The sequence below is a fragment of the Papio anubis genome, chromosome 4 (genome assembly GCF_008728515.1).
Source record: "Papio anubis isolate 15944 chromosome 4, Panubis1.0, whole genome shotgun sequence".
NCBI classification, from domain to species: domain Eukaryota; kingdom Metazoa; phylum Chordata; class Mammalia; order Primates; family Cercopithecidae; genus Papio; species Papio anubis.
This window is the reverse complement of record NC_044979.1, coordinates 124701991-124774079: the sequence shown is the minus strand read 5'-3', so window position 1 is coordinate 124774079 and position 72089 is coordinate 124701991. Positions and strand designations below refer to the sequence as shown.

Sequence of the window (72089 nt, the reverse complement as noted above, 5' to 3'; positions counted from 1 at the left end):
CTCAATAATTTTTATGACCATAAAGAGATCCTGACACCAAAAAGTTGAAAAGTTTCCATCCTAAGGCAGGGACTTGGCAAGGAAAGCTGAGAGTGAACCCAGAGCCAATAAGTCTACACATACCACAGGGCTTCCAATCAGAGGAAGAACAGAAGTTCCAAGAGGAGAAGAACCACATTAGGCAGAAGAGAAGAAATCATGAAAGCGATGATTCAAGAAAAGGTTCCTCTGCTCTATCTTTCAATCTTTCTAGCTTTCATTTATGTTATCACATATTTAACTTTTCAGAGCTCTTTTTGTTCTCTGAATATCCCGCCTTCTTCCTCTTTTTAACAGTATTTCTTTTTATATGTTTCATGCCTTCTGTAGCTTTTTTATTATCTCTCAAAAAATATTCGTGGTTATTACCTTTGAAGTTTTCTTCTTCCTTCCAAATTTCTGATCTTACATTTTCTCTTTCTCAGAGCTCAGGGACATATTTCCAGGCTAAAGGCACATTGCTGTCCAGCACTATGTGAAAATAATCTCACACAAACATACATCATTGCAAATTTTGAAAATGCTAAGAATAAAGTAAAAGATGCCAGTTGCGTTTAAGAAAGGGAAGAAGTAGTTTTTAAACGAAGAATTAAGCATCAGAATGGGATCGAACTTGTTAACAGCAACATTGAAAGACAGAACATAATCTAAAGACATCCCCAGGCATGCAGAGTCTTTGGAACTCAGCCCCAGGCATCCTTTCCCAGGAAGCAAGGGGAGAATGTGCTCTGCTAAAGCAAGAAGATAACCAAGAAAGATGAAGTCAGGGGACCCAGTAACTGGGGAAACCAACATGAAAGAAAGGCGAAAGAGGTCCCCATGACGGTGATAGAAGCCCTGGGAGGAATACTGAGCAATCAGGCTGGAGCTGACCAGAACCAAGTAGGATGGGGCAGAAGCTCCAACAGAGGCTCCTTTAAGATGTTGGGGTTGTTAGACGCCCTCCCAAGGGGTCACATGTATACTATGGGGTTGCAGAGGATGGAGGGAGACCACAGACTCTGGAGGTAGATCACATGGGTTGGAATAAGCTCTTTCATGTATGAGCTCTGAATTTGTTCTCTTCATGCCTCACATGAAATATGAGGATAATAAGATAACTAATGTTAATGTTGTAAGCTTTCAATGAATTTGGAAGTGCTTGGAATAGTGCCTGACACACAGCAAGTGCCATGTTTATGTTACCTTGAAAATAGAGGAATTGACAGTTTGATAGATCAATAGATGACAAATCTACAGAGGGTAGAAAGAACTTTACATTACAGGGGCTATGTTAGGTGATAAATTAAGCATATAGAAAACTGAGCAAAAGTCAAATAGACACTACTCCAGAGAAAACAAAAATTGAGTACCAAAGGAAAAATCAGTATTGAAGGTTTAGCTGTGTAAATAGTGAACATTGACTTAACAAAAATTATGACATAATTCTATCAGTGGAACAGAATACAAGAAGTGTGAGTGAATTGGTGGCATGTGTGATAATAGCTGTACCTTATTCTTCCATATAATAAAAATGCCAATAAAAGATGCCAGTAAAAATGCCTAGGATTGGAAAAAATAGCAAAACTAAAATATAAGCATGTTTATATTTAGCAACATAAAAGTAAAACCCCAAATAATGCATTAATAGGAGAACATAGTTTTTCATAGTAAGCTTATATAGCTGTTTTATTTTAACTCTTTAAAATATGTGAATATATATTGTGTTAAAAATTAATGGGCAATAGAGAAAAGGAACAAAATGAATCAAGACAGGGAAGAAGAGAAGATTAGTTTTGAGAAAACGTAATCAAAGAAAGGCACAAGAACTTAAAAGTAAGTAATAATATCTGCAGAAATATTTCTGATTTAGTGAACAAGTTTGTAACATGAAACAGATTGCTTTGAAAATAGAGCAAAGAAAATTTCTAGTAACAAAAAAGATTGCCAAAATAAAGTATTTAGTGGTAGGCGTCAGTAATTCATGGCCAGATTAGTAAATTGGAAGATAAAATAGAAGAAATATCCCCAAATATGGATTAAAAAGTCAAAATGAAAATATTGCAGAAATTTTGAGGGAGCCTGGGACAGTTTTAGGAGACTCAGTGTTTGTTTGATAGTTGTTTGAAATAGAACAGAGAGAGGGAAGAGAAGAAGCTAATCCAAGAAATAATAAAGTAAACATTTCCTGGAAGTCAATGTAAATCCTCAGTTGGAAGTGGCCATGAGATGCTGAGGAACAATAATGTAATATCCGGGAAAATTTTGATGATATTTCTGATTTCCAGTGATAAAGAGAAAATCTAACAACTTCTCAAGGGGAAAAGCCCCTGAAGAATTAAAGCGAGACTGCAGTGAGGAATCTCTGGAGATGCCAACCTGGTGGTGCTTTGAACCTTCTTATGGGAAGTGAATTGTACTCATCCATCACACCACTCCATGCTTGCAACCCAAATCCCTTCACACATGTAAACACTTGGCTACCCCTCTCTGGGAAAAAAAATAATTACTCTGGGTTGTATTTTAACAAAATAAAAAAAGTGAACCCAACAGAGGAAGTAGATATGTATTACAAGGAAGGCTGATGACAGGACAAGCCAGTCCGTGAGACGCACAGGGAGTTCCAGTCATTGCTGGTGATTTTGCTAACGTTTTTTTCTTCTTCTTTGTTTTTGTTTTTTGTTTTGTTTTGTTTTTGATGGAGTCTCACTCTTTTGCCCAGGTTGGAGTGCAGTGGCACAATCTCAGCTCACTACAACCTCCGCCTCCTGGGTTCAAGTGATTCTCCTGCCTCGGCCTCCCGAGTTGCTGGGATTCAGGCATGCACCACCACACCCAGCTAATTTTTGTATTTTGAGTAGAGACAGGGTTACACCGTGTTGGCCAGGCTGGTCTTGAACTCTTGACCTCAAGTGATCCGCAGGCCTTGGCCTCCCATAGTGCTGGGATTACAGGCGTGAGCCACTGTGCCTGGCCTTGTTGAAACTTTTTATACAACATTGAGAATGGATTGTTACAAACGTAAAAGATATAGTATAAAAATATTGACACTAAATTGCTACATGATTTTAACAAGTTACCATTAGTGAGGAGAAGAGTTAGTGAGGAAAACTGCAAAAATGTCTCCCCTGGTTTTGAGGGTTGCCCAGCTGTTGGTTAATTCTCAACAATGAGTAGAAAGGTACACTTACTGACAGTTTGAGGTCAACCATTAAAAGAGAAATAGGATTTATGACTACAAAAATCACTAAAAGAAACAAATAGAAAAAAAATCAATTCAGAAAAAAAATCAAAGGAAAACATGAACTTGTTTTTAGATCTTAAAAGAGGATTAATGTTCGGTTACAAAAAACAACACGACTATTTTTAGTTTCAACAGCAATACTTGAATCTATCATTTTCATTTGTCATTGTGTAATGCTTGACAGTTTCTTATTGCTTTCCTGTTCTTCAATAGCAATTAGTTTATCGTATCGTTGTGTCTGGATACAGTTTCTAAGAGTCTACTTGGTTATCTGCCAGACCGAGTTTCATAAAGACCACCCTGGTAATGAGAAGAGGACACTGGCTCTCGTCTCCCTCCTTGTGTCTTCAGCGTGGGCTCTGTGCTCTCTTCCCTTATCAGGATTTCAACTGCAGAATACCCATATTATACAATTAAGATATTTTTTTTTTACTCTATTGCATTGCTAAAATCCAATTAAAATGATAAAGAATGAAAAGAATCAGAATACAAGGAAAAAACCCTCATATTTAATGAAACAGAGAAGCAGCTAAAAGTGCAGCCTTAAACACAAAATATGCAAAGGATGTGTGTCTTGAGCAGGAGAGTGCAAGGAAGCTGAAGAGTTCGGCCCTGCTGGCTCAGATTCGACGCAGAGAGAGTTTCTTCACAGATGGCATCATCTAGAAAGACCCATCCAGCAATCTTTTGAGTAGATACAGGTGTGAGGGCATGACCAGGCCATGGAGAGGGGAGAACCATCCTGTGGAAACAACAGGAGGCCTGATGCTGAAGGAAAACCCAAACTGACACTTTACACCTGTATGTGACCTGGTCCACGAGGGTGCAGAGTTGAGGGGGTGAAGAGAAAAGAAACAAGGGCTCTATTTTAGCCTACCTACAGTCAGGCTAACTTCTAAACTTGAAGGAGATAAACTCAAAAAGAACAGAAAGTAACAAACTTGGTAAGAGTGAGTTTGAGAAAAAAATACCAGAATGAAAGCTCTAGATGGCCACAGCCCTATATCTTCCTGCTCCTCTCCATAGCTAATTATCAAACCTCGCTGCCCCCTGCAAAGAGGAATGCCACAGTTAACAAGAAATGAGCAGAGGCACTGCAGAGAGAAAGCGGCAAGGGCATGAGCAGCAGATACACAGCGATCGCACATTACATGAAAATTACCCTGTGGAAGAGGAAAAGATTCTCCAGAGTCTCAACAAATTACTATGTAATCTCTTAAAGCTAAAGAAAGAAAGCAAAAAAAAAAAAAAAAAAAAGACCCATGTTTTCAAAGTAGAGCTTATACAGCAGAGAAGAGTTAAAAATGAGCTGGTCTGCTTAACCTTGCTAGTAATTACTGAAATGCAAATTAAAACACAAATGAGATATGCCTCAGAATCACATTTGGCAAGAATTAAAAATCTGAAAGTATTACGTGTTCTTGTTGAGAGCAAAGAAAACTTGTGGCACTCTCCTAATGAGCTGGGAAAAGGGTATAATCATATCAGGGGGCAGCACCTAGTCGAGTTTAAAAGGCACAGACCTTGAGATCTAGCAATTCCATTCCCAATTCTACAGCCTAGAATAACTCTCACTGAGGTATCCAAAGATTGACATTCGTGTGTGTCAGGGTGAGTGTTCATGAATGTTAATGACAGCATTGTAACAGGGAAAGGTGAGAAATAACTTAATTGTTCGTTATTAGGAAAAAGGCGTAAATAAATTGTGACATATTCTTAAAATGGAATTATATAGAGCAGTAAAAATAAAAAACTGGAAGTATATGTTTCTAAGTAAATATCACAATGAATAAAAATAAATCTGGCATGCAGATTTGTACACTTAAAAGATGTGATAAATTTATTTTTTCAGCAATTAAATTGATGCTTACTCTAGACTCTAAGGCTATAACAGCGAGTAAGACACAAAAATATCTTCCTTTATGGAGAGTCTCTTCTGGGGGGGGAACCAGACAATAATCAAAATATATAAGCGTGTTATGTAGTGTATTTGAAGAAGTAAGTGATATTGAGAAAAAATAAGCCGGGATGGAGGAGATGCAGAGTTGAGAGTGTTGCTTTTTTTTTTTTTTTTTTTTGAGGCGGAGTCTCGCTCTGTCGCCCAGGCTGGAGTGCAGTGGCGCGATCTTGGCTCACTGCAAGCTCCGCCTCCCGGGTTTACGCCATTCTCCTGTCTCAGCCTCCCGAGTAGCTGGGACTACAGGCGCCCACCACCTCGCCCGGCTAGTTTTTTGTATTTTTAGTAGAGATGGGGTTTCACTGTGTTAGCCAGGATGGTCTTGATCTCCTGACCTCGTGATCCGCCCGTCTCGGCCTCCCAAAGTGCTGGGATTACAGGCTTGAGCCACCGCGCCCGGCGAGAGTGTTGCAGTTTTGAATAGGATGATGGGGCTAGGCATCCCCGACAAGTGACACTTGAGCAAAGCTTGAAGGAAGTGAGAGAGCTGACTGTGCAGCTATCTGGGGGGAAGAGTATTCCAGGCGAAAGGAAAAGTAAGTGCGAAACCCTTAAGTCAGGAGCCCCCGGTCTTTGTCAATGAATAACAAGGTGTTACAAGGGGGAGCTGGGTGCAAATGGCGGGGAGCCTCCCAGGAGAAAGAGGAGGACAGGTTCTGAGGAAGTAGGGGGGCCTGGAGCAGACTTCGTGGGCCACTGCAGAGGCTCTGGCTTCTCTGAGATGGTGGCACTGGAAGGGGTGCTGTTTGCTGTGCTGAAGAATGACATATCTGCTTTTCTGAAACTTTTGTTTGGAAATAATTTCAAACTTACAGAATAGATACAAGAAAAAGACTGATATAAAAATACCTATATGTCCTTGAACCAGCTTCACCTGTTGTTAACCCCATTAGCTCCATCATTTGTGCCCATGTGCTCTCTCTATATACACACATGCACATAGGTGTCTTTCTTGAAAAATAAAGAGAAAAAGGACATGTTTAGAATAGTGCTTATAAAACAAGAGAAGATAAACAAGAGCTGGAGTGCTATTTTTACCAGTAATTGAGGAAAATTAAAACAAAAATAAGATAGACTTTCACTACCATCAGATTTGGAAAAGAAATTAGTTCTGACAATAATGTTATTGATGATACATAATAAAGGAAATTCATATGTATGTGTCTGGGTGTGTGTGTGTACATATATATGCTCCTATATATGTGTGTATATATGTATAGATGTGTATACAAACATATATACATACGTTTATATGTATTGTGTATATATGTATATATTACATATGTGTATATAAACATATATACACAATACATACACACAATTTCCCCCCCCAACAATTGAGAGTATGTCATGACCTTTACTCGTAAATCTTCAGTGTGTATTTCCTAGGAATAGAAAATACACAACCACAATACAATTATTAATTTCAGTAAATGTAACATTGACACACTATCTTAATCTACTGTACATATTACAATTCGTCAGTTGATCCAATAATGTCTTTACAGCATTTTTCTGCCCGGGACAAGATTTGATCTAGAGTCAGCTGTTGCTTTTAATTAGTAGAGAGGGCAGAAGAAAAAGAAACCACAGAATACAAATTGGCAAAAATTATTTCGAACACACAAAAGAACACAATATATGTGAATGGTGTAAATTTCCTACTTAAAACACAGGGACTTTCAGATAGGACTTGAAACAATTAAGAAAGCTAGTCATAAAAAGCGTATCTTAAAAAGAATAGACCTAGAAAGGACAAAAGATATTCCAAGTATCGTCTAACAAAAATAAAATAAAAGTGCTGATATCAACAAGATACATGTAGGAAAGACTAACCATAAAATATGAAACAGTGGGATAGGATTCCTTAATAAAAAAGCATTTCATCAAAAGGGGATAGTAATCAACATTTGTGCCTCAAATGAGAAGATTAACATTTATATAAATAAATACTCAAGGAATTATTAACTGATCCACAATCAGAGTGAAGAGAAAAACTCTTACAAACTGATGGTTCAAGTAGAAAAACAAACTTACAGAGAATGTGAGCAACAGTATTAACAAACTTGTTTTTTGGAGATTTATGCCAAAATTTATTCTGAAACAAAAGAGCACATTTTTTTTTCTGATGGCAATGAATTATAAAATAATTTTCATCCCATATCAGGCTATAAATAATGTCCGCACATAGTTAAAGATACATAAATAATAGAGACCATGTTATCTAAACTAAGAAAAATATAAATAGATATATTAACAAAGAATAGTAACAAAAATCTATCCAATTAGGGATTAGATATGACGTTTAAAAAGAAAGAAAGGAACTACTTAACATTTTTGGTAGATGCTGTGTTTATATTAGAAACTCTGAGTGTAGCAACAAAATAGATATTGAAATAAGAGCAACAAATAAATATTGTTCCCCTGCATAGTGACAATACCCAATTATAAAAATATAATACAGAACAGTTCAATTTACAATAACAACTCAAACTATAACATTTCTAGAAATGAACACAGTAGAAATTTTATTAGACCTCTATGTGGAAACTACACAATTTATGAAAGAAAAAAATTAAAAATAAATAAATAGAGGCTTGGTGTGGTGGCTCATACCTGTAATCCCAGCACGTTGGGAGATTGAGGTAGGGACATTGCTTGAACCCAGGAGCCATGTTCAAGCTTCTGCACTCTGGACTGGGGGACAGGGTGAGACACTGTCTCAAAAATAAATTAACAAAATCAAATAAAAATAGAAAACAATGTTCATGGAAAGGAAGATTTATTACACTAAACATGCCAATTAATTTGGAATTACCCGATAAAATTAGCCTTACACAAATCAAAATTTTAAGGTAGTTTTGTGAAAACCTAAATTGGGCAAGTTATTTAACTTATTTGTCCTCAGTTTCTTTATCTGTAAAATGAGGATAATCCATCTTCATAGGACTGCTGTGAGGATTAAAGGAGATAATATGTACAAAGGGCATTGAACAATACTGAGTATATGTTGAATGTTATGGAAATGTGTATTGTTGTTTCCTTTTCTGTGTAATCATATATGATATATTCTATCTTATTCTCAATGAATAATTTACTATTATTAAGATGTATTACTTTTATAAGGTGCAATAAATGAATAGAAAGGATCCATACAAGAAGAGAGGAGAAAGAACAGCACTAACTTTTGTTGTGTATCTAGCATGTGCAGTGATGGTTCATGTATAATACATTGTGTCCTGAGCTGAGGCAGAGGAGGGGCGATGAGGAGGAGCCGGGCCTAGCAAGGACATTCACTCCCTTGCCTCACATCTTGTAGGATAGTCTTTTAAAAAAACAGTTTATGTGTGCTTGTGTCTTTATAGCAGCATGATTTATAATCCTTTGGGTATATACCCAGTAATGGGATGGCTGGGTCATATGGTATTTCTAGTTCTAGATCCTTGAGGAATCGCCATACTGTTTTCCACAATGGTTGAACCAGTTTACAATCCCACCAACAGTGTAAAAGTGTTCCTATTTCTCCACATCCTCTCCAGCACCTGTTGTTTCCTGACTTTTTAATGATTGCCATTCTAACTGGTGTGAGATGGTATCTCATTGTGGTTTTGATTTGCATTTCTCTGATGGCCAGTGATGACGAGCATTTTTTCATGTGCCTGTTGGCTATATGCATGTCTTCTTTTGAGAAATGTCTGTTCATATCCTTTACCGACTTTTTGATGGGGTTGTTTGTTTTTTTCTTGTAAATTTGTTTGAGTCCTTTGTAGGTTCTGGATATCAGCCCTTTGTCAGATGAGTAGAGTGCAAAAATTTTCTCCCATTCTGTAGATTGCTTGTTCACCCTGATGGTAGTTTCTTTTGCTGTGCAGAAGCTCTTTAGTTTAATTAGATCCCATTTGTCAATTGTGGCTTTTGTTGCTGTTGCTTTTGGTGTTTTAGACATGAAGTCCTTGTCCATGCCTGTCCTGAATGGTATTACCTAGGTTTTCTGCTAGGGTTTTTATGGTTTTAGGTCTAACATTTAAGTCTCTAATCCATCTTGAATTAATTTTCGTATAAGGAGTAAGGAAAGGATCCAGTTTCAGCTTTCTACTTATGGCTAGCCAATTTTCCCAGCACCATTTATTAAATAGGGAATCCTTTCCCCATTTCTTGTTTTTGCCAGGTTTGTCAAAGATCAGATGGCTGTAGATGTGTGGTATTATTTCTGAGGGCTCTGTTCTGTTCCATTGGTCTATATCTCTGTATGTTTATTGCGGCACTATTCACAATAGCAAAGACTTGGAATCAACCCAAATGTCCATCAGTGACAAACTGGATTAAGAAAATGTGACACATATACACCATGGAATACTATGCAGCCATAAAATAGGATGAGTTCGTGTCCTTTGTAGGGACATGGATGCAGCTGGAAACCATCATTCTCAGCAAACTATCACAAGAACAGAAAACCAAATACCGCATGTTCTCACTCATAGGTGGGAATTGATCAACAAGATCACTTGGACATGGGAAGGGGAACATCACACACTGGGGCCTATTATGGGGAGTGGGGAGGGAAGAGGGTTGGCACTGGGAGTTATACCTGATGTAAGTGACGAGTTGATGGGTGCTGACGAGTTGATAGGTGGAGCACACCAACATGGCACAGGTATACCTATGTAACAAACCTGCACGTTGTGCACATGTACCCTAGAACTTAAAGTATAATAAAGAAACAAAACAAAACAAAAACCTCCTTTAATTTCAGAGGGGGCTAATGGCCTGCAAGGAAGGCACTGTATTTCCCAACCTCCCTTGAGGCAAAGCGTGGTTATAGTCTTTTGGGAAATGGGCAGAAATGATGACTGCATCTTCTTTCTTAGAAGTTCCAGCCACTCTCTTTCCCTATCCTATAGTCTTGAATGCAGACATGGTGCTGGTGAGATAGTTCTGTCCATTAAGAAAAGGGGAACATCCCAAAAACTGGTAGAACAATCAGACAAAAGGAGCCTGGTTCTTGAATGCTCTCCTAGATCAAAGACTTCTGCTTTCCCTGGATAATTTGCTTACCCCTGGTCTGTCATATAAGACAGAAATAAATTTCTACGTTGTTTGAATCAAAAAAAAAAAAAAGAAAAGAAAAGAAAAAAACAGTTTGTGCTTTTTTTATTAAAAGAAAAGGAAAGGTACATTGCAAATATGACTTTACAATTGATAATACAATAGGGTGGGAGTTTTTCCTATCATCCCCTTTATCTGTTTCCTTAAAAAACTGATCCTTTTTGCTACAGAGTCCCCACTGCAGTTTGATAATATGTAATAATAATGCCTATTTTTAAATTGCATTCAGCCTAAGTGTGATATAGCTACAAAACAATCTTTCTATCACTTTCTGCTACCTAACATACAACTTCTATCCATCCTGTTGGCGTATATTTTAGCCTGATTTGCATATGAATATTTTGTTAGTGGTATTCAGTGTGAATATGATTTTATATCTTAGCTTTAAAACTCAGCATATTATAATCACATAATTTTCTGTTCCTAAATTATTTTTAAAGCTGTAATTCTGCAATGCTGTGACCCATGTGGCACGGGTCAGATGGGGTTACAGGAAGCTGCCAGAGTGGAGCCCCCTCTTCCCCCACCACCGCGGAGGTCCTCCCGCCTGTGCTCTGGGAAGGGGAGCTTGGAAATCCCGCTGCAGTGATTTCAAGTCCGAGGGGACGCCGCAGCGTGCTGATGGGTGTTTTTGTTCTTTTCTTCTTTGTGCTTCAGTTAAACAAGAAATCAGGTCCAGAGCCGAGTTTAAGGCATTCGTGGCTTCATGTGTAGCCACTGCCTGTCGGTCTTTGACGTGCACGGCCCTGGGGAGAGGGACAGTGGGGCTCTGTCCGCGCTCCCAAGAGCAGGTCCCCGCGGCCCCGCCTCGGACCCTCCTGGTGTGCGCCCAGTGCCAAGTCCGTCTGTGCTCTCTTATTCAGCCGGAACAAGGACTGTCTGCAGCTGCTAATGATGTCGTGTCAAAACTGAAGCGAGGACACCATAGTGATGGGAGGTGGCTGCCAGGGAACCCACAGCCTGAAAACCCTGCATGAAAGGACAGGAAAGTGACACTAACAAGTTAGTGCCCAAATATCCATTAGGTGGAAAACAGAGTGTGCTACGGATCAATATAAAAAGAGAGAGAAAATGCAAATTAGTCATCCTTGGGTGACTAAACAAATTATATTAAACCAACAAATAACCACTCTTCCCCGTTACTTCCAGCCCGCTCTGCCGTGAGCTGGAAGGAGGGCCTGGAGAGGCCGGCAGAATTTCTGCAAAGCACGCACAGGGCTTATGTCCCAGCTCTAAGGTGTGGACATGAAGTTTTGCAGTCACACGTTTTCTTGTGAATCTGTGATACCTTTGTAAAATACATTTAAAAAGTTTGCCTTAAATGAAGTGTGGGAAAATTAATGAAAAATCGCATATGAAGTGCCAGAGACATCATGAATGGGCTCATTCTCTTAGGAAAAGAAGACAATAAGAAAGAGATGAAGCTATTTTGATAGTGTTAACGGATGTTCATGACTGTGACCCTTGAAAAGTGTAACAGTTGACATGCTTCATGAATTATAAGAGAAAAGCTGATTTCTGTTTGTCTAGTTTTGAATTATTTCATGATGTTATTCCTGGCAGGGACTGTATTTGGAATATGCATCATATCATAAATAATTAATTATCTGAAAATTAAACTAGCCAGGATTCTATCTTATTCTCAATGAATAATTTACTATTATTAATTTTAATATAAAAGTAACTATATTTTCCTGGTTATTTCTGATTATAAAAGAATTGTATACTCAGTAGAAAGTTTATGAATCAGTTGAAACTATAAAAATGCAGACACAAAATGTCTACAATGTATCCACTCAGGGAACCAATACTAACACATCTGGAATATTTTTCAAGAGTTTTCTTTATGTATTTTTTAGAATAACTGAATTCATATTATATGTTTTTTAAATTTTGCTTTGGATGCAGTGTTATTTAAAACTATAGGAGACATGCTTAATAAATTTAATTTTAAAGATTTTATAATCTGTTATTGATATGTTATGATTTAATTACTTATTACCATATTAAAGGAAAGTTTAAATGTTTTCCTTATTAAAGGTAATCCTAAATTGAATATATTTGACTTTAATATTTATCTACCTTTCAGATTATTACCTTAGAATAAATTACCCCAGCAGTGGAATTGCACTGTCAGTAAGTATGAGAAATAATACCATTCTTGTTAATATTGTCAAAATTCCCTTTAGATAAGTTTCTGTTTGACTCTCACTAGCAGTAGCTGAGCTAATGAGCTCTATCCGTTATCCTCGTTTCTTTAATATTTGTTACTTTAGCACTGAAATCATCTCATTTGAAATTGGATTTTTTTTTTAATAATTAAGAAGTTGATATCTTTCGAATGTATACTAACCAATTACAATTCATTTTATGTTGTGGTTTATTGGTTCATGGGCTTTGTTTAAAAGATGACCTTGCTTATGTCGAATAAATGGGTAATTAATTTGGACAAACACTTCCACTAAGAACAGCTAGAAAATATGGCAAAATATTTGTTAGATACCATGGAAGAGCCAATAACTCAGTGAAGCACTGGGCCAGGGTGAGGGGAGAAGTGAAGCCAGGCAGGTGGCCGTGGATTTAAGAGTCTTTATCTCAGGAGTTGTTTGCTGGTGTCAGAGGGAACGGCTGAGAGGCTGAGCTGCAATTTGGGCAGCTTCAAGGCAACAGAGGATTCAAGACTCACCAAGAGGAAAGATGACTGGCGAATCTAGGCCTCACTTTTGATTGGGACCCTGAAGAGCTGCTCCCAGGTAGTGAAGTGTAAGTTGGTGGGCCTTACCAGAGACTGCAGCTCAGCTGGGAATCACCTTGGTTATTCACATTGGATTAGGGTCATCTTCAGGTGCCAGTGTCTCCAGGCCCCATGCAAAAACAAATTAAATCCTCTCTAGGGAAAGATAATGTCATAGTAGATCTGACCTTACTTCTACAGGCAATTTTCCAAACATGATGTCTATATCTGACACTTCTTTTATATCCCTTGAAATCTTCCCAGTCCTCACTCTTACTTTAGCCACTGTTACCCACTGTTAGCACGTAGTACATGCTACTGTAGAAAAGACTCCATTTGATATTTGATAAATAATTTGTGGTATAATCATACAATGAAATTTTCTTCTGCAACAAAAATAAACAGTTCTACGTGCAAAAACATGAATGGCTGCATGCGGTGGCTCACGTCTATAATCCCAGCACTTTGGGGTCCTGAGGCAGGTGGATCACTTCAGCCCATGAATTTGAGATCAGCCTGGGCAACATGGTGAAACCTCATCTCTACCAAAAATACAAAAGTTAGCTGGGCATGGTGATACGTGCCTGTAGGACCAGTTACTCAGGAGGCTGAGGTGGGAGGATGGCTTGAGCCCACAAGGTCAAGGCTGCAGTGAGCCACCTTGCACTCCAGCTTGGGTGACACAGTAGGAACTTGTCTCAATAAATAAATAAGTAGATCTTACAATCTTAATATTGAACAAAAGAAGTCAGACATGAAGAATACATATTAAATCATTCTATTTATACAAAGTTCAAAAACAAGCAACCATAAACTCTAACAAAGTAAAGGGAGAAAAATCATATGGCCATTTCAATAAATGCAGAAAAATCATATGATAAAATTCAGTATTCCTTAGCAAACCTAAAGTAGTGAACATATTCATTAGTGATATATTGAAAGTTTTTCCTTTTAAATTGGATGCCTACTACCGGAGGTTCCTTGACAGTAAAATAAAGAAAGATAAATAAAATATATAAAGATGGCAAGAGAAATAAAATTGCCATTATTTGCAGACAACATGATTATGTGTGTGGAAAACGTAGATGATCTATTAGAATTAATGAGTGAATTTAGCAAGATTGCTGGATAGACTTGAATATGTAACACACAATTTTAGGTTTATATGTCATCAAGGATTAGACAACAAAATTAAAAGTAATACTATTCACAGTGACATCATAAAACATTAAATATCTAGGGATAAATCTAACAATAGATAAGGTTTCTACACTGGAAACTTGAAAACAGCATTGAGATAAGTTAAAGAAGACAAATAAGCAATGCTACCTACCTTGTCCTTGAATCAGAAGATTGTATATTATTAAGATGCCAGTTTCCTGTGAAATGATTAAACTGATACAATCCCTACTTAGAAATGGCAGCAGTTGTGTGTGCGCATATGTGTAAACTGATAGGATAATTCTAAAATTAATACATTTAGTCCCAAGACACACAGGAAGAAGAATGAAAAATTTGAAGGATTTATACTCTGGATATAAAGATTTATTATTAAACTGGAATAATTAAAAGACTGTGTCATTGGTGCAAGGATAGATAAACAGACCAAATGAACAGAACAGAAAGTAAAGAAATAAGTCCACATGTATACAGTCACTTGATTGGAGAGTAGTGGCAAAAGGACAATAAATAAATGATGCTAGATTAGCTGCATATCCATAAGAAAAAGGTTTAATCTTATCCTCAATTCAAACTCACCACAAAACCAAAACCCAAGTGGGTGATAGAGCTAAATGTGATAAATAAATCAATAAAATATCTAAGGACATAACAGGAGAATATATTTTCAAAAGTAGGGAACATTTTCCTAAATGCCAAAAGTGTTAACCATTACCCCCCAAAAAAGTAATTATAGGAAGACCATATTAAAACTAAGACACTTAGTATAAGCCAAATGCAAGCCCCTGAGTCACAGAAGATATTTGTTGTGCATATAACTGACAAAGGACCTGTAACAACAACAAAACAACTTATTTTGAGGTGAGTCTCATTCTATTGCCCAGGCTGGAGTGCAGTGGGGCAATCATAGCTCACTGCAACTTCCAACTCTTGGGCTCAAGTGATCCTCCCACTTCAGCCTCCTGTAGTTAAGACTACAGGTGTGCACCACCATGCCTGGTTAATTTTTTAAATTGTTTGTAGAGATGGGACCTTGCTATGTTGCCTAGGCTGGTCTTCAACTCCTAGGCTGAAGTGACTCTCCCACCTCGGCTTCTCAGGCACTGGAATTATAGGTGTGAGCCACTGCACCTGGCCTCAAATTTTTTTTAAATGCCTAAAATCTATTTTTAAAATGACAAACAACACAATAGAAAAAGTGGGCAAGAAATTCTAACAGGAAATTCACCGAGAGAATATACAAATGATCAAAACACGTATGAAAAAGTAATCATGCTCATTAGTCATCAAGGAAATGCAAATTAAAGCCACAATGAAATTCTGTTATACACCAAATAGAAGGGCTAAAATTAAATAGGATGACAGTAGCAAGCACCCATAAAAATGCAGAGCTCTCATACGCTGCTGGTGAGAATGTTAACTGGTAGAGTCATTTGGAATACTGTTTTCTATTATATATTAAAGCTGAATTTATGCATGCCCTAAATCCCTGTAATTCTACTTCTAAGTTTAAACCCAACAGAAATGTATAGAGATGTCAAAAGATGTGTACAAGAATGTTTTATAGGAACATTATCTTTAGTAGACAAATACTAAAAACAAATCAAAATTCCATCAAGATTTTAATGAATGAATAAGCTGTGATATATTCATACAATGGAATACTATTCAGTAATTAGGATGAACTAATTATGGCTGCACACAATACAACACTATAAATCTTGCAAACATGATACTGAGAGAAAGAAGCCAGACACAAGAAATGCATACCATATGATGCCATTGTATAACAAAGTTCAAATGAAGATAAACCTAATCTACGATGTTGGAAGTGAGGACAGCGGTTGCCTTCGGAAATGAGCATAAGGTACCAATAGCAAGGAGATTAAGAGGAGCATATGGGGTTTGGGATTGTTCTAACTGTTGGTCTGGGTTCTAATTTCATGATATGTGCCTTTGTGATAATCCTTCCTGCTGTGTACTAACGTAATATACTTTCTGAGTATATTATATAAACAGTACAGTATATTCTGTTTTTCATTCAAGGTATTCCTAGGACGGAAAACAAATAAGTCATTTACAGGTTTATGGAATTAAACATTCAAGGGTAGAAGCAGCTTCAAGCTCACTCTGATCTTGTTACTAAGAAATCTTCATTAAATGTGCAAGTGTAACACTGGCAGCAATGTTAAGACGCTGACCCAGGGTTTGGCCAAGTGCCTTAAATTTATTCAGTTGGTTTCCCATCTTGGCCGTCCTTCATCACATCTTCACTTGTTATACTCCATGGGTAATCTCATCCTAGCCAGTGGTGTTAACTACTGCCTCTGTGTTTAAGCCTGTACACCAAGCATAAATTGAACAATTATAATACTTCCCTCAGCCCCATCTAGTCAAGGGTGATGTTTTTGTTTCTATGGGGAATAATTTGTTGTATTTCACATAGAATTGCATAACAGATATTGTTTGGTTTATGTATGGTCTCAAGGATTGTAATTTGGTTACAATTAGTTAGCTATTAACTGATGATTACTGATCAATGAGCTATACCACCTTCTCCCAGCATGGATTATAGCTATTCCTGCCATCCCTTAAGAATCATTCTTCTAAGCCAACTAATGCCCAAACCATCTTTCCAAGGATGTTTGTCTAGCAAACAGCCAGGCTGTGTGGAAATATCTCTCTGGAGCAGAGGGCAGACTTGTTTTCTGTGCGGTGTGATAAAGATGATGTCTCCTTTGGGGAAAAGGCAAGTAGGTTTACTTACAGGCCGCTTATAAAAGATGGCGGTTTCCTGAGCTTGGGGTTCTTTGGCTGCGATGTATGCACAGCTTCACTTGCTTACCTCTTCACTACCCTATGGAAATTGCTGGGTGAGGGGACTGAAACAAGCACAAAACTCATGCTGCCTGCTGTGCTGTGAGCAAAAAAAAAAGTTGTTTATGACCTGGGAGTCTTGTCTCTCCTGCCAGCATCCGTGAAAATGTAGTAGGCTAACCTGTTTGTCTGCAAGGAGAGTAAAATTTCAGACCTTTTGTCACTCTTGAAAGAGATATACTTGGCTTCATCTAGTGTTGCCACTATGTTTGCAATACAGCCCCAAACCTAGATTCTGAGTTTAACAATATCCTAGGTAAGTACCAAGATATTATAGGCCTAAATTTCATAAGTTGGACAGTGACCAAACAGCCCTCTTCATTCCCCCTCTGCCTAGGGCATGGGCTTCACACTACTACCTCCCAAGTGGTCAAGGAGCCTCAGCCTCGATTTGGGGCAAAGAGTCTTGGCCTGTGTTTTTCTGCAGGAGAATAGTCCCTGGAGAGGAGGTTGTGCCAGTTCCCAAACACTGACCAGTGTAACTCAAAATGAAATATTCAATGGCTGATAAGTGATTTGTGTTGATGGTACTCCCAAAATGGGTAGAATAGTAACTCAGCATGGAGTTCTCTTCCATGCACTTCAAGAAATGTTCTTGATCAGCTTCCAACATTGAAGAATGAGGTGTCTCCATTTCCTCTTCCCTATAATCCTCATAGTCTCTGACCCTATTTTTTTTTTCCCCTCTTTGAGACATTTATTGTTCCTGGAGAAAGCAATATTTTTTTATTTCTAAATCTGTCTTCTATTAAACTAGGGAGTTCTATAAATCAGTAATAACCTTTTAGATATCAACCTCTTCATAATTATGTCTTCCTCTGACCCTATTTTTTAAACAATCTTTCTCTTTAGGCTTTCATCTAGTCTCTTACACCGAGAAGTGTTACTGTCCAACCGTGCATCCTACTCACGACCCTTCGTTTCTGTTCTCATACAACATTCTCACTTCCTTGCCATGTGACCTTGAGTAGCAGAGTCTGGAGACACTGGGGTACATTTGAAAAAAATTAAAGAAAGTTTTTTTGACTTATTTTCCATTCATATTTGTATTTCTAGTCCAGCGTGTTCTTCTGACATTTAGAACCATCTATTCAGCTGTATGATGGACACCTTCCCTTGGGTGCCCTCAGGAATCTAAAGCTCAAATGCTGGAGATGCAGCTCCCCGTGTTCACACTCAACACACTCCTCCTCCTTTTGTGGACTCTAAACCAGTGATTGACATTCAGGCCTATTCAAAATAGATTGTGTGTCAGCTCTCACTGAAAGAGGGTGATTAGAAATGCTAATGTCAAGTTCCCTTTGAATCTTCTGAGTGCAAAACACTTGGCTTTCAGAACTTTGTCTTAATGAATGAAAATGAAAGACACACAGTGAATATTTTTCCACTTGGAAGGATTTATGTGTATTTTATTTACCTCAAGTTGCAACTAACAATTTTGATGGTTCTTATTGTAACTCTCCTCAGTGACTATAGTATAAGACAACTTCAATGTTTAGAGGGGAAGAAAAGATTTGCAGTAAGAAACATTGTGTTCACTGCTTCTTACCCCTACTTGTGACTTACACTTAACAACATTAAAAGTTATGTGTATTTGCAGGTTTCAGGCAAGGAATAGACTCTATTAGGAATTCCATCCAAAAATATATTAAGAAGTATTTGTACTCATTTGAGTTCTTTCTGTGGATTCTTATTTTGAATATAATTAACATAGTGCAAGCTGAGAGACCTGCTTGGCATTACTAACACTGGCTGATGGGCATTGTCATTGGTTCTTGATAAGATAATTGTTTTAATAAAAAATTGTTTTAAGAAATAAAGATGCAAAAAAGGCAACTATTTTGCTAACAAAATGTTGTGAATTTTAAAATGTCATATTAAGGTGTGCTGGCCTCAATGGAAGAGTAATAAAACAGCACGAAGTTTAGGGATACATTAGTCAGAAACTCCTTTGACCTTGCCCTTCAGGAACAAACTCATGTCACAGGAAAAAAGAGCAAAAGGAATCAAATAAAAGTCAAGTAAATTAGTCAAATTTTGGTGTTTTTCCTCTTTCCTACTGCTAGAAAAACCACCCTTAAAATTTTGCTAAAATGTCATTAAATAACAGTTGATACCTCTAAGGGTGGAGACCACCCCTCATATTGTCTTATGTCCAATTTCTGCCTCCAAAGAAAGAAGAAGTAAAAACTAAAAGGCAGAAATCAAACCCACAGGCAGACAGTCTGGCGCCATGCCCTGGGCCTGGTTAAAGATTGACCCCTGACCTAACAGGTTATGTTATCTATAGATTCCAGACATTGTATGGAAAAGCACTGTGAAAATCGCTGTCCTGTTCTGTTCTGTTCTGTTCTGTTCTGTTCTGTTCTGTTCTGATTACCGGTGCATGCAGCCCCCAGTCAGTTACCCCTTGCTTGCTCAATTGATCACGACCCTCTCACATGGACCCCATTAGAGTTATAAGTCCTTAAAAGGAACAGGAATTGCTCACTCGGGGAGCTCAGTTTTTGGAGACGTGAGTCTTGCCAAAGCTCCCGGCCGAATAAAGCCCTTCCTTCTTTAACTTGGTGTCTGAGGGGTTTTGTCTGCCACTTGTCCTGCTTCTCCTTTACCTACACTGAGATTTTTTTGCTGCACAGACCTTCAAGCTTGAGAATTTTATAACAGTATTGGAATAAAAACACAAAAGATATGCCTTGATGTCATTCTCAACACCAGAGCACCGTCTATTACATTGCTCTCCTGTCTTGTGTCTTATTCTCCAGTATTAAATCCCTTCATTTTTCTCTATGTAATCACTGAAGTGGTCTTTCTAAATGCAAAATTTACTGTATCACTTCTCTACTTATAATTTGCAGTGGCTTTTGAGTAGTCATAAGTTAAAGAGCAACTTCTCAGTATGTCATTCAAAGTCATTCACAAGCTAGGCCTAACCTATTTCCAGCCTCATCTCTTGACCCCACCTCCCCCAACACCCTGGCTTCACCATATCCCAGTTATGCTTTAGTGCCCAGCCTTCCCCGAACCTCCACACCCCCCTTGTCAGTTTCGCGCCCCTGTGCTTTCTGGGCCTGGGCTCTGACCTCTCTTCCTCACTACAGACAATCTATCGCTGAAGATCCTCTAAGGTTCAGCTCAAATATTACCTCTCAGCCAGGCAGTCCCTCTCACCCCCAAGGAAGAGTAAATTGCTCTGTCTCTTTGCCTGCCTTGAAACATTGCATTTCCACTAGTGGGGTATACACATCACATAACATTGTTGAAATCTGTGAGTTGTCTGTACTATGATTTATCTATCTCCTGGTATCTCTTAGAGGGAATTTTTGTTTCCTGCTCACAAGGTGTAAATTTGTATTTATATAAAAATTGTGATCAAGTATCTTAATAGCATTTATTGAATATTACCAGACAGAGTTATTCAATCATTGTTCTCTCATTTATTAGGTCTATAATTTGGGCAAATTTCTTTATTTTTCTGAGTATCATGCTTTTTCATCCTTATAAATAGAAATGCCAAGATAAATGGGCAAATGGGTGAATCTATTGGGCCTGGGACTCGAGTAGGAATGACACTTTATGACTTCCAAGGCTAGGTCATAAAAAGTCAGGGTTTCCTCTTTTGCCTGTCTCTGAGGACACATGCCTTGGAAGCCCTTAGGTGACATGTAAAAGATCAGTTACCCTGAAGCATGCTAGAGAGACCACATGGGAAGGCCACATAAAGATAGTGATATCCAAGAAGCTCTAGTTACTACAACCTCCAACTGTTTGAATTTTCCAAGTATAACCCACCAATAATATGAATGAGTGAGCCCTTAAGTTATTCCAGTTCTAACTTTTGAGTAACCCTAGTCGACATGGAATAAAGCGAGAGTGAACAGTCTCTTTGGCAGAAGTTCTGCCAAGTTGCAGATTCATGAGCAGAATGAACATTGTTATAGAGCACTAAGTGTTGTGATTTTTAATACAATCCTCCGAAATTATTATTGCATATGTGTTTTATAATTGAGAGCAATTGGTATGCTTCTTTAATTTTGAAATTCTTAGTTTAAAATTATATGATACTGGTAGACAATTTCCAGAATTTTGGCATAATAACCTACATGTACCCTCTCCCTAGTGAAACAACCTAATTGGTGAAACTGAGAAAAGAAACCCAAACATTTTAAATCTTTGGAACTTGTTCTATGGGCATACAGCATAAAAATAAACATTCATTTAAGAAAATCTACTAAATTTTGCTAAGAACAGTGAGATTTGAGCTACTTCCTGTTCTTTCTTTCCCCATCCAGCTCAGCAAAATGATAGCTTCACTCTGCATAGACGCAGTCAAGAACAAAGCTCTTTCCAATCAGCCAAGAACATAGGCCGTGTATGACTGTTCCAAATAAAGTCAGTCCCTTAAGTATCTCCATGAGAAGTATCTCTATGAGAAGGGCAAGCTACCAGCTCAGTGCTACAAAGGCTCTATTTGAGGCAAGAACAATGAGAAGTCTGGGGCTTCCTTTCTCTACCCAGCTCTTACTCATACCCCAGTTATGGCAGGCCAAGAATACTGGGGCCCCAACTGCCCTCACCTGTAGCTCAGAGAGTCAAAGGTTCCTCACAAAGGGAGGCAAGTTGAGAAGACCAGAGGCTGCTGCCCCAACCCAGTGCCCTGCCTGCGAAGCAGGGGTGCCACTCAGAGAAGTAAGCCACTATCCTTATCCCCACCTCCAGAGCAGCGACACAACAGTTTTGTCCAGCTGGATATGTTGGTCCTAAGAGGAGAAAGCTTGAAAACTCCACTTAAGGGACTGACTTTATTTGGAACCGAAAGTAGGGGAAAGTCAAGCCTAAGGGCTTTCTGGGAAACAGTGGAGGTAAGCAGTGATTGTAAATAATTAAGAGAGGGCTGGTAGTTCCATGACAGGAGCAAGCTGCACTACAAACAAGGTGGAACTTTGGCAGAGAAAACCAGGAAACAGACAGTTAAAAAGAGCCCTCCTGTGGTTGGAACAAACCTCAACAGTGGCCTCAAAGATAGGAAGCAATTTAGGCCCAAGGGCATTATCAAAAACAATGGAATAATCAGCTAGCAATTGATGGAAGCTAGAATAATAGCTACATATAATACTGAGACAAGCAGACAGCTTAACAGAATGACTCGGAAGGAGAAAGTCAAAAACAGCCCTGCTAAATTCACCATTATCCCAGGTGACTATGCACATGGCCAAGGTCACATCCTCCGAAGAGCGACATGAGAAATTGCACAGTACAAAAAAATAAAAAAATAGACTGTCTTAAATAGTTCAACAAAGCCACTAACCACATTAAAAAAAAAGAAACTCTACTGGGGTGTGTGTGTGTGTCTGACTATTCACTGTTACTACAATAGTGTATCTAAAATGACATTTTTAACCAAAAAATCACAAGATTTGCAAAAGCAAAAAAGGAAATCAATCTATATACAGGAAAAAAAGCAGGCAACACCAACTGCCTTTGAGAGAGTTCTGTTTTCAAATTTAGCAGACAAAGACTTCAAAGAAGCTATTATAAATGTGCTCAAAGAGGATGGGTGTGATGGCTCATGTATGTAATCCCAGCACTTTGGGAGGCCAAGGCAGTTGGATCATAAGGTCAGGAGTTTGAGACCAGCCTGACCAAAATGGTGAAAACCCGTCTCTACTAAAAATACAAAAATATTAGCCAGGCGTGGTGGCACGTGCCTGTAATCCCAATTACTTGGGAGGCTGAGGCAGGAGAATTGCTGAAACCCAGGAAGCAGAGGTTGCAGTGAGTCAAGATCATGACACTTCATTCCAGCCTGGGCAACAGAGCAAGACTCCATCTCAAAAAAAAAAAAAAAGTGCTCAAAGAAATAAGGTAAAAAAACTAAAGGAGTAAAGGGAAAGGAAAAGGTAAAATAAAAATGAAAAAGTAAAGGAGGGCATAATGACAATGTCTCATGACTGTGAAATAGAAAATATCATTTCTATATCTCACAAGAATAAAGTTAGTATAAATCCAAAGGACATTCTGACAAGTTAAGATACATGTGGTAAGCCTGGCATGCATAAAATAACTAAATATATAATAAAAAGGAACTAAAAGTTGCATAGGTTCATTAAAGGAAATAAAAGTCACACTAGAAAATATTTACTTAATGCAAAAAAAGTGATAAATGAGAAAAAGTAGAACAAAAATGACACGAGAAATATAGAAAACAAAAGAAAAATAAAATGTCAGGCATAAATTCAATTTTAGCAATAATAAAAATAAATGTGAAAGGATTAACTATGCTAATCAAAAGTCATAGATTGACAGTCCAGATATAGAAAGATCTCTCTTAGTTCATATGGGATACTATTACAAAATACCATAGACTGGGTGGCTTATAAACAACAGAAATTTCTCACAATTTTGGAGGCTTGATAGTCCAGGATGAAGCTGCCAAGAGATATAGTGTCTGGTGAGGGCTTGCTTCTTTATAGACAGCTGTCTTCTCATCATAACCTCATGTGATGAAAGGGAGAAGGAGTGTTTCTTCAGCCTCTTTATGAAAGAGTAATAATCCCATTTATGAAGGCTTTACCCACGTAACATAATCACCTCCCAAAGACCCCAATTACTAATACTACTGCCTTGGGGGGTTAGGATTTCAACATAAGAATTCGTGGGGGGACAAAAACATTCAGATTATAGAAAAATCCACCTTTATGTTTGCCACAGGAAACACATTTCAGATTCAAAGATGCAATTAGGTTAAAAGTAAAAGAATGGAACAAGATATAAGATACAAACAGCAGCCATAAGAAAGTTGGAGTAGCTATACTAATATCAGAAAAATATACTTTAGGCCAGTGGTGGCTCATGCCCGTAATCCCAGCACTTTGGGAGGCCAAGGAGGGCAGATCACTTAAGGCCAGGAGTTTGAAACTAGCCTGGCCAACATGGTGAAACCTTGTCTCTACTTAAAATACAAAAAATTAGCTGGTCATGGTGGTGTGCACCTGCAGTCTCAGCTACTCTGGAGGCTGAAGCTGGAGAATCACTTGAACCTACGAAGCGGAGGTTGTAGAGAGCGGCGATGGCACAACTGTACTCCAGCCTGGATGACAGAGCGAGACTGTCTCAAAAAAGAAAAAAAAAAAGGAAGGAAGGAAAGAAGGAGAGAGAGAGAAAGAAAGGAAGGAAGGAAGGAAGGAAAAGGAAGAGAAAGAAAGAAAGAAAGAAAGAAAGAAAGAAAGAAAGAAAGAAAGAAAGAAAGAAAGAAAGAAAGAAAGAAAGAAAAGAAAGAAAGAAAGAAAGAAAAGAAAGAAAGAAAGAAAGAAAGAAAGAAAGAAAGAAAGAAAGAAAGAAAGAAAGAAAGAAAGGGAAAGAAAGGGAAAGAAAGAAAGAAAGAAAAAAACTGTAAACAAAAATCTTACTAGGGATAAAGGGGACAATTTATAATGAAAACGAAGCAATCGATAAGGAAGATATCACAGTTATAAGCATACATACACATAAAAATAGAGTCCACCAAAATACGTAAAACAAAAATGACAAAATTGATAGGAGAAAAAATAAATAATTATACTTGGAGACCTTAATAACCAATTTTTAATAATGAATAAAACAAGTAGACAAAAGATTGACAAGAAAATGGAAGACTTCAAGTCTAGTTAACTAGATCAAACATCTATAGAATGCTCTGTCCAACTACAGCAGAATACACATTTTTTTGAGTACACATAAAATAGACTATATGCTAGGTCATAAAACAAGCTTCAATAAAAATAAAATGAATGAGGTAAATTAAAGTATGTTTTGTGACCATAATGAAACAAAATTAGAAATTAAGAACAGAAAGAAATTTGAAAACATGTATGTACACATTAAACGACACAGTCATAAATAATCCATTAGATAAGGAAGAAGTCACAAACGTAATTCAAACATACTTTGAGATGATTGAAAGTTAAGACACATACTAAAACTATAGGATATAGCTACAGTGCTGATTAAAGCAAAATTTATGATGGTAAATGCCTATATTGAAAAGAAAGATCTCAGTTCAGTAACTTAATCTGCCACATTAAGACACTGGAAAAGAAAGAGCAATTTAAATACAATACAAACAAGAAAAGGAAAGAGTAAATATTGAGGTTGAAAATAACTATTTAGAAAATAGAAAAACAATAGAGAAAATAAACCAAACTGAAATAAGTTCACTGAAAAGATCAACAATACTGACAAACCTTTAGTTCAATTGGCTAAGGAAAACAGAGTGAAGATTCAAGTTACTAAAATCAGAAATGAGAGAGGAGACATCACTACCAATCTTACAGAAGCAAAAAGGATTATAAAGAAATATTATTAACAGCAAATTAGATAATTTAGATGATCTGGATAAAGAAAGACACAACTATCGAAACTGTCTCAAGGTGAAAGTAAATCTAAATCGACTTACAACAAGTAAAGAGATTAAACAAATTTAAATTAGTAATTTAAAAATATTCCATAAAGAAAAGCCCAGGATCAAATGACTTCCTTGGTCAAGTTTACCAAACATGTAAAGAATCAGTATAAATTCTTCACAAACCTTTCTGAAAAATAGAAGGGAACATTTACAAACTTCATTTATGTCAGTATTGCTTTGAGACTAAAATAGACAAAGACATAAGAGAAAAAAATTACAGACCTATATCTCTGATTAATATATGTACAAAAATTCTCAAGAAAATACTAGTAACCTGAACCCAAGTGATCTATTTTCAAAATTATGCACGAGAGTATGTCTGTGTTTCTCCCCAGAATGCAAAGTTTGCTTAGCATTCAAGAACCAATTGATGCAATGTAGCATATTAATAGGATAAAGAACAAAAATCACATGATCATCTCAGTAGGTTTAGCAAATTCATTTGGGGAAATCCAATACCCTCTCATGATAAAAAGCACTTAACAGGTTAGAAATAGAAGATGGACTTCCCAGACCTGATAAAGGGGCATCTGTGAAAAACCTACAGCCAATGCCATATTTAATTGTGAAGGACTGAATGCTTACCTTCTAAGATCAGGAATAAGACAAGGCTGGATGTCTGCTCTCATCACTTGTTCTCAACATTTTACTGGAGGTTGTAACCAGGACAATTAGGCATCCAGATTGGAAAGGAAGAAAATAGAATGATCTCTATTTGGAGATCATACAGGTCATAGGCATGTAAAATATCCTCAGATATCCATGTAAAAACTATTAGCACCATATGGCCAGGTTATAGAATACAGGTTCTGTATGCGAAAATCAATTGAATTTATAATCTAGAACAATTTGAAAACAAAATAGAGACAACAATTTCATTTATTAATACAATAGCATCAAATAATCAAATACTTAGGAATAAATTTAACAAAAAAGTAAAAGGCTTATACATTCAATAATGCAAAACATCACTGAAAGAAATGAAAGTCGATCTAAGTAAATGGTAATCCATGTCATACTTATAGATTGGAAGACTTAATATGGTTAAAATGGCAATATTCCCCAATGTTCTCCAAATTGATCTACAGATTCACCACAATCCCTATTAAAATCACAGGTACATTTTTTTTGTATACATTGACAAGCTGATCCTGAAATTCATATGGAAATTTGATGGGCTCACAATAGTTAAAATTATCATAAAAAAGAAGATGGGGATTGGAGAACTCGAACTTCTCAATTTTAACATTCAATAGAAAGCTATAGTAATGAGTACCATATGGTATTAGCATAAGGATAAATCATAAGGATAAGAGGAAAAAATTACAGACCTATATCTCTGATGAATATATGTACACATTTTTCATAATTTTTCATAAGGATAAATATCAGTGGAATAGAGTTTACAGTTCAGAAATAAACTCTTACATGTATGGTCTTACATTTATGGTCAATTAATTTTCAACAAGGATGCCAAGACAATTAAATGGGGGAAAGAATAATCTTTTTCACAAATCTTTTTGTAACAACCAGGTATCTACATGTAAAAGAATAAAGCTTTCCCTCTTCCTCACACCATATAAAAATATTAACTCAAAATGGATCATAGATTCAAAACTGTAAAAAACAAAAGTATAAAACTCTTAGAAGAATATATAGAGGTAAATGTTTATAATCTTGGCTTAGGCAAAGCCTTCTTCAATATGACAAGGAAAATACAAGTAACAAGAAAAAATACATTGAACTTTACTATAATATAATTGGAAACTTCTGTGCTTCAAAAGATGTTATCAAGAAAGTGAAAACATAATCCAAAGAATGAGATACAATATTTGCAAGCCATGTATTGAATAACAGACCTATATTTGTAATATATAAAGAACTACTAAATTCAACAATAAAAAGACAATCCAATTAAAAATGGACACAGAGTTTAAATATGTCTTTAAAGAAGACATACAAATGTCCACTAAGCACATGAAAAGATTCTGAATATAATTAGCCATAAGGGAAATGCAAACAAAAACCACAGTGAGATACGACTTCACACTCACTGGGATGGCTACGATTTAAAAGAGGTAATATTTGTTGGTGAAGATGTGGGGAAATAGAAACCCTCATAGATTGCTGATGGGAGTGTTAAATGGTGCAGCTCCTTGGGAAGACAGTCTAGCAGTTTCTCAAAAGGCTAAACATATAGTATATGACCCAGCAATTTCACTTTTAGGTATATACCTAAGACAAATGAAACCACATATTCCTATGAAACCTTGTAAAGAGATATTTATGCTTTTCCAGGATTAATTGGCTATTTTTATATTCCATTTTCATCTCTGCTATTGGCTTATTATTTCCACATCTTCTAAAATTTTTTAGTGGTTGCTTTAGAGCTTGAATGTATATTCTTAACTTACCATAATCTGCTTTCAAATTACATTAAACAACTTCAGATATAGTGTAAAAACCTTACAAATCTTTCATTTCCTCTCTTCCATTCATTATGTTATATTTGTCAAACTTTGAAATTTTACATGTGTAATAAAACCATGTTTTATTATTATTTTTGTTTAAATAACAAAAATATATTCTGTTTGTATTTACCCTTGTTTTTGCCATTTAAAGCACTTTTTATTCATTTGTCTAGTTTCACGTTTTGATTTGCATTATATTTACTTGGTCTTAAGAGCTTCTTTTTTTTTTTTTTTGAGACGGAGTCTTGCTCTGTCGCCCAGCCTGGAGTACAGTGGTGCGATCTCGGCTCACTGCAAGCTCCGCCTCCCGGGTTCACACCATTCTCCTGCCTCAGCCTCCCGAGTAGTTGGGACTACAGGCACCCTCCACTGCGCCTGGTTAATTTTTATTTTGTATTTGTAGTGGAGATGGGGTTTCACCATTGTCTCGATCTCCTGACCTCGTGATCCGCCCGCCTCGGCCTCCCAAAGTGCTTAGTGTGAGCCACTAAGGATTACAGGTGTGAGCCACTGCGCCTGGCCAAGAGCTTCTTTTAACATTTCATCGCTGCATATTGTTTTCCTGAACATTTTTTTATTTATCTTCCTTATTGAAATACATTTTCACTGTATTTAGAATTTTAGATTGATGGATTTCTTTTTTCTTTTTTCTTTTTTTTTTGAGACAGAGTCTCGCTCTTGTCACTCAGGCTGGAGTGCACAATCTCCGCTCACTGCAACCTCCGCCTCCCAGGTTCAAGCAATTCTCCTGCCTCAGCCTCCTGAGTAGCTGGGATTACAGGTGCCTGCCACCACGCCCAGCTAATTTTTGTATTTTTAGTAGAGATGGGGGGGTTTCACCACGTTGGCCAGGCTGGTCTCAAACTCCTGACCTCAGGTGATCCGCCCAGCTCGGCCTCCCAAAGTGCTGGGATTACAGGCATAAACAACCAGGCCTGGCCCGTTATATTTTTTTTTAAACTTCATTATTTTAAAGGTGTCAATCCATTGTTTTCTGGATTACATATTTTTAAGAAATTTGTCATCCTTATCTTGTTCTGTATGTAGTGTGCCTTTTCTCTGGGTGCCTTTGGTATTTACTCTATCTTTGGTTTTCAGAAATTTGACTATGATGTATTTGAATGTGTATGTGTGTATTTGTTTGTGTGTATGTGTTTGTGTGTATCTGAATGTTAATTGGTGTTCTCTGAGTCTATTAAATTTATGGATTTTCTTCATTTGGAAAATAATTGGCCATTGTTTTCTAAAGTATTCTGCCATGTTTTCTTCTCCTTTGGGGACGCAGATTACGTACATGTATGTTAGACAGCTTGATATTGTCACACAAATGTTAGATACTTTGTTCTGTTTTTCACTCACTTTTCATTTTTTCATTTTGTATCTTAGTTTGAATAATTTATATTGACCTAGTTTGCTCAGTGATTCTTTCCTCAAATTTGGCCAGTCTGCTAATCCATTAAAGGATTTCTTTATGTTTTATATTGTATGCGTCCTTTTATTTCTATTTCTACTATTTGTATCAAAACTTTTATAGTTTCTATTGATCTTCTGAAAATGCCCATCCCTTCTCTGTGTTGTTTGGATTTTTTTTTTATTTGTTTGTTTGTTTGTTTTTGCTAGATCCTTTAGCACATAATTCGTAGTAAATTGAAAGTTCCATGTGATAGTTTTGTGGTTCTAACTTTGCCAATTCCCTTTTCTCTTAACAATGAGTTGTTTTTGTTTGCATTTATTGTGTCTCATAATACTTGAGTGATTTTATAACATCATGTGTAGAAGAGAAAAAAACAAAAATAAATAGTATTTACCCTGCAATGGGCTTACCTATGCTTCAAGTCACTAGATCCATATATCCATGCTTATTTTACTTTCAACAAATGTTTCAGAGTAACTCAATGAGGGAAAATAGCATCAAAAATGGTACTGGAGTAATTGGACATCAATTTTTTTGCATAAAAAGAAGGAAGAAAGAAAAGGAAAAATTAAAGAAAAGAAAAAAAGTAGAACTGAATTTTTATCTTGTAATACATACAAAAAAAATTAACCCAAAATAGATCATAAACCTAAACGTATGAGATAAAATTTTAAAACTTTAGGAATTAAGTATATGATACACCATGGAATACTATGAAGCCATAAAAAAGGATGAGTTCATGTCCTTTGTAGGGACATGGATGAAGCTGGAAACCATCATTCTCAGCAAACTATCGCAAGGACAAAAAACCAAACACCACATGTTCTCACTCTTAGGTGGGAATTGAACAATGAGAACACTTGGACACAGGAAGGGGAACATCACAAACTAGGGCCTGTCGTGGGGTGGGGGAAGGGGGGAGGGATAGCATTAGGAGATATACCTAATATAAATGACGAGTTAATGGGTGCAGCACACCAACATGGCACATGTATACATATGTAACAAACCTGCACGTTGTGCACATGTGCCCTAGAACTTAAAGTATAATAAAAAATTTTAAAAAGAAAAGAATTAAGTATATGAGAAAAATCTTTGGAACCTTAAGCTAGGCAAATATTTTAGAGCATTAAGCACAAACTATAAAAAGAAAAAACTAATAGACCAGACATTAACAAAAATTTAAGTTATGCTTTTTAAAAGACATTGTTAATAAAATAAAGAGACAAGCCACAGATTGGAAGAAAATGCTTTTTAAAAAAAAATTGTGTTCCTAACGTATAAAGCACATTCAAAATCTAATAATGAGAGACAAACAATCCAATTTAAAAATAGGCAAAAGACTTGGACACGTCACAAAAGAATGTATATGAATGGCAAGTAAGCCCATGGAAAGATTCCCAACGTCATTAGATTGTTCACAATATTGAATTTTAGAAATTTTTGAAAATACTTCATCATAAGATATCTGTGGCAAAGCTCATGTGTGTGTTACATAAATATTTTCATTGTCTCTCTCCATGCCATTATAAATTAGTGTAAAGATTCTTCTATATGTTAAAGGTCATTTTTGTAATAGAAATTGCCTTGCTGATATCATATTCTACTTTGTGTAGATCTGGATCATTAGGTGTTGAGAATCTTTCCATGAGCTTACTTGCCATTCATATATCCTCTTACGTTAGATTCATTTGGGAAATACAAATTAAAACACAACAATCTACTGGTTTGGCTAAAATGAAAACTATTTTCAATATTGACTGCTGGCAAGAATAAGACAGAGTATTTGCTAGCACAATAGGGTGACTATATTAAAAAATAATTTAATTATACATTTAAAAATAACTAAAAGAACATAACTGGATTTTTGTAACACAAAGATAAATGCTTGAAGTGATGAATATGCCATTTACCTTGATGTGATTATTATACATTGCATGCCTGTATCAAAATATCTCACATTACCCATAAATATAAAGACCTGCTATGTACATACAAAAATTAAGAATTAACAACAACCAAAAAACCACACCAAGAGAAGGAACTCATATTTTGTTTTTCAGTAGTCAAACTAGGACAGACAGTTTGGAAAACAATTTGGCAGTTTCTTATAAAGTTACACATGCAGTTAATATGTGACCCACTAATCTTTATTCCAGGTATTTGAAAACACGTTCTAGAAATGAAAACACATGTCTACACAAAACCCTGTATACGAATGTTTATTTTAGCTTTATTCATAATAGTCCCAAACTGGAAACAACCCAAACAATTATCAAGTGGTGAATGTATAAACAATTTGAGTTACAACCAGCAGTGTGCTTAGTAATAAAAATAAAGGAACTACTGATACATGCATCAACAAGAATACATTTCAAAACCATCAAGCTAATGGAAGACACGAAATGCTACATATTCTATGATTCAAACTGTATTATCATATGTACATGACATTCTGGAAAAGGCACAATTATAGGGACAAATATCAAGTCAGTGGTTTCTAGGAGCTGGGATAGGAGAAGAGGACTGATGGCAAAAAGGGCATGAGGAGTTTTTAGGTATGATAAAAATATTCTGTAAATTGATTATGAGAGCAGTTACATGATGAAAACTTCATTTAGAAGCTATTTTAAAATACATTTTATTTTTAGAGCAATTTTAAATTTACAGCAAAATTGTAAAGATAATACACAGACTTCCCACATACTCTGCATGCAATTCTTCCTGTTAACATCCTACATGAGTCATTTCATGTGTTACAATTAGTGAACTAATACTGATAAATAAGATCTATACTTCTTTCACATTTACTTCTTTCACAGTTTTTATGTAATGTCTTTTTTTCTGTTCTGGAATTCCACAAAGGGTATCACATCACATTTAGTTGTCACACCTTCTTAGGCTTCTCTTGGCCTTCAGTCTTTAAAAACAAGTTGACATTTCATTTTTAAGTTTTGAAACTTTTTGAAAATGACTTGTTTTAATAGATAGCATGAGCTTTCAGAAAATTATAACAATGAAAGTAATTAAAATATGATGTTTTAAAATCATGGCATCATAACAATTTTAAAAAACTTCACTTTGAATGAGTTGATTTTGTATATTCATTTAAAATAATTATCTGCTTGACAACATGCTACTCACAACCACTTATTTTAAAATATTAGCAAATGCACAATTGGTATTGAAATGTAGAAGTTTTTGAAAACACTTTGACATATCTGTGGCACAGCTCATATGTATGTTGCATAAACGTTTTCATTGTCTCTCTTCATGCCATTATGAATTGTTGTGACGATTCTTCTACATCTTAAAGGTCATTTTTGTAATAGGAACTACCTTGTTTATATCATATTATACTTTGTGTACTTCTGGATTCAGTTTCTTCGCTGCAGCACTTTGCTTTCAGGCCACGAAATGAATGAATTCATGAGTGATACTATTTCTATAACCTTATTCTATGATCCTTATTTATACCTAGTAAAATCGACCACTAATATTGGCTGACAGTTTTTTAAATGAAATATTGCTTTTATCTTCAAAAATAATATTGAGAATATGTCTCTTTTTAGTCATCTTTATGACTCACAAGAAGTTCTTAATTTACTGTTTTTTTCAAAAGAATCCGGTAAATATCATAAACTCTATATATGTCAAAACATCAGCACTACTGCACAATAAAATTCCTAGAATTTGTTTGTTCTAATACTTATTACTTCATATTTTCAGCAATATTTTCTGTTTTCTACATGTATTTGCTGACAAAGATAAGCTTTTGGCTTATTGTATTATAATCGTCATTTATCATTTTAACTATCTTTTCACTGCAATGGTAAGAATAAACATTAAACCTGAATATGTGGCATTCTGTCTTTTACTATTAAATAAAAACCTTAAATGAGACTTCTAAATCATTATCAGAGCTAAGTGAAATTTTTCAAACTACTCATTGAATTAACTTTGAATTAAACTTTGCTGAAAAACAAATAGAAAAGATTTATCTTCATTCTGGATGCCTAGTTTTAAAGTGTCTTATAAAATGTGATGAATAATACCTTGACATCACTTAGGGAAAAACTATTCAGGGTGTATTTCATTGTTAATGTGCTTGATGAAAATTTGTCCTGGCAAGAGCAGTCTTGTCATTTTGTAACTGTTTGTGTTCTTTATTAGTATTCTCTTCAATATTAATTTTCTTTTCAGGAGTGTCTATAAGTCACTTGTCCATTTGTGACAGTTAATAGAGTTAAAAGCAGATTTTAAAATCCACGAATCCATCCAACGGAGCATATCTAAACTGCACCAGGTTGCAATTCAGACAAAACAAATGGATATGTGTAGAAGCCAAGGGTACTGAGGCATTGTGCTTAGGGAACTGGGGATGAGGCTCTGGAGAATACTTCCTGAGAGAGTTACTGTACAAGAGGTGATGCTTGACTGGTCTTAAAAGAGAAGCAGGAGATAGTATTTAGGTTACAGAGGGAGAAAAAAAAAAATTTTAATACCTGGAGAGTGTGCCTTGTCAGGAAAGAAGAGATCTGTGCAATGAATTGGAGAAGAAAGTACCTAGTAAAAGACCTATGTCTTAGTCCATTTTGTGATACTGTAACTAAATATCTGAGAGTGACCAATTAATAATAAACATGAATTTATGTCTCATGGTTCTAGAAGCTAGGAAGTCCAAGATCAAGGGGCTAGCATCTTGTGAGGGCCTTCTTGCTGTGTCATTCCACAGTGGAAGGGCAAGAGCCTATGCATGCATGACAGTGAAGGTGCTGAACTTGCCCCTTTATAATGAACCAACTCCTGCAATGAGAGCATTAATCCACTCATGAAGTGGAACCCTCATGGCCTAATCACCTCTCATCAGGCCCCACCTCCCAACACTGTTGCATTAGGGATTAATTTTCCAACACATGCTTTTTGGGGAACCATTCAAACCACAGCAACCTACCTACTGGGGACTTTCTACCTGAGATTTATAATTCTGCTTTCACACTGACTTCTCGAATGTATTTAGCAGCTAAAGTTCTGAGGGAAACCAGAACTTTCTGTTGAGAGGACCAGGAAAGGAGTTCCTATGGGCAAATCTCAGATAAGAGAGCACTGGAGAAGGGAGTCCTCTAATTCTGTGTACTAAGTGGGGCGGAACCCAGACTCATTCCTGAACTGTACCTGTGCAAGACAGAGCCAAGGAGTATAGCAGCAACATTGAAAACTAAACCAACATCAAAGAAGGTGAGAAAGAACTTTCAGTCTAAACACAACTAGGTGAATTGTCTGTGAAAACAAATAATTAACATTCTTCAGAGGATATTAACAGGATTCGGTCTAGACACCATAATTTTGAAAACGTTTAGAATACAAAGTAGTATTACTTGGCCAGAAAAAAAAATTATGAAAAGGAACAAAGTAAAAATTTTACATCTAAAAAATATAATGTCTGAAATTAAAGAACTATTTTATTAGCAGAATGGAATTTTAAAAAGGAAAATAATTGGTGAGCTTGACAGCAGATCATAGAAGTTACCAATTTGAAGAATGCAGAGAGAAAAGAATTTTTTAAATCCCTTTTAAAAAGGATTTTTTAAAATCCAAGCCAGCAGTCTTGGGATGTGCTCCAAAAACCTATGGTATCATATCAGAAGAACTAACATTTATGTCTTTGCAGTCCCAGATGAGAGGAGAAAGAGATTGGTGCAAAAAACTATTTAAAGAAATATGTTTAAAACTTCTGAAAGTTAATGAATTACATAAATTTGTAGACTCGAGAAGCCCAGCTAATCCCTAGTAGGATAAACTCAAAGAACACCATCTCCAGAACTGAGTAGACTGTGAAATGTTAGATGTTTATATTGCAATCCCTAGACAAACTAAAATAAAATGATGTACAGCCCCAAATCCAATATGTAAATTAAAAAGAAAAACAAAACAAAACAAAAATTTAAATAATTGGCAAAAGGAGTGAAAAAATAAAAAACAGAAGACAATAAATGGTACACTTCCAAACATATCAATAATTACATTCAATTAAAATAGTCTAAACATGCTAATTAAAATTAGGTTGTCAGATTTGACTGAAAAAATGACCCCCAACTATATGTTTAGTACAAGAGCCAGTTTAAATGTCACATAAGGTTAGAATAACCAGTAAAGGAATGGAAAAGACATACCATACACATAATAAAAAGAAGCTAAAGGGGCTATCTCTATAATACCAGACAAAGTGGACTTCAGAGCAAGGACCTTTATCAGGGATAAATTGGGATATTACATGATGGCAAAAAGGTTAATTTACAAAGAAGATATAACAATCCTAAATATGTATGCTCTGAACAACATATCTTCAAAATATATAAAGCAAAACCAGATAGAACTGAAAGGAGAAATAGCAAAATCCATAATGGTGACTGGTGACTCTTCTTTCAGCAATTGTTACAGCAAGTAGATAGAAAATGAATAAGGGCAGAAAAGACCTGAACAATATGATCAACCAATTTGACCTAATCAATGTAAGTGAATACTGCATCAATAACAGATTAGACATACTTATTAAGCACGTATGAAACATTTACCAAGCTGGGTGATATACTGAGCCACACTTGGCTCTGGCCTTCTACTAGCATTTCTCCACATTGGGAAGAGGGACCTGCCTTCTCTCTGGACCATGCTCTGGGAATCCAGGGCCTAGGTACCCAGAAGCCCACTTCCAGGGGCCTGGACAGGTCTATCACAGGCCCTTCCCCAAAAGTGTGACACCTTAGGGGTAGGGATCACCAAGTGGTGGTCACTTACGGAGGTGGGAACAGATCTTGGAACTGAAGGCTGTGTTGACCCCACAGGTGCACACCAGGCCTGACTATGAGGGCTTGGGCTGGGACAAGAGGAGGGTGGCTACAGCCCAGGGTCTGGTTCTCCTGTGCTGCCAATTCCCATACAGTCTTAGGCTTCTGAGGAATTCTCAAACTCTAAATTGTACTCAGCTTTCAGATCATTGAGGAGGTACACTTGACAAGACAGGAGAATGAAACACACCTTATTTAAGAGTTAGCTTGGTTTAAAACTTTAAAACATTTAAATGTATATTATGTGAGCCTCCGTTCATACTCATGCCTAGGCCTGGTGACGTGATTCTAATATCCTACATAAGTAAGTTCCTGCATAAAGTATGTTAAACACGCTGGTCCCTTAGTTTGTCAGTAGGGATAACTGCTTTGTGCAGTGGCTGGTTTGATGGAATTTGCCTCTACCATGGGGTTATCGAGAGAAGCTGGATCCTACTGATATTAGCAGTGTCTTGCACTTACTTGCTCTATCCACCTTTAGAAGCAAAAAATGATTTAGGTATTTTTAAATATCTTTTTAAAAAATCCTAGTTCTAAAAGTAAGGCATACCCACTACAGTCAATCTTGAATTTTATAAGCGTATATAGAAAAATATATTTAAATAAGCCCATAAATTTGCAACCCAGATAATGTGAAAATTCAGGTATTTTCTCCTGGGAATTATTTTCATGTGCACATACACATAGATATACATAGCACAAACACATCAACCACTTATTTCCTGATAAAAATTTGTAATGTATCTAGGATCATTGTTTAGATGGGATTTTGCATTCCAATATCTTCACTTGTTCAACATAAATATTTCCTTATGTCATTATTTGCATTTAAAAACAATCTTTTATATAGCTTCTGAAAATATCATCATTTTAATAAACAATATGTTCTCTATGGTTGGATATTTATTTCTAATTCTTCATTATTATAAATAATGCTGTAATAAAGATTTTGATATGGAGTGTCTACCACATCCTTAATATTAGGATTCAAATTTGAAGATCCTTCTCATCGAATAGCTTGAGACCGGGGAAGAATCACCAGCCTGCTCTCTGCAGATTGTGCAAACCTGAAAGACTTTCCTGCTTAGTGTCACTTCATCTGAATGAAGAAAGAGAAACGCACTGATATCACGCAGATTACTTGAAATGCTGTGTGCCTCTAGAGGGAAGACTCCTCTAGACCAAGACTTTCTGTGGACATCGTGGAGCAGAGCCCTGGGCCCCTCTGTGCCACTTGAACAGAGCTGGGGAGAGTGACTTCCTGAGTCTATCCATGTTGGATTAAGACCAAGACTTCTTTGCCTGGGCCAAAGTCAGCTGTGTGGTCCGGTCTGTGGTACTGGTCAGTTCTAATAAAGTTACAAAAGAATTTTCTTGCCACACTGCAAGTAACATTCAAACACACACACCAATTCTAAAATTAAATCACCAAGCAGCGGGGCGCAGTGGCTCACACCTGTAATCCCAGCATGCTGGGAGGCCAAGGTGGGTGGATCACCTGAGGTCAGGAGTTTGAGACCGGCTTGGCCAACCTGGTGAAACCCTGCCTCTACTAAAAATACAAAAATTAGCCAGGCGAGGTGGTGGGCGCCTGTAGTCCCAGCTAGTCGGGAGTCTGAGGCAGGAGAATTGCTTGAACTCAGGAGGTAGAGGTTGCAGTGAGCCGAGATCGCACCATTGCACTCCAGCCTAGGCCACAGAGCGAGACTCTGTCTCAAAAAAAAAAAAAAAAACAAAAAAAAACACCAAGCAATATAGTTACTAATAATATCGTCTGAGCTTGGAAACAAGAATTTAAAGTAGTATATAAACTAAGATTACAACTGTGTAAAATATGTATTCATGTAAACAAAGAGAAACTGAAAAGTATAAATGGCAATTTTCTTAGGGTAGATGGACCATAAGACATTAAAAAATAGTCTAATGATATTATTTATAGCAAATAAAATATATATTGTCTTGACATGCTGTTATTTCTAGGTAATTTTTTTCCTTAATAGAAAGCAACATGATATCCTCTCTTTTCCATTACAGCTACCATTTGATGAATATCTCTGTCATTAGGAGTAGCCTCTTTGTTTAAAGGAAACCACATATTAACTTTTAATGATACATGGTTTATGTTAACAATGCGGCTAGCCTTGTGTCCATGCTTTGGTTCTAGCAGCTGTGTGTACAGAATCAATTAGTCATTTGTCAATAGTAGGGCAGTGAGGTCACTGCAGCTTCTAATTTGGTCCTCTTCCTGCTGTCACAGCTTTGCTGTCCTCAAAACATTTGCAGTAGACCTTGAAATCTACCTTCTTTTACTGAAATACTGAAACCCAGGATGCCTAAAGTTGTCAGTAAACAAGAAAAGAAATTCCAACTTGTGACTGGAAGTCAGGTCCTGATTTCATGTTTGACGGTTCACTTGAAGCATGCATCACACTCCCGTTCTTCCACTGGAAACAAAATGAACAGCACACTTATCTGTAGACATTTCTCAGAATTTAGTACTTGAACTTCCACCTTCCCTGTTTACTGAAGGACGCCGTATGGTACAGTGGGTGGTTGAAGCAATAAACTAAGAATCAATGAGAAGGTCTGATTCTTGGTCTGTCATGAGGAAGCTGTGAGATCTTGGGGAATAACCATGCATTGCAGAACCTCAGTATTTTTACCTAGAAGATACCCTAGTTACATCAGATGGCCTCCAAAAGTGCAGGCTTTTTAGGCTGCCTAGCATATTTACAAAGAATGATGCCAAAAAATCCAAGAAGTCATCCTCAGCAGAAGATCCCTCTCCTTGCTATCAGTCACCTCAGCCATCTCTGTGCCAAGTGCACAGCCCTGGCTCAGGAACGACGGGCTCACCATGGGGCTGCTGCAAAAACAGACTGAACTGCAGGTCCTACCCATGCTGCAGTAACAGCTGGGTCCTTATACACAAAGGAAAGCATGTGCTTATTGGAAAGATTGCTTAAAGGAATCTCAGTGCTCCTTTTTTATTTAAGACAGGAGAAACAACGCACAGAGATAAACCTAGACATAATGTACTTCAAAAGTACATTTCTGAATAACACAGTCAAAATAAAGAAAAAAAGAGGAGGGATTTTTTCCTACCAGCTATTGACATAGTATCAAAACACTGCAGTATTGGCAAGAGAACAGACAAGTAGGCCAATGGAACTGAATAGACCCAGAAGAGAGGAGGAGGTGTAAGTGGGAACTTAATATACCATAAATCAAATGGGAAAGAATGGACTGTTTCATAGATTCCATTGGGAAAACTGGCTCGCTATGGGGGGAAATCAAAATGGAACAGCAGATGAAAAGGTGGATTCCAGATGTATTACAGATCCAATTGTGAAAGGTAAAATTACAAAGTAATAGAAAAAAATAGGAGAGTATCTTTTTACCTAGGGACAGGAAAAGTCTTCTTGAAAAACATTTGAAAGAACAAACACAAAGCAAAAATGCTGATAATGCTATGACGTCCAAGTTAAAGGTTTCTGTTCAATAAAGCACAACTGTGGGTAACTGAAACATTACAGGATGAAAAAAGATATCTATGATATCTAAAAGTGATATGCAACTTCCAGTGTCTGGTCCAACATATAAAGATGTTGAACATCATCCCTCCTGTCTTCAGAATGAGAAAAAAAGCTAAACAAATGGAAAATCAACAACTTTTCTTAAGTTCATAAGAGAATTGAGGTAACAGGACAAATTGCCACATTGAAGATTGAAGAGACAACCAGGCAGATGCAGAGAATCACAGCTTCCTGGGCGCAGAAGCTGTCACTGCAGCCTTCAGCTAGCATATGGAGCTTGAGTGTGGACTAGCTTGAGTGACAGGATCTCCTGGGGACCTAGGCTTGCTTTTACCCCTAAAAGCCCCACCAGGTTATCAGGGCGAAGATAGAAAAAAGTCCCCTCATTCTCTGGCAAAGCAGGGAAAAGGAACTGAGTTGAAACCCACGTAGAGCATTCTGTACTCCTTGACAAAGACCTTCTGCAAGGAAAACCATCTTGACAAAGCCCAAACCACCTGGGTTTTGCCAGTATCTAACTAATGTGGGGCGAGAAAAAAAAAAAAAAAAAAAACCAACTCCAGCCTTGTCTGGTCTTCAAACTGAGAAGAGGAAAATCCTTAACACCATATCCTTCTAGTCCTTCTATCTGCCTTCAGGAAGATAAAAAGCTGAGAAGAACTTGTGAAGATCACGGTCCAGGGACACAGGCTCACTGAGAAACTGAGACCTGATGACAGGTATGTGGAATTCTTCTCTTCCACTGCACACTCTCCTACCACAGCAATGCGCTCCTGCACAACAACAGGGATAACAACGGGAGAAGCTGCAAGGCTAGGCTCTACTTAAGAAGAAGTTTTTAGAGAAACCCAAGACAGCAGGGGAGACAAAGACATGGATGCTAGAGGAAATTTTGGCCTCTGACATCTATAGCTACATTAAAGAGTAAATACAGCCTAACTCCTAGACATGAAGACACTAAAAACCTATGTACCTCAGTTCCTTTTACCTAATACATCATTTCTAGCTTTCAACCAAAAATTACACAGCATGCTAAAAGGCAAAAAACTCAATCTGAAGAAACAAAGCAAGCATCAGAGCCAGACTCAAACATGATAGATATTTGGGAATTGTCAGTCCAGGAATAAAAATAACTATGATTAATGTGCCAAGAGCAAATGAAAGAAGTGGACAACCTGCTAGAACAAATGGGTAAGGTAAGCATAGAGATGAAAATGCTAAGAAAGAATAGAAAGGAAATACTAGAAATTAAACACACAATGACAGGAATGAAGAATGCCTTTGATAGATTCATTGGTAGACCAGACACAGGTGCAGAAAGAATCAGTAAGTTTGAAGATACGTCAGTAGAAACTTCTCAAAGTGAAAAGCAAAGACAACAAAAAGAAAAAAGAGAGAGATACACAGAATATCCAAGAACTGTAGAAAAATAACAAAAGGTATAAAACTGATACTAAGTTGCTACGTAGAACACAAAAGAAAATTTTGCAAATCAATAAAACAATAAAAATAGTAAAGTATCAATCTCTATTTTTAAGAAACTGGCAATTTATAAGAACTGGAAATACAGAAAGGGATGATGACACAAACAAGAACATGAAGAAAGGCTCAAACCCATTACTCGTCACTAAAATTGAAATATTTTTAGATGAAATATCACAGTATTTACTAGATTACCAAAAACTAGAAAGTCACATAATGCCAAGTGTAGGCAGGGATGTGGGGATGTAGAAACATTCATGCAGGAATGGAGGAAAGTGGACTGGTGATCCAGCCGTGCTAAGTCAGATGAAGAATATGTGTATCATGCATACTGTACTTTTACTTATACATACCAAAGGAATTACCACGAAAGGACATGAGGTAAATGTGTGCAGATATTCCTTTCAGCATCAGTGTGATGGCAAGAAGGAAGCACAACCTGAATGACGTCACAGAAGAGGGGACGGGAAATCCTCTGTCTACATGCCACGGAAAACCAGCGTGAATCACACTGAAATAGAACACAACATTGGCTACTTAAATGAAAAGCCATGACCCCGCCATGCACATTCTTCAAGACATATACAGATAAAAATGTACATATTTACCAAACGAGAGTGGCTGATCCTGAGGAAAGTGGGAGTTGGCAGTGGGGAATGGAAGTAAAAGAATATTTTACAAAAACGCAACAGAAGATGACCTTCAAGGATCAATAATGAAAATGTGGACTAAGATTAACTCGGCCATTTGCATCTGTGTTAAAGAAAAAATAGATGACAAAAAGTTCATAAACAAGGCCAGTGAGTTCAGGGAAGGCCCCAGAAAGTTACTAGGGACTTACAATCTAGAATGGAAACTGGGTTCAACTGTGTGTATCAATTTACATCTTTGTCCTCATTTTTTATTAAATGGGCCAAAATCACTCCTAGTGGCCATACTTGAAAAGAAAAAGATTAAAGGTTTCTAAAATTCAGCTGTTAAAGTAATTCAATTCAATGCTGTCTCAACTCCAAACACATGTTTCCAAGAACCTACTGGATGCTGTCACATGGATGTCCTGAAGGAACCTCAAATTCAACGCTCCAAAAATTGAACGCATCAGCTCCCCTCCAAAGTGCTTTTCCTCCTGCTTTGGTGAGCCTCACTCACTGAGGCTCCTCTCTTCTTTTCCCACATGCAGTCTGTCTGCTGGAGGTCACTGAAACCTCCCCTTCCTCTGTCCTCTCTGGCCCTCCCCGAAGACTCTTCTCTGGATAGCTACAAGAGCACCTATACAGGCTTCCTACTCACTTTAGAAACCAGATTCGCTCCTGTCACATCCCACTTAAAAATGAGCTCCACTGCCTGTGGGCTGTTCAGCATATCAAGAAAGACTCTGTGATATGATCCTACCCCCCTTCACAAACTTGCTCTATCATTGCCCATCATACAGCCCCAGGGAGGAGGGCAGGGGTGCTCCCCAAAAACACCACACTCACATCTTTGTGCCCTCTGTCTGCAGAGAGGATGAGTCAGGGTAGACTGCGGAGCCAGGCTCTGCCGAGGCAACAAATCTCCAAGGATTATAAAAACAAATGGTTTCTCTCCCACTCATGTCTCATGTCCTTCATGGGTCAGCTGCCACTCTGATTCCCGTCGCCTTCACTCTGGAACCACGGCTGATGCAGCCACCTCTCTGGCCCTTTTTAGTTAGAGAAAATAGAGAGCGTGGCAATTACAGGGTGGCTACTAGCACTTTCTTCAGAAATGCTGCATGCCATCTCTGCTTGCACCCCACATGACCAGTCTAGCATTCATGAGATAGGAAGAAAGTCCCACCCCTGCCCCACTCCAGGAGGGGAAAGCAAATACTGGAGATGAACGGATGCCTGTTGCACAAAGGTGACTTCCTTCTGACTGCAGTACTCTTCCACGCTTACCTCCGCCTGTGAACACCTAGGCCGCATATTTTAACCTTTCCTTCCTCTGCTGCTGTATGTCCAGCTTTGCCAGGTAAAGTGAACTCTTATTCCTCTGTGTTCCTGTATCATGTGGGATGTGCTTTTACACTAACATATGTTCTGGGGTAATTGCATATTTCTCATGTTTATCTCCCCATTCTGATTTTGCGCTCTGCAAATGTAAGCATGCAGTCTTTATCATTTTTGTGTTGTGAGCATGTGTACTTTTTTGTGGGCAGAGCATGGCACTTGGTGCCTTGTTGCTCAATAATTGATTGTTGTATTAATATTTATCGAACACTGTAGCAGCCATGAGAATGTGTCTGACAGACTTCCAACTGCAGATGTTGTATCTTACCCAAGGGCTTTATCTGCTGTGCTCTGAAATTCACGGCTGCAGTACACAGAGGCATACCTCTCATGGACGGCTCCCAACCAACGGCTCAGTGCAGCAAGGATGCCCAGGCAGGCCCATTGCTGGGAGACGCAGGACTTCTTCTCTGATGAACTCTGCCTCTAGACTCCCCAGTAGCCTCACAAAAACTTCCAAGAATGGCACAGCATATGAGGAGGCTCCCAATCTCTCCTTCACCCAGGGTAAGTCTTGGATCATGGTCTGCTCACACTCCCAGGCTCTCTGGCCCCTGTCCCCAATTTATTTTCCTGATGTTTCCTCCCAATGAAGTTCTTGCACATTTAATCTCCACTTGGCATCTGCTTAACCCAGCCTAACGTAAGATTTCATTATTATAATTGCTACTGGTAGAATATGATAAAACTTCATTGGGGGTTTAAAAGCAAGAGCTAGAACAATTGGTTAAGGAAATCAGGAAATTGCTTTATGCTAGAAGTGGATTTGAGTCAGGCTTTGCAACATGGACGTGACACTGGTGTTGGCAGGATCTATATTGGAAAGAGGAGGAGAAACTAGCAAGAAATGGGAGGAGGAATCATTCCAGACTTAAGCCTTTGCTCATTTACACATAATAGACATTATATTTTTAAAATCTCCAGACCCAGATTTGTTTTTAATATTGGGAAGAGAATTTTCTTTTATATGTTAATTTCTTTTCCTTATTTTTCCCTTGAATTATTGATTCTATTCATTTTGTTTAGCTTTCTCCTTTGGGAAGACTAACTACTCAACATTCAGGTTGTGCAAACTTTACTCCCCCTCTAATATCTTTCTCATCATCATTTTCATTCATTCACTCCATGTTCTGAGATTACTTCCCAGTTTCCTCCTTACATCAATAATATGACAATCTGCAGTGTCAATAACTATTCTCTCTTTCCAACAAACACTTTAATTTGGGTCTTATGATTTTGGTTTTCATGGAATCTCTTCTTGTCTCAGCTCAAAGTTGTTTTTTTGTAAGCATATAAAACAAATATATGTTAAAATGTTCTTCTGTTTCCTGCAGCAAATCTATTTCAGAGAAAGTTTTTCTTTTAAGTCCTTAAGTGTCGTTCCACTTCTCTTGGCTTGTGGATCTTTTGCTGTTGGTCTGCTCTGTGGTAACTTGACCCTGCGCTACCAGTGATTGGGGTCTATTGCTCTGGACCTGGGCTGAGATGCAGACAGGAGTCTGTGGGAGTCCCCAGGAGGAAGCCCCCGCTTATTCACAGGCCTCAGTGCATGAAGACAAAGGAAGGGGAAACCTTTGTTCCTGTGGAATAAGCCTGTGTGAGAAGTCGAACAATGAAATGGGACACCTGTGAGAGGAGTGTGTGATTAGGAGTCCATGGGACAGAAACCAGATGAAAAAGCATCAGAGGTGGAGGCAGGGCCTGGAGAGCTTCACTGAGCCAAAGAGTCTGTCAACAGTGACTTTTCACAGAGGGCCGGCAGGCTTGGCATGAACAAGAAGGAAGTGATTAGGAATACCAGTCCGGTCTAGACATGCATGTAGATCATTAGGCTTATTTATTCTACCATGAAGAGAAACACTTTCAGGCTACCTTTTTTTTTTTTTTTTTTTAACAGTCACCATATATTGAGTCTCCTTAGCTCTCTCACAGACCAGCGGGTGTGGCTGAGGCCCTGGCAAGTAGTGACCAAATGTCAAAGGATCTTTCAAGCCCTGCAGACAGGCCCGCTAAGGTTTCCGCCAGGAAGGGGATAACTCACTACTGCAGTTCAGCAGGACAGGAAGGCAGAAGAACATGTGATCCAGGCTCCAACCATGTCGAAGAACTCATTCAGTAAAGCCCAACAACCAACCACTCCCACCCCACCTCTTGTTCCCAAGACGGAGTGCTTGATCCTGATGGGATTCCCTTGGCTCTTTCCCCCTCTTGCCTCTCATTTCTGCCTTCCACCTCCTGTGTTCATTCAGGTCCAATAATCAAAACATGGGTCTCTCTTTATACCCACTTCCTAGTGTTCAAATCACTTCAGTTCTTTCCCTTTTAAAGAATTCCAAAATTTTAAGAAAATTTGCTACATTTATATTAATGGCACAGTTTTTATGACACTGGTTTGCAGACACCAGAAAGCAGCTCAAAGTGCTGAGGGATAAACCCCTTTGCAAGTCCATGGTGCCTGCTTCCCCAGTGGGGGCTGAGGTCAGGAGCTGTGGGGTCAGTCAAGGCTCCTCCGACTTTCTGACTTCACTGCTTTGGCTCAGGGAGCAAAACACATGTTGTCCATTAATGGTGTTTTTAAAATCTGGTCCAACTGGTGATTTATTTAGTGACATATCCTCCAGTTTTTGGTATATGTTGACTATTATCTTTAGTTTCCAATACTGATGCAGACTTTTCCCTATTTGATTTCATGAGTGTTTTAATGAAAACTGGATGACACCTTTTACTTTTATTTCCTAGGATTTGAAAATATTTTAATCAAACATTTTATTTTAATGAAAACAAAGAAAAAATCTGCTTTGAATTTTTTTAAAATGTCTGTTTTTCACAGAACTCTCAGTGCTTCCTATTACTACATTAAAAACCATTTGAAGGCAAGGGTTGAATCTTGGACAACTGACAAGTAATGGAAAGACTTCTGCTTATTAAATTAGGAGCACCGATTCTAATCTCTGTTCAAAGGTTCTTAATCTCCTGAGTTAAAGAGTAAAAGGAATGGTATAAAGAGCTTACATTTTATCTTCTAAGTTTTTCTATTAGACTGGATGTCAAAACAACAAAAAGTTGGAAAAGATACATGAAAGCTATAAACTGTTTTATTTTTATTAAGCCTCAAGAAGAAAGAATAACCATTGGATGAAATTCAACATTCTTTCATGATAAAAATTCTCACCAAAATAAATATAGAAGATACCGTAACACAATAAAGGCCATATATGAGAAGCCCACAGCTAACATCCTACTCAATGATGAAGAATTGAAAGCCTTTCTTCTGAGATGTGAAACAAGCAAAGATGCCCACTCTCATCACTTCTATTTAACATAGTATTGGAAGCCCTAGCCAGAGCAATTAAGCAAGAGAGAAAAATAGAGGGCATCCAAACTGTAAAGAAAGAGGTGAAATTGTCATTGTTTGCTGATGACATGATCTCATATATAGAAAATTCTACAGAGTTCACCCAAAAAAACTGTTAGAACTAATAAATGAATGCAGTCAAATTACAGGATACATAATCAAAACACAAATATCAGGACACTAACAATGAATAATCAAAAAACTTAAGACAGGCAAGATGGCTGAATAGGAACAGCTCCAGTTTGCAGCTCCCAGTGAGATCAACGAAGAAGATGGGTGATTTCTGCATTTCCAAATGAGATACCTGGCTCATCTCATTTGGACTGGCTAGGCAGTGGGTACAGCCCACAGAGAGTGAACAGAAGCAGTGCGGGGCATCGCCTCACTTGGAAAGTGTAAGGGGTCAGGGAACTCCCTCCCCTAGCCAAGGGAAGCCATGAGAGACTGTGCCATGAGGGATGGTGCACTCTCGCCCAGATACTATGCTTTTCCCATGGTCTTCACAATCCGCAGACCAGGAGATTCCCTCGGGTGCCTACACTGCCAGGACCCTCGATTTCAAGCGCAAACCTGGGCGGCCATTTGGGCAGACACTGAGCTAGTTGCGGGAGTTTTTTTCATACCCCAGTGGCGCCTGGAACACCAGTGAGACAGAACCATTCACTCCTCTGGAAAGGCGGCTGAAGCCAGGGAGCCAAGTGGTCTAGCTCAGTGAATCCCAACCCCACAGAGCCCAGCAAGCTAAGATCCACTGGCTTGAAATTCTTGCTGCCAGCACAGCAGTCTGAAGTCACCTGGGATGCTCAAGCTTGGTGTGGGGAGGGGCATCCACCATTACTGAGGTGTGAGTAGGCTGTTTTCCCCTCACAGTGTAAACAAAACCACAGGGAAGTTCGAACTGAGTGGAGCCCACTGCAGTGCCACAAAACCGCTGTAGCCACACTGCCTCTCTAGATTCCTACTTTCTGGGCAGGGCATCTCTGAAAGAAAGGCAGCAGCCCCAGTCAGGGGCTAATAGATAAAACTCCCATCTCCCTGGGACGGAGCATCTGGGGGAAGGGGCAACTGTGCGCACAGCTTCAGCAGACTTAAACTTTCCTGCCTGCCGGCTCTGAAGAGAGCAGTAGATCTTCCAGCACAGCACTCAAGCTCTGCTAAGGGACAGACTGCTTCCTCAAGTGGGGTCCCTGATCCATGTAACTCCTGACTGGGAGACACCTCCCAACAGGGTTCGACAGACACCTCATAGAGGAGAGTTCCAGCTGGCATCTAGTGGGTGCCCCTCTGGGATGAAGCTTACAGAGGAAGGAACAGGCAGCATTATTTGCTATTTTGCATCCTTCACTGGTGATACCCCAGCAAACAGGGTCTAGAGTGGACCTCCAGCAAACTCCAGCAGACCTGCAGCAGAGGGGCCTGACTGTTAGAAGGAAAACTAATAAACAAAAAGGAATAGCAACAATATCAACAAAAAGAACATCCACACAAAAACCCCATCTGAAGGTGACCAACATCAAAGACCAAAGGCAGATACATCCACAAAGATGAGGAAACACCAGCGCTAAAAGGCTGAAAATTCCAAAAACCAGAACGCCTCTTCTCCAAAGGATCATAACTCCTCGCCAGCAAGGGAATAAAACTGGACAGAGCATAAGTTTGACAAATTGACAGAAGTAGGCTTCAGAAGGTGGGTAATAACAAACTCCTCCAAGCTAAAGGAGCATGTTCTAACCCAATGCAAGGAAGCTAAGAACCTTGAAAAAGGGTTAGATGAATTGCTAACTAGAATAACCAGTTTAGAGAAGAATATAAATGACCTGATGGACCTGAAAAACACACCATGAGAAACTTTGTGAAGCATATGCAAGTATCAATAGTTGAATCGATCAAGTAGAAGAAAGGATATCAGAGATTGAAGATCAACCTAATGAAATAAAGTGTGAAGATTAGAGAAAAAAGAATGAAAAGGAACAAACAAAGCCTCCAAGAAATATGGGACTATGTGAAAAGACCAAACCTACATTTGATTGGTGTACCTGAAAGTGACAGGGAGAATGGAACCAAGTTGGAAAACACTATTCAGGATATTATCCAGGAGAACTTCCCCAACCTAGCAAGACAGGCCAACATTCAAATTCAGGAAATACAGAGAACACCAAAAAGATACTCCTCGAGAAGAGAAATCCCAAGACACATAATTGTCAGATTCACCAAGGTTGAAATGAAGGAAAAAATGTTAAGGGCAACCAGAGAGAAAGGTCGGGTTACCCATAAAGGAAAGCCCATTAGACTACCAGCAGATCTCTCTGCAGAAACCGTACAAGCCACAAGAGACTGGGAGCCAATATTTGACGTTTTTAAATAAAAGAATTTTCATTCCAGAATTTCATATCCAGACAAACTAAGCTTCGTAAGTGAAGGAGAAATAAAATCTTTTACAGACAAGCAAATGCTGAGAGATTTTGTCACGATCAGGCCTGCCTTACAAGAGCTCCTGAAGGAAGCACTAAATATGGAAAGGAAAAATCGGTACCAGCCACCACAAAAATACACCAAATTGTAAAGACCATCGACACTATGAAGAAACTGCATCAACTAACAGGTAAAATAACCAGCTAGCATCATAATGACAGGATCAAATTCACACATAACAATAATAACCTTAAATGTAAATGGGCTAAATGGCCCAATTAAAAGACACAGACTGGCAAATTGGATAAAGAGTCAAGACCCATCAGTGTGCTGTAATCAGGAGACCCATCTCACGTGCAAAGACACACATAGGCTCAAACTAAAGGGATGGAGGAATATTTACCAAGCAAATGGAAAGCAAAAAACAAAAACAAAAAAAGCAGGGAGTGCAATCCTAGGCTCTGATAAAACAGACTTTAAACCAACAAAGGTTAAAAAAGACAAAGAAGGGCATTACATAATGGTAAACAGATCAATGCAACAAGAAGAGCTAACTATCCTAAATATATATGTGCCCAACACAGGAGCACCCAGATTCATAAAGCAAGTCCTTAGAGACCTACAAAGAGACTGAGACTCCCACACTATAATAGTGGGAGACTTTAACACCCCACTGTCAATATTAGACAGATCAATGACACAGAAAATTAACAAGGATATTCAGGACTTGAATTCAGCTCTAGACCAAGGGAACCTAGTAGACATCTACAGAATGTTCCACCCTAAATCAACAGAATATACATTCTTCTTAGCATCACATCACGCTTATTCTAAAATTGACCACTTAATTAGAAGTAAAGCACTCCTCAGCAAATGCGAAAGAACAGACATCATAACAAAGAGTTTCTCAGACCACAGTGCAATCAAATTAGAACTCAGGATTAAGAAACTCACTCAAGGCCAGGTGCAGTGGCTCACTCCTGTAATCCCAGCACTTTGGGAGGCCGAGGCAGGCAGATCACGAGGTCAGGAGATCAAGACCATCCTCGTCAACATGGTGAAAACCCATCTCTACTAAAAATACAAAAAATTAGCCAGGCGTGGTGGTGGGTGCCTGTAGTCCCAGCTACTTGGGAGGCTGAGGCAGGAGAATGGTGTGAACCCAGGAGGCAGAGCTTGCAGTGAGCCAAGATCATGCCACTGCTCTCCAGCCTGAGTGACAGAACAAGACTCTATCTCCAAAAAAAAGAAAAAAAGAAACTCACTCAAAACCACACAACTACATAGAAACTGAACAACCTGCTCCTGAATGACTACTGGGTAAATAACAAAATTAAGGCAGAAATAGGTAAGTTCTTTGAAACCAATTAGAACAAAAACACAATGTACCAGAATCTCTAGGACACAGCTAAAGCAGTGTTTGGAGGGAAATTTATAGCACTAAATGCCCACAGGAGAAAGCAGAAAAGATCTAAAATTGGCACTCTAACATCGCAATTAAAAGAACTAAAGAAGCAAGAGCAAACACATTCAAAAGATAGCAGAAAACAAGAAATAACCAAGATCAGAGTAGAACTGAAGGAGATAGAGACACAAAAAATCCTTCAAAACATAAGTGAATCCAGGAACTGGGTTTTTTGAAAAGATTAACACAATAGATAGACCACTAGCCAGACTAATAAAGGAAGAAAAGAAAGAAGAATCAAATAGACACAATAAAAAAATGATGAAGGGAATATCAACACTGATCCCACAGGAATACAGACTACCAACAGAGAATACTATAAACACCTCTACACAAATGAACTAGAAAATCTAGAAGAAATTGATAAATTCCTGGACACATACCCCCTCCCAAGACTAAGCCAGGAAGAAGTCACATCCCTGAATAGACCAAGAACAAGTTCTGAAATTGAGGCAGTAATTAAAAGCCTACCAATCAAAAAAATCCCAGTAGCAGATGGATTCACAGTAGAATTCTACCAGAGGTACAAAGAGGAACTGGTACCATTCCTTCTGAAAATATTCCAAACAACAGAAAAAGAGGGACTCCTCCCTAGCTCACGAGGACAGCATCATTCTGATACCAATAACTGGCAGAGACACAACAAAAAAAGAAAATTTCAGGCCACTATCCCTGATGAACATCAATGCAAAATCTTCAATAAAATACTGGCAAACCCAATCCAGCAGCACTTCAGAAAGCTTACCCATCACAATCAAGTGAACCTCATCCCTGGGATACAAGGGTGGTTCAACATATGCAAATCAATAACCATAATCTATCACATAAACAGAACCAATGACAAAAACCACATGGTTATCTCAATAGACGCAGAAAAGGCATTTGATAAAATTCAACAGCTCTTCATGCTAAGAACTCTCAATAAACTAGGTGTTGATGGAACATATCTCAGAATAATAAGAGCTATTTATGACAAGCCCACAGCCAATGTCGTACTGAATGGGCAAAAGCTGGAAGCATTCCCTTTGAAAACCGACACAAGACGAGGATGCCGTCTCTCACCACTCCTATTCAACATAATATTGGAGGTTCTGGCCAGGGCAATCAGGCAAGAGAAAGTAATAAAGGTTATTCAAATAGGAAGAGAGAAAGTCAAATTGTGTCTGTTTGCAGATGACATAATCGTATGTTTAGAAAACCCCATCATCTCAGCCCAAAATTTCCTTAAGCTTATTAGCAACTTTAGCAAAGTCTCAGGATACAAAATCAATGTGCAAAAATCACAAGTATTCCTGTACACCAATAATAAACAAAGAGAAAACCAAATCATGAGTGAACTCCATTCACAATTGCTACAAAGAAAATAAAATACCTGGGAATACAACTCACAAGGGATGTGAAGCACCACTTCAAGGAGAACTACAAACCGCTGCTCAAGAAAATAAGCGAACAAACAAATGGGAAAACATACCATGCTAATGGATAGGAAGAATCATTATCATGGAAAAGGCCATACTGCCTGAGTAATTTATAAATTCAATGCTATTTCCATCAAGCTACCATTGACTATCTTCACAGAATTAGGAAAAACTACTTTAAATTTCATATGGAACAAAAAAAAAAAGCCTGTATAGCCAAGACAATCCTAAGTAAAAAGAACAAAGCTGGAGGCATCATGCTTTCTGACTTCAAACTACACTACAAGGCTACAGTAAACAAAACAGCATGGTATTGGTACCAAAACAGGTATATAGACCAATGGAACAGAACAGAGGCCGCAGGAATAACGTCACTCATCTACAACCATCTGACCTTTGATAAACCTGAAAAAAACAAGTGATGGGGAAAGGATTCCCTTTTTAATAAATGCTGTTGTGGAAACTGGCTAGCCAGAAGCAGAAAGCTGAAACTGGACCCCTTCCTCAGACTTTATACAAAAGTTAACTCAAGATGGATTAAAGACCAAAACCATAAAAACCCTAGAAAAAAACCTAGGCAATATCATTCAGGACATAGGCATGGGCAAAGACTTCATGACTAAAACACCAAAAATAATGGCAACAAAAGCCAAAATTGACAAATGGGATCTAATTAAACTAAAAAGTTTCTGCACAGCAAAAGAAACTATCATCAGAGTGGACAGGCAACCTATGGAATGGGAGAAAATTTTTGCAATCTATCCATCTGACAAAGGGCTAATATCCAGAATCTACAAGGAACTTAAACACATTTACAAGAAAAAAACAAATAATACCAATCAAAAAATGGGCAAAGGATATGAACAGACATTTCTCAAAAGAAGACATTTATTCGGACAACGAACACTTGAAAAAAAGCTCATTCATCAGTGGTCATAAGAGAAATGCAAATCAAAACCACAATGAGATATCATCTTACACCAGTTACAATGGTGATCATTAAAAACTTAGGAAACAACAGATGCTGGAGAAGATGTGGAGAAATAGGAACGCTTTTACAATGTTGGTGGAAGTGTCAATCAGTTCAACCATTGTGGAAGACGGTGTGGCAATTCCTCAAGGATCTAGAACCAGAAATACCATTTGACCCAGCAATCCCATTACTGGGTATATACCCAAAGGATTATAAATCATTCTACTATAAAGACATATGCACACATATGTTTACTGCAGCACTGTTCAGAATAGCAAAGACTTGGAACTAACCCAAATGCCCACTGATGATAGACTGGTAAAGAAAATGTGGCACATACACACTGTGGAATACTATGCAGTCATAAAAAAGGATAAGTTCATGTCCTTTGCTGGGATGAAGCTGGAAACCATAATTCTCAGCAAACTAACACAGGAAGAGAAACCAAACACTGCATGTTCTCACTCATAAGTGGGAGTTGAACAATGAGAACACATGGACACAGCAAGAGGAATATCACACACTGGGGCCTGTCAGGGGTGGGGAGATAGGGGAGGGACAGCATTAGGAGAAATACCTAATGTAGATGACGGGTTGATGGGTGCAGCAAACCACCATGGCACGTGCATACCTATGTAACAAACTTGCACATTCTGCACATGTATCCCAGAACTTAAAGTACAATTAAAAAAAAAAAAAAATTCAGGCAACAATCCCACTAACAATAGCTACAAAAAATACACTTAGGAATAAGCTTAATCAAGAAGTGAAAAACCTGTATGCTGAAAACTGAAAAATGTTGATAAAAGAAATTGAAAAACACACAAATAAATGGGACAATGGCCTATGTTCATGAATTGCAAGGATTAATATTGTTTAAATGTTCATAGTATCCAAAGGGATCTATCTACATATTCAATGTAATCTCTATCAAAATTCCAATGGCAATATCTTAAAAAATTCTAAAATTCATATAAAACCAGAAAAAACTCCAAATAACCAAGTCAATCATGAGCAAAAAGAACAAAAGCTGGAGGTATCACACTACCAGATTTCAAACTATAATACAAAGCTATGGTAATTAAAAGAGCATGGTACCAGCAAAAACAAAACAAAACAAAAAAAACAAAAAAATGCACTGATCAATGGAGCAGAGTAGAGAACCCACACTTGTACAATCAGTTGATTTCTTACAGAAGTGTCAAGGATATACAATGGGGAAAGGATAGTGTCTTCAATAAATGCTGTTGGGAAAACTAGATTTTTTCATGCAGAAGAATAAAATTTGACCCATATCTCACACCATATATACAAATTAATTCAAAATGGATTAAAGACTTAAACATAAGACCAGAAACTGTAAAACTGCTGGTAGAAAACATAGGGGAAAAACTATACCACATTGGGCTGGGGAACAAGATTTTTGGATTTGACCCCAACAAATGCCAGCAACAAAAGCAAAAAATAGACAAATGGGGTAATATCAAACTAAAACACTTCTGCACAGCAAAGGAAACAATTAGCATTATACAGAGATAACCTATGGATTGAGAGAAAAGACATACATCTAATAAGGGGTTAATATCCGAAATATATAAGGAGCTCAAACAACTCAATAGCATGAAAACAAGAAACCCAATTTTAAAAACGGGTAAGGAGACTGAATAGGCATTTCAAAAGAAGGAATAGCAACAGACAACAGGTACCTGAAAAATGCTCAAAATCACTAATCTTTAGGGAAAAAAAAGCAAATTAAAACCACCATGAAATACTGTCTCACACTTGTCAGAATTACTTTTATAAAAAGACAAAAAATAAAATAAAATAAATATCAGCAAGAATGTGGAGAAAAGGGAATCCTTGTTTACCATTGGTGGGAATGTAAATTAATTCAGCCATTACGGAAAACTATATGAAGGTTCCCCAAAAAACTAAAAATAGAATTAGTGTACGATCCACATTTCCACTTCTGAGTGTTTACTCAAAAGGTTTGAAATCAGTTTGTTTAAGAGATATCTATCTGCACGGCCATGTTTATTGCAGTGCTATTCACGAGAGCCAAGTTATGGAATCAGCCTATGAGTCCATCATTAACAAGTGAATATGTGGTCTGTATACACAGCAGAATACTAGACAACCTTAAAAGAGAATAAAATTCTGTCATGTGTAACAACGTAGATGGAACTGGAGAACACTACACCAAGTGAAATAAGCCAGGCACAGAAGGACAAATACTGCATGTTCTCACCTATACGTGGAATCTAAAACAACTCAGAGAAGCAGAGAGTATATTGGTGGTTACAGAAACTGCCGGGTGGGAAGAATGGGCAGATGATGGTCCAAGGGTACTAAATCTGTTGGACAGGAAGAATGTGGTTTTTATAGTTCTATTGCACAGTGTAATGAATATAGTTAATAATAGAGTACTGTACATTTCAAGTTGCTAAAAGAACAAATTTTTACCATAAAAAGTGTTAAGTATTTGAGGTGCTGGATATGTTAAATAGCTTCATTTAATTATTCCACATTTTATTCAAAATCATAACATTCTATATCCCTTACATTTACATAGCCTTCCCTTGGTTTCCACAGGGGATTGTTTCCAGGGCGCTCCATGGATCCCAAATCCCATGGCTGCTCAAGTTCTTTATATGAAATGGCATAAGTAGTTGCATATAATCTGTATACATCTTCTTGTATACTTTAAGTCATCTCTAGACTACTTATAATACTTAATACAATGTAAATGCTATGCAAATAGTTGTAATAGTGCATTTTTATTTGTATTATTCTATTGCTGTATTGCTATTTTTAATTTTTTTCCAAATTTTTTGACCTGTGATTGGTTGAATCTTGGGTGGAGAACACACAGATACTGAGGGTGGACTGAGCAATTATAAACTGTCAATTTACAATTTACAAAAACGAAAAGAAGAAAAAGACCATAACTTAGCCTAGTGGTTTTCAAAGTTTGTTTCAAGAAAATCAGGGATGGGAGGAGTTTATGTATTTACTATATTACACTTTTATCATTATTTTAGACAATACTTATACAAAAAGCCTCAGGCTGGTCCCTCAGGAGGTATCCACAAGAAGGCATTGCTGTCACAGGAGATGATAGTTCCATGCCTGTTATTGTCCCTGAAGGCCTTCCAATGGGACAAGATATAAAGGAGAAAGACAGTGATATTGATGACCTTGGCCCTGTGTAGGCCTAGGCAAATGTGTGTGTTTGTGTCTTAGTTTATAACAAATTTTTGTAAAGTAACAACAAAAAAAAACCCCAAAAAACTGAATAGAAAAAGCTTATAAAGGATATAAAGAAAGAAAATTTTTTGTATAGCTGTACCGTATGTTTTCAGCTAAGTGTTATTACAAAAGAGCCAGTAAGTTAAAAATAATAAAAATGTATAAAGTTTAAAAGTTACAGTAAGCTAAGGTTAATTTATTATTGAAGAAAGAAAAATATTTGTTATAAATGTAGCATAGTCTAAGTTTACTGTTTATAAAGTCTATCATGACCCAGACCTTCACATTCACTCACTACTCACCCACTGACACCCAGAGCAACTTCCCCCGCTGCAAGCTGCATTTATGGGAAGTGCCCTGTAAGTGTACCATTTTTTAATCCTTTATACCTTATTTTTACTGTACTTTTTAAATGTTTGGATACACAAATCCTTAGCATTGTGTTACAATTGACTACAGTATTTAGTGCAGTAACATGCTGCATAGGTTTGTGGTCTAGGAGCAACAGGCTATACCACCGCGGTGTGTAGAAGGCTGTATCGTCTTGTGTAAGTGCAGCCTATGATGTTCACACAATGACAAAATCACCAAACAATGAATTTCTCAGAACATATTCCCTTGGTTAAGCAACGCATGACTGTGTTACTAAGGTTATTTGTCTTTTCCACTCTCATTTTCTCATGAGTGATTGAGGGGGTTTGCAAAGCCTGCATTATGTATGACATCACGACAGATTGAATGCAAAAGCAGATAAAATAATCCAGTTTTCTTCTATTAAGCTAGACATAAAAGAGATTTGCAAAGGCCAGGGGCAGTGGATCACGCCTGTAATCCCAGCAGTTTGGGAGGCCGAGGCAGGCAGATCACAAGATCAGGGGTTCGAGACCAGCCTGATCAACATGGTGAAACCCCGGCTCTACTAAAAATACAAAAATTAGCCAGGCATTGTGGAGCGTGCCTGTAATCCCAGCTACTCAGGAGGCTGAGGCAGGAGAATCGCTGGAACCTGGGAGGTGAAGGTTGCAGTGATCCGCGATCACGCCATTGCACTCCAGCCTGGGGACAGAGAAAGACTCCATCTCAAAAAAAAAAAAAAAAAAAAAAGAAAGAGAGATTTGCAAAACAGTGAAACAATGCTACCATTCTCACTAAATTTTTTGTTTAAAAAAAGTAGTTTTTAAAAAAAAGTTATTTATTTTACTATCTAATGGGTGTATTATTGACATTTTTAAATGAATTAATAAATAATTGTTTTAAGTTCTCAGTTTTAACTTGGAATATAGAAAATATCAATACCTACAACCCACATAAGGAAAGACTCTTTGGGGTCTTCAGTTATTTTTAGGAGTATGAAGGAGTCCTGAGACCAAAACTTTTGAGGACTGCTGACCAAGGCTAAAAGGTTTAGTATTAACCAAATATCAGATAGTTATGCAACTCCCAACTGTGAGATTCTAAAAGACCAATGGCCAATTCTTGCCCATTTTTAAAAAAACTATTATTCATCAGGCATTATTGATTCAAAACTAATTGTTTATAATAACTAAGAGGGATGTGTTTTTCAGATTGTTTTGAGGCTCTCTATTCTTTTTTTAAATTACTATGTTATTATTTCCCCCAATAGTTATTACATTAAAAAAATTACATTAAGCATTTTAAATATGTAAACTCATTTACTCTTCATAACAACAAGATTAAGTAGACAGCACAGATTTCCCTATTGTATATGGGAGAGAGCTAAGGATTAGTATGCTAAAGTGACTTGCCAAAGGTCATCTGGCTGATAAATGGTGGAACAGGGATTTCTTCTAACTAAAGTTTAGTCAATTTCAGTACCAGGCTCTGTTTCCACCACCTCATCTTAATGTCTTTGAAGCTAGTAATACTGACTTTTAATGCCATTCATTATTCATGATGTATTTTAATTTATGTATGGTCTTAATGCCATTCATTATTCATGATGTATTTTAATTTATGTATGGTCATCATTTGCCTTTAGACCAATGCCTTATACAAACACTGACTGAACTGAATGTCCTAGCGTCACGTTTGACCATGGAAGCATGGGTTCAGCTACCGGCATTTAATCATTCACTCATTCATTTGCTCATTCCGTAAATATATATTGAGTGCTACAATCTACTAGATGCTGATCTGTTTTGTTCAAACAGAGCAGACAATAAGCTCCACTTGCCTAGAGAGCTTACATTCTCATAAGGTGAGATAAATAATAAATACTATACAAAACATAATAAATATACAAATCATATGGGGTGCTGGAAGTTATAAATTCTGAGGAATTCACAAAGCAGGCTAAAGGGAACTATTTACGTGTGCAGGCAGGGCATGGTGGGGTCAACAACAGGGAGCCCGCAGGTTGAGTAGCGTGAGCGAGGAGGAGAACAGGAGGAGACAAAGTCAGAATCACAGGGAACAAGGGAACCTGCTGCCTCACACCCATAGGAAGAAAGGCCTTGAGTGAAAGGAGTAGATTTGTAGACACAGGATGACACGGTATCACTTATATTTTGTAAGGATCAGCGGGCTTCACTGTTGAGAATACTGTGGACAAAGGTGGCAATTTAGAGGACAGTTTAGGGAGTTAATGCCAAAATCCAGGGCACATATGATGGTGGCATGGAGCAGGATTTAAATTCAGGACCAGGGGTTTTATTTCACAAGTTGTGAGAAGGAAAGTAGTGAGAAGTGGTTGGATACTGGATATATTTGAGAGGTAGAAGCTGTGAGACCAAGTTTCACCAAGGGACAACTCTAGGTATCACAGAGCAACTGATTATTACAAAAGTCATCCTTGTATCGTGTCATCTACTCTAAAATGAAAGTGCAATGACTACTTTCTATTTATATTGTTTTATTTCTAGAATGCTTCGCTTAGAATCCCTTAAGAGTTGCAGGTGTGGCCGGGCGCGGTGGCTCAAGCCTGTAATCCCAGCACTTTGGGAGGCCGAGGCGGGTGGATCACGAGGTCAGGAGATCGAGACCATCCGGGCTAACATGGTGAAACCCCGTCTCTACTAAAAATACAAAAAACTAGCCGGGCGTGGTGGCGGGCGCCTGTAGTCCCAGCTACTCGGAGGCTGAGGCAGGAGAATGGCGTGAACCTGGGAGGCGGAGCTTGCAGTGAGCCGAGATCGCGCCACTGCACTCCAGCCTGGGTGACACAGCGCGAGACTCCGTCTCAAAAAAAAAAAAAAAAAAAAAAGAGTTGCAGGTGTGAAAACTCTAGGAGCTGCTTAATAGCTGTCAATGAGTCATCACTACATTATTCATGGATTAAAATGAATATGTGGCTTAGGGCGATTGAGCTCGACCTAAATGGCTACCAACAAGTGATTGACAAATAATTTAGGAGACTTCAATCTGATAAAACACTTTCCTAAGACTTTAAATTGACTTCTCAGCAATTTTTGCAGCTACTCAAATCCAAGTAAAATTGTTAGCCCTGTCTAGAGAAAGGTCAATTGCTCAAGGTCAAAGGCAAGTAAATACATAATTTAATTGTCCTTCTTTGCTCTGAGTTTTTTAAAAGAACAACCAGATATTGATTTGGATTAATTTAATGAGCATGTTCATTTTAAGAGAGAACTAACAGTGTTCAAAGAAACAATTAAAATCCCACTAGGGTTTAATTCTTACACCATTAAACCCACCAGGGTTAATGAATTAAACCCCACCAGGGTTTAATTCTTACACCATTCTTTACCTCCAGCACATTATTTAACCTCTGTTTTGGTTTCTTCTTCTGAGACGCAGAAATCATCATAATAACTCTGCCTTACAGATTTTGAAGTTAAGTGAGCTTATACCTGTACCAAACAAACAATGCACATTGTAACTGCACCATAAATGCTATTACTATTAGAAGGCTACACTGAAAATGTCAAAGAAAACATCCTCGTTGATGCCTAGTATATTAATGGATCGATTACTTCTCATCTCAATAACTATTAGGGTCATAAGGCAAAAGATTTATGGTTTATAGCTAAGCAACCCAGCAGTATGTTGTGTAAAGCAAGAAAAACAACACTGTGATACTTACAATTCATTTATTGATACCTGAAAAATTTCCCTATCACTGAGAGTATTCCATTCATATATTGGAGAAATAGCACCATTCCAGTCATAACCACAGTAAATGTCAAGACAGATATTCCTTCCATAGGAAAAAAAAATCTATGAAACTTAGATAATAGAAAAAAATAGAGGAAAAACTTCCAAAAGCTACATAATTTTCTAATTCATTCCTTTCTATCTAGTTCCACATTTACCTTTTCTTGGAAAATACTTTTCCTTCACATCCTTGTCAGCTCAATATTTCTAGAGAAAATACATCTTTACAAAGCAAAAGCAGATTCCTCTTAATATTAAAATTAGTGGTACTTTTAAAAAAGTTTTTATTTTCTGGCTGTGTAAATAATGTTCACCAGAAACAACAGAGAAAACTCTTAATGAGACCACATATTATATGTGTTTGAAAATCAGAAATAAGGCCGGGCGCGGTGACTCACGCCTGTAATCCCAGCACTTTGGGGGGCCGAGGTGGGTGGATCACCTGAGGTCGGGAGTTCGAGACCAGCCTGACCAACATGGAGAAACCCCATGTCTACTAAAAATACAAAATTAGCTGGGTGTGGTGGCACGTGCCTATAATCCCAGCTACTAGGGAGGCTGAGGCAGGAGAATTGCTTGAACCTGGGAGGCGGAGCTTGCGGTGAGCCGAGATCCCGCCATTGCACTCCAGCCTGGGCAACAAGAGTGAAACTCCGTCTCCAAAAAAAAAAAAAGAAAAAAAAGAAAATCAGAAATACCCTGGAATTTCCTGAGTATATATTTATGACTGTCTATATTTCTGCTATAAATACCCAGATATAATAAGTTATAGACATTATGTTGATATATTTATATGTAACATGCCATTGTGTACATGGCAATATTATTGAAATTATTCTTGAAAAATAAAAAGTATAACAACTAAACAACAACAACAAAAGGGATGTTAGGAACGATAAACATGCTTACAAAGGACCAAAGACAATTGCAGTGCAGTAAAACCTTGATCAGGAAGGCAAGCATATTTCTCCTGAGCAGCTCCATGAATGTACAACACAGTGGTGGTATCTTCTTTCAATCAGTGCTAGTGCCATAAGCCAAAAGATTCCGAGTTTGTTTGAGCAAAGCCACAAAGGAACTGCTGTCAGGAATCAATTTCAGGCTGTGGAGAAAGCCCTCCAAAAGCCAAAGAATTTGGTCTCATGGAGGGTATGGGATTTTGAAGGCATATTTTGTAGTGTGGGAATGACTTTTTCCTGACATGAAGGAAATGGGGAGTAAATGAGAAAGTATTTTTCCTATGAGTTGGCTAAAACTTCAGTAACCTGATGCTTTTATAAATCAATCAGATGCAGCATCCTCTTTCTTCACATGACTGTTTTTCTTAGATGATTAGGCGCCCTTACCAAATGGATTTGAGTTTTAAAATGCAGTAAATGCTAAGTCAACTCGGTCGCAACAACCAGGCTTTTGTGTCTGCCTGAGCTGTTTAGTTAGCCTTGGTCCTTGTTCACTTGTTGAGGCCAAACTCTTTTCATCGTGAAAGACCAACAGTTTGGAGAAGAGAAGCTCAAATAGTATTTTCTTGCACCTAGAAGGTTATCCTTTGAAAAAGTCTTATTTCCAAGAGTATTGGCTCCCTCTGGGTGCAGGAAAGCCTACAGTTTTCTGGACTCTCTGGCTTCCTTCAAGTTTGGCAGACATCCTGGTTTACTTTGCATCCCCAGTACACATAGGAAATGGAGCAAAGAGAATAAAGCGCTGCTGCCAACGCTGCTGCAAACCGAAGCCACTGACCTGCTGGCTTTGGCTCTGTGTCCTCCGGGGGGCGTGACACATGCATTTCAGTGTGAATGACTGATGTGCAATGTTGTACTCTAAAATCCCCAAAATTTATAGCATCTCTGTGACAGTTATACAAAAGTGACCTAGTGTGAAAACTGACATTCAGAGTCATCAAAACTTGTGATACTAATGATACTAGTGGCTTTAATTTTTCCTCCTTAGAAGTTCTCAGATATTACACATATCCAGAGGAGGATTTGTGGTATTAATATTTCCCGAAACGTGTTAGACCACAGAGCCCTTCTTCTGTGGAACATTATGAGACTAATGTCCACAAACTATTCTTTGGGAAACACTTACCAGAATGCATGCACTTAAACACAAATAAATAGCAATGCAAAGATGTTTATCTACATTACCCTTTCAGCAAGTTAGAGAAAATCTTCAAGTGCATTGGTCAAAGCAAAACATATGACAAAGCATTGAGTTAACAATATAAAATACTCAGTTCAAATATTTCTATTTCCCTTGGGATCCTCTAGAGAAATTAATCCATATGTGTACCAATTTTACTCTCAGCCTTTTCTCTGATATCATAAACTGTTTGTATCCTTTTGTCCTGAGTTAAGACGAAAAATAGAAAATTACTGAATGAGAGACTGAGTAGCTTCTCAGGGTGTCTTCACTACACTAAAACCATTAAGATGCAAAGTAAAATATCTGAAATATCTGAAGGGGCATGTTCAATGATAACACAAAGGCACAAAGTAAAAATGTCAGTGTAAAAATGAAAATCAGGAATTCTGTGAATATTTATGTGGAGACATGTTCCTCATCTCGTTATCTTGCATCTACACAGATATTCTTTAATTTCCATTTAATTCTCATAAGTTCTTGGAGTATGAATTTATAATCCTGAAGTATTGAATGATTCTTATTTTGTTCTTTCTATTGTTATTCAATTTTTTCAATAGACATGCATTTTGTATAATTATGTGTAGATTGTATTTCTAAGCACCATTATATAAAATGTAGATTACAACAATTTTCTATATCTCAATTAGGTATCATATATTTGTAGTTCTCTCACCCCTAAAGAAGTTAGCGGACCAGAAGGTAAACAGTAGCTCTCTGTGTGGTGGGGATGTGGCGGAATTTTAAAAATATTGTAACTCCTTTTAAATTTCAGATTTTATACATGTGTTTGTTACTTTTTCAACAGAAAAAAAAATTTTTAGCTTTCAAATGTATCACAATCATTTTATGAATGGACTATGAAGTCCAGATCGGTAGGGTGTGAATCTCAACTTCTCCCTTTCCTCTCTGTGCGGTCCTGGGCAAGTTACTTAACCCTCTGTATCTCAGTTTTCACGTCTGTAACATGGGGGGAGATAATAGAATCTACTTCCATAGGCTGCTGTGTGGAATAAATGAATCAATACTTTGAAAGGACCTGGAGCAAAGTCAGTAGTCTGAAAATATTAGCCTTGGTGACAATTATTTTTTAACTGTGGAAGTGTTTTATTGATGAATTTGGAAGAATACCATTGCTAGAAGGACTTTCCCAAGTAAACACTTTAATCCTGGAGTGGGAGTAGTTCCTCAGAAATGTTGTACTGCAGCTTGGAATCTAATGCTGCTTAAACGTGGCTCTTTTGTCCTTGCTTTTTCTCTGACTGTGAGGTGCTGGGGTGTGTCATGACTCCTGTGCCTACTGTGTTGTACCTCGCATTGTGTATGCAATAAACGTTTGTTAAATACGTGGACCTAGGCGTCTTAATCAATGTTTCAGGGAACAGGGGCCTTGGTCTCTGCCCCAGCAGTTCTGAAATATTCGCACACTGCAGCCACTTTCCGTGAACCGGTGGGACTGCAGCAGTGGCTTCCTCAGTGTGGTACCCCATCCTGCAGCATCAGCATCACCTGGGAACCTGTTTAAAAATGCACATTATCAGGCTGCACCCCAGGCTGCCTGAATCAAACACTCTGGGCCTGGGGCCTGGCAATGTATGTTCAAAACAAGCTCCGCAGATGAGTTTTGACCCACATTAAGCCCCAAAGAGTCTGACACAGCAGGTCGCTTCAGAGGCCCTGACCAAGCCCTGCTGCCAGGATGGCCACTGTTCCCACAAGAGGGAGGCAAAGGGCAGGGAGCAGAGGCAGACGACCGCGAGGGAACACCCTGCAACCCTGGCCAAGGCTGTCCCAAGCCAAGTGCAGATGCAGCCTGCAGATGGGAGGGGATCCCCAGGGTGGAGACCCGATTACTCATGGAAGCCGGGTCAAGCTGGGGACACAGGGCGTGGGTGGACCCAGGGAAGTGGAGCCCTGGATGAAGATTGAAATGTTGAAGGGGAACTAAATTAGATGTAGATCTAAGCCCGTAAAGCAAAGCACAGCCCATAAGGCACAGTACAATAACGACTGTAGGGTGCATTTGGGACCCGAGTCAGATTTGCCTGTTTTCTCCTGGGGATCACTCCCCCTTCTGGGGATCAACTGGGTTCCTAAGCCCAGTTGCAGGACTTGTGTTTCTAATTCTTAACTTGATAAGTAACATCTGAGCTGGGTTTTGAAGTGATGTTCTGTCTCCTGTTCCCTCTCACTGAGTCCTCGGGTGGCCAGCAGCGAGAAGGTTGTGAGTGCTGGGCTGTCATCTGAAATTCTGCTTTCTACACTTTACCAAGCGCCTCCTCTACAATCTGGGCAATGGTGCTTTAGTACCGTCGCACATATCAAATGAGACATGGATGTGAAAGTCCCTTGTAAACTGAACTTTGTCCAAATGGAACCTATATTTCAACCAGGGTTCTCCGTGACTCAACTTTGCCTCCCCATGTCCCCAAGATGGGTCCACCAATTCTTCTGATGGACGCATTTATTTTGTGAAAGGTGGTGTGGTTATTAGAACAGAGAACAGATTCGATTCCACCTTAGCTTGGTCAGTTACTAGCTCCATGACTCTGGGGAAGATACTTACCCTCGCTACCTCTAAAACAAAGCAGAGACCATAAAACCTACCAGCGGGCTTCAGTGGGAGGATAGGCCTGGCACACAACCACACTTGTTGCCTCTTTTTCCAAAGACAACACAACTGAGGTCAAGAAAGAGCTCAAAGAAGCAGCCAGTGATGAAGTTAAAATTTGTGCCGTTTCCCTGTTTGGAGTCCTACAGTGACTTCCCATCTCACCCGGAGTAAGAGCCAACATCCTTAAAATGTCCCTTAAGGCTATTCCCTTAGATAGTTTGGGCTCTGCTATCCCTGGCTCCATCTTCTACTCCCTCTACCGCCCACCTCCCAACCCCCTCAAGGCACTGCAGCTGCACTGGCCTCAACTTTACCCAGCTATCACCCTTTGGGGAGGCCTTCCTTGCTACTTTACCTAAAGTTCTCACCCTCCCCAGTACGTATACCCCTCCTTTTTGTTCTGCTTTTCTCCTTGCATGTCTTTTTATCTAAAGCACAAGTTATTTTACTTATTCGTCTTGTTTATTTTCTCCTCCCTTACTACAAGTTCCATTAGGTTGGGGAATTTTTATCTGTTGTTCGTTCCTTTATCCCCAAGGCCCAGAACATTGCTTGGCATGTAGTAGGCACTTATAAATTATTTACTGGACACAGGAAGGGGAACATCACACACCAGGGCCTACTGGAGGGAGGGGGGAGGGGGAGAGGGATAGCATTAGGAGATATACCTAATGTAAATGACGAGTTAATGGGTGCAGCACACCAGCATGGCATATGTATACATATGTAACAAACCTGCACATTGTGCACATGTACCCTAGAACTTAAAGTATAATTTAAAAAATTGTTTACTGGATGACTCAAGATGAGAGCTCTGTCAATTATACTATAATAATAACTAAGATTTATATAGCTGTCTGGATTGACAAGTGCTTTACATGCATTATGCTGTTCTATCCAAGAGTGGATGTGCAATAATTTTGTACAGCAGTGGGCTAATTCAATGTACATAATTTTCCAAAACCATTCCTCTAAATCCTTGCCATTATATTGGTTTTTGACTGGAGGAGCATGCTTGAATGTTCAGGGATCATTTACAAAGGCTTCTGGTGTCTTCACTTTTGCTGCCGTGCAGAACAGGGGTGCTCTGGATTGTCAGTGTGGATCAAGGACTCTGCAGTGGGAACTGGAGTTCACGTGACATGGGCTCCATCAGCTTAATTCTGAATCCCTAGCTCAGGAACAGCATCAATGCAACATCACAAATACACTGAAGTGTGAGGAGGCTGAGGGGCACCCACACCTACAGTCCTTCATGTAACTCATGAAACTCTACTCACTCTACTTGACAAGAACCGTTTAATTTGTTGTTAGAAACTTTAAGTCCTACTTGGCCTGGACACCTATTCCATTCACTTACAGCCTGTAACACCTCTATGTGAAGGCAGGGCCTGGCCGTTCTACTGAAAAGCAGTCTTCAGGCAACAAGGACGGATTAGCTCATTTTCCACTAGCAAAACCAGTATTATCTATCGTTTTTACTTTGAAACACAGAGATCTGTTTAACTGAAATATCTCAAAATATCCGACTGGCTTTAATCTTTAGTATTCGAAAAAGGCAAAGAAAACAAAGCAAAACAGGCCTCAGGACTCTGAAAACTCTGGCACATGTGACACTAGAAACTCAAAATTCATCACGTGCTGGGAAAAGTTGTGCAAGATTCCTAAATTAGGGCTGTCTGGCCAGGGGTTGTATCCCGAGAAATATTTTCAACATTTCCATTGCTCATTACTAAAGTCCCACACTGGGATGGTCATCTGCTGGACACCAAAAACGCATACTGAGCTCTCTCTCACACCGTATCCAATGCCCAGTTAGCGTTCGCAGGCAGGTCCAAGAAGCCAGCTGCCCCAGTTAAACGTTGTGTGTTTGGGTGCTCTGCCCCTCAGGGGCTGGGCTGAGGAGCGTGCAAAGGAATCAGGTTTTGGGTCAGGACACTGGGTCACTTTCCTCAGGTCAACATGAAAGAGAATGTGTATTTGTATGTGTGTGTAAGAGAGAGAGAGAGAGAGAGAAACTTTACACTTATTATAGTGCAGGGATCTATTTCCAAAGGGAACAGGGTGACCGAGTGCAAGGTTTCAAACTACATTCCTATCCATTTCTTAGGGCAGGGTGTTTTTGTCCCTTGAGGAGTCTTATCTGTGGTCAGGCATGTTTCCCACCAGAGATCCCCAGACATCCGTCTCTGCCTGAGGGTTGGCAGCCATTCCTGTCCTTCTACCACCACTCTCTGCCTCATGAATTTCTCAGAAGGAGGAGAAATGGGAGAGACTACTAAGTCTCCACCAAGGCATCGCATTGCTAACATCACGTGCTGGGTCACAACCCAAGAATTCACTTTGTCCTGTCTGTCCACCCTCCACTAAGCATAGCTGCACTGTGTGACCCCACTGAGTTGTCCGCAGGGTCTCTGGAAGAATGTGCACCCTCACTTGTTCACACCCTAGTCTGAACAAGAGGACCCCAGGATAATCTTCTGCCTTTCTTATGTTCCGAAATTGTGCCAGGAACCTAATTAGCATGCGAGCCTCATTGGCTATGTTGGTTGCTTACCCTTTTGCTCCCTATCAGTCACAGTTATGAACCCAGGACTTGTGGCAAATTCGTTAATTTTTACATAGCTTTTGATTTATTCATTGTGATACCTGTGGAAAATTTGACTAATACAAAACGGGTAAACATAAAAGAAAACAAAACACAATCAACTACCTAGTGTCATTCTTTACTTGGCTACTTTGCCCAATTGCTTTCTGTATATTTTTTGCACAGTTGAAATCATTTAACATACAGCATATTACATTTTCTTCTTATCCTCATCCCATAAAATGTTTCCAAAGTAAAAAAAAAAAAAAAAATTATCAGGTACTATTTTCATGGCATCATAATATTTCATCAAGAAGTACTTGATAGTTTATTCAATTATTCTCTAACATAGGATATTTAGATTGTTTCCAACTGTTTCTGTGCAAATTATAATTAAATTTGTATTTAATCTTTGTCTACCTTTCTGCTTACATTCTTGTAATATTTTCTTAGAAGAGGAGTTATTAGAGATAGGAGTGAACACACATTTTGTTTTTGTTTTTTTTCTTAGAGACAACATGTCACTCTGTTGCTCAGGCTGGAATGCAGTGGCACCATCATAGCTCACTGAAACCTTGAACTCCTGGGCCCAGAAGATCCTTCCACCTCAGCCTCCTGAGTAGCTAGGACTACAGGTGTGCATCACCACACCTGGCTAATTTTTTAAACTTTTTTGTAGAGAGAAGGTCGCAGTATGTTGCCCAGGCTAGTCTTGAGCTCCTGGCCTCAAGCAATCTTCCCACTTTGGCCTCCCAAAATGCAGGAATTACAGGTATGAGCCACCATGCCCAGGGAAACCACTTTAGGATCTTTTTACTCTGTGAAAGCCATTGTAATGGGCACTGGCTTCACTGAGTAAAAGGGTCCTAAAGTGGTTAGGCAAAGATTCTCAGCCTCTTGGATACTATGTTCTAGCTAACTAGAAACTCTGTAGGTTTAAAAGTATGTATCTTTAGTGCAAGAGTCTTGCTTAGTGCATTGTGCAAGTTTTATTCAACACACATTTTTGAGGACCTCCTTTCTGCCAGGCAAGGTGTTAAGATGCCAGCAAAGAGAGAGGCAGTTCAGCAAGGCGTGGTGGCTCATGCCTGTAATCCCAACGCTTTGGGAAGCCGAGGCAGGTGCATCACCTGAGGTCAGTAGTTCAAGACCAGCCTGATCAACATGGTAAAACCTCCCGTCTCTACTAAAAATACAAAAATTAGCTGGGCATGGTGGCACGCGTCTGTAATCCCAGCTACTCTAGAGGCTGAGGCAGGGGAATTGCTTGAACCTGGGAGGCGGAGGTTGCAGTGAGCTGAGATCGTGCCACTGCACTCCAGCCTAGGTGACAGAGCAAGACTTCCTCTCAGAAACAGAGAGAGAGACAGTTCACGACCTTGGCATTTATCCTCTAGCAGAGGGAGGTGCCAAAGGGATCTCACAAATGCAAGCAAGCTTCCTTCTATGATAAATATGATGCAGAATTGCTGAATTGATGCATGGCGTCAAGGGACTTTATGATGGAGGGAGTTGACTTAGAGAGGTCAGGGCAGTGAGGATTGAATCGAAATTTGAAGGAGGAGGAGGATGTGTTGCCCTGAAGCAGATTTGAGGGAAATTGCAGAGATGGGGATGCAAAGATTCTGGCCAAAGACTGTGTGGTGAGCATGAGGACAGGACGGAAGGTCACCATGCAGGGCACGAAGTGAGGCAGGGAACACAGCAAACGTAGGGCCTGGTGAGCGTTCTGAATTCAATGCGTACATTGGGGGTGGGAGCAGGGTGGGTGGAAGCACATAACCAGATTTGGTTTTGAAATGGCCAAAGGGCATTATGATAGGCAAATCAGGCACAGGACTCTGCCTGCTATTAAACCATTGTCTCTCAGCTCCAAACCACCCCTCCGTACTTGTGATTTTCTGGCAACGTCACTGCCAACTCAATTTCTCCTTTGCAGATTGGTCCCTGTTCGCTTCTGCCACTGGGGCACTGGATCAGGCATTGGGAGGCGTGATGATGGCCGAGGGGACTGGGGGCTGTGGCTCCCTGTCCTTCCTGGTGGGGTACCTCCTTCCTGGTGGGGTCCCTCCGCAAGGACGCTTCGCCCCAGCAGCAGCATTTGGTCAATCCCCTTTCAGCAGTTCCGGGAGCAGCGCCTCTATGGCACCTGAGACGTCTAGGGCCCACCCTGGGCCATCAAACCTGAGCGGTCCAGGCAGAGAAAAGCAGGCGGGCCGCAAAGGCCACTTAGTGAGCTTGACCGGAGGGCGCCAGCCAAGGCTCTCAGCCTCCAACGCGTGTTAGAATCCTGGGGCTCGGAAGCCCCCCAAGTCAGAATCCTAGGGCAGGAGGCCGGCCCTGTGTGGATGGGTGGGATCTGGCCATGGGGATGACACAGGGTCACCCAGGAGCCAGGCCCCAACCATTTAGCTGCCGTCCAGGCACCCTCCGTAAGCTTCCCTGCGCCTACTTTGAACCCATGGCTGCCAGGCGCGGTCACTCACGCCTGTAGTCCCAGCACTTTGGGAGGCCAACGCAGGCGGATCACGAGGTCAGGAGTTCGAGACCAGCCTGGTCAACATAGCGAAACCCCATCTCTACTAAAAATACACAAATTAGCTGGGCGTGGTGGTGCGCGCCTGTAATCCCTCAGCTACTCAGGAGGCTGAGGCAGGAGAATCGCTTGAACCCAGGAGGCGAAGGTTGCAGCGATCTTTCGCGTCACTGCACTGCAGCCTGGGGACAAAGCAAGACTCCATCTCAAAACAAACACACACAAAAACAAACATAAAAGAACCCAAGGCTGAGAAATGTCGGCCGGATCTCACCTCCTCTAGGCCCGCGTGTCCAGAAATCGACAAGAATTCTAACCAGAGGTTGAGGGGCATTAAGAGCTCACCCCCCGCCCCCGCCCCCGCCCCCCCACTCACCGATCCCTCCACCCCGCCTCTGGCTCCACCCCTCGCCTCCGACCTCCCCGGCCCCCGCCCCCCGCCCCCCGCCCCCGACTCCCTAACCCCCACCCCCCTCCACCCCGCCTGCCGCCAGCACCAGCCCGTACGCACCGCTCTGGGAGCCGCCACCGCTGCGGCCACCGCTGCGGCTTCCCTCGCAAGGCCCCAGGGCCACAGGGCCTGGAACCAGTGCGCGCCTCGGACGCAGGCTTCAGGAAGGTTCGGCAACCGCAGGGCCCGGCGCCTGGCCACCAACCTGCACTGCTCTTGCTGTGTTGTGCCAGCCTCAAACCAGATTTACGTTGTTTCTGGAAAAAAAACGCATCCTTACTCACCCAGGCTCGGAAACAAGCGGCACCTCAGCCTCGCCCGCCGTCCTCTGGCTGCACAGGGCGGGCGAGTTGGGCCCGCGAGGCCAGGACTGGACACTGCCCGGGATGAGCGCGTCCTGACCCACGTCTGGCCTGCCGCCCACTCAGCCCTGCGCTATGGAAGAGTCACTCAGCGTCGCTGCACGCCTCGGTGCCCCTGTTCACAAACTTGCAGCCCAATCCTGGGCTTCCTCGCCCAGATGGAGCAGGCAGGGCTCCAGGACGCTGACTGAGTCTTCCCAGTCTTGTGTGAACCCCAGGCCCAGGGAGGTGCAGTCCTGGCCCTCTTAGGAGGAGAATCCTTAGGATCACCTTCCTCCACTCTGCGCTCCTATTGAAAAACCCACACTACAAGGGGAAGCGGGGGCCAGGGAATGGGGAGCTTTTCTTCTTTGTTTGAAATGGCATTACAGCTTCTCTGATTATAAGGGTAATACATTATCATCGCGAAAAACCAAGGCAAAAATAATTTCTGTGATATCAACTCCTAGAGATAATTTCTACTAGTATTTTACTGTATTTTTGAGGTACATATTATGAAAAGAGAAAGAGGATAGGTGTATTTTAAAACCAACAATGATTTAATCTTTTTAATTATATTTAAGTGCTTTACTTTAATGCTATTTTGTTTAATTACTTTATTTCCATCTGCTATAATCTTTTAACTACTGTTTTGTAAAAATACTAAGATAACTTCTAACACCTCTTCTACTTTATATTTTTTGCATATTTTTTTCAGTGTTTGAAAGTTGTATGGTATATTTTAGTGGGCGTGGAATAGATTTTTTTTAAAGAATATGTATTGAATCAAATGGTGCACTTAATTCAGTCTTCAAGGTTTACCCATGTCGCAGAAATGTGTTAGAATTTCTTTCCGTGTAAAGGCTGAATAATATTCCATTATACGTGTACATCACATTTTCTTTTTATGGTAGTAAACATTTTATTTTTATTTATTATTTTTTAATTGATGGAAAAAATGGTATGTATCATAAACAACATGATGTTTTGAAGCACAGTATCTTCCCTTATCTGCAGTTTCCTTTTTGTGGTTTCAGTTACTTGTGGTTAATCATGATCCAAAAGTGTTAGGTGGAAAATTC

At 38.9% G+C, this 72089-nt stretch overlaps 1 long non-coding RNA gene across 1 annotated transcript; it reads right to left on the bottom strand.

Annotated features, from left to right (window-relative positions):
• Positions 1–37981: 37981 nt before the first annotated feature.
• Positions 37982–47342, bottom strand: LOC108584978. The gene is made up of 3 exons (XR_001900713.3): positions 42785–47342; positions 41660–41817; positions 37982–38732 (listed from the first exon to the last, which is right to left on the bottom strand). It is a non-coding gene; the product is annotated as an uncharacterized LOC108584978 (long non-coding RNA).
• Positions 47343–72089: the final 24747 nt, after the last annotated feature.